Source organism: Humulus lupulus, chromosome 8 (assembly GCF_963169125.1).
Source record: "Humulus lupulus chromosome 8, drHumLupu1.1, whole genome shotgun sequence".
NCBI lineage: Eukaryota > Viridiplantae > Streptophyta > Magnoliopsida > Rosales > Cannabaceae > Humulus > Humulus lupulus.
In genome coordinates this window covers 8,997,853-9,069,941 of record NC_084800.1, presented here as the reverse complement: position 1 = coordinate 9,069,941, position 72,089 = coordinate 8,997,853, and the positions used below count along the sequence as shown (strand labels likewise).

The 72,089-nt window shown below is 37.5% G+C and overlaps 2 protein-coding genes and 1 long non-coding RNA gene across 5 annotated transcripts; 2 read left to right on the top strand and 1 right to left on the bottom strand.

The window, feature by feature from the left end:
- Positions 1 to 18,393: 18,393 nt before the first annotated feature.
- Positions 18,394 to 19,257, bottom strand: LOC133794974 (uncharacterized). The gene is made up of 2 exons (XM_062232424.1): positions 18,922 to 19,257; positions 18,394 to 18,837 (listed from the first exon to the last, which is right to left on the bottom strand). The coding sequence occupies exons 1-2, from the start codon at positions 19,255 to 19,257 to the stop codon at positions 18,394 to 18,396; spliced, it is 780 nt and encodes a 259-aa protein (XP_062088408.1).
- Positions 19,258 to 33,163: 13,906 nt separating this feature from the next.
- Positions 33,164 to 36,483, top strand: LOC133794477 (protein indeterminate-domain 11). Of its 2 annotated transcripts, XM_062231712.1 has the most exons (4): positions 33,164 to 33,473; positions 33,708 to 34,033; positions 34,152 to 34,548; positions 35,088 to 36,483. In XM_062231712.1, the coding sequence occupies exons 2-4, from the start codon at positions 33,814 to 33,816 to the stop codon at positions 36,280 to 36,282; spliced, it is 1,812 nt and encodes a 603-aa protein (XP_062087696.1). In that variant the 5' UTR covers positions 33,164 to 33,473; positions 33,708 to 33,813; the 3' UTR covers positions 36,283 to 36,483. The 2 variants fall into 2 exon arrangements, with proteins under 2 accessions (XP_062087696.1, XP_062087697.1); XM_062231713.1 differs by lacking the exon at positions 33,164 to 33,473 and having other exon boundaries at positions 33,521 to 34,033.
- Positions 36,484 to 57,131: 20,648 nt separating this feature from the next.
- On the top strand, positions 57,132 to 58,871 carry LOC133793479 (uncharacterized). Of its 2 annotated transcripts, XR_009874846.1 has the most exons (4): positions 57,132 to 57,252; positions 57,333 to 57,407; positions 57,868 to 57,929; positions 58,648 to 58,871. It is a non-coding gene; the product is annotated as an uncharacterized LOC133793479 (long non-coding RNA). The 2 variants fall into 2 exon arrangements; XR_009874845.1 differs by lacking the exon at positions 57,132 to 57,252 and having other exon boundaries at positions 57,259 to 57,407.
- Positions 58,872 to 72,089: the final 13,218 nt, after the last annotated feature.

The following is a 72,089-nucleotide window of genomic DNA, read 5'->3' as shown; positions in this document are numbered from 1 at the left end:
CTATCACTGGAGGAGGGACGTCTTGATCTACCCGAGACCCGGGCTGACTGACCGGGACTTCTGGAGCAGGTCGGCTTGCTGGAACCCTGTTCCATGCATATTAAGCCAAGGGGCCGGCTCTGATGAGAGTCTCGATCTCATCTTTCAGGTGTCTACAATCATCGGTATTATGGCCAACGTCGTTGTTGAAACGGCAAAACTTGGAGGTGTCTCGCTTCCCCTTCTGGTGCTTTAACGACTCCGGTTTCTTTCAGGGGAGGCGAGCAGAGTTTGCTAGGAAGATGTTCTCCCTAGAGTGGGTGAGCTCCGTATAAGTCGCGTAGACCGGCTTAAATTTTTCTACGGACTTATTCTTCTTTGGGCCGTGCTGGTTGCCCTCGCCGTTCCCCTTTCTCTTGCCTCCACCGAACTGGTTATTCTTTGTAACGTTCTGGGTCGCTGTCACGACCTCCGTTCCCACTCCAGCGGGCTGCTCAGGGACCTGGCTGGTTCCTGCAGCTGAGGCTTGGGCCTCCTCCAAGTTGATCCACCCCTGGGCCCTATTTAGGAATTCATATATTGAGCTGACTCCCTTCCTTTGTATTTCATTCCAGAGTCCCCCTCCGACGAGGATTCCAGTCCTCAAAGCCATGAGCTTGGAGCTGTCATCTGCGTCTCTGGCCCGAGCAGCGACGTTCGCGAACCTGCTCAGGTAAGCCTTCAAAGGCTCGTCGAGTTGTTGCCTCACGTTAGCCAGGGAGTCGGCCTTGACGCGGGCAGCCTGGGAGGCTCGGAATGCTCTTTTGAAGTCAGCAGAGAAAGTTTTCCAGGAGCTGATTGACTGCTTCTTGTTTTGTTTGAACCACTGTCTGGCCAGCCCAGTCAATGTGGAGGGAAATATCAAACACCTTAGCTCGGGGCCAATGTTGTGGGCCATCATCAGGGTATTGAACATACCCAAATGATCTGACGGATCTCCATCTCCGTTGAATTTGGACAGGTGCGGCATACGGAAACCGGGCGGGTATGCCGTTGCTGCTATGCTGGGGGCGAAGAGCTCAAGCTCGTCCCCCGAGTCATATTCGTTTTTTTCTTTCTTCGACAGGAGCTTTCTCATTAGCTCCTCCATCTGAGCCAGGCGCTCAAGGGTTTTGTCCTGATCTCCTTGGTTATTCCGGGGCTGTTCAACAGCTCCGGATCTATTGTATACGTTTGGTGGGTTATTGCCTCTCCTATCTTGAGATAGGTTATTTGGGACATTCCCGTCGTCACGTACCTCAGACAGATCTCCCCTTGAGCGAGCATGGCTGCCACTTCCTACTGGGTCCCCCCTATGAGAGTTAAGGCGATCTCGTAGGTCGCCCCTCGGGGTGGCTTGAGGACTTTGCGCCGAGCTTAGGCGTTGACGCAGGTCTCCGCCAGAAAGGTCACTTCGGCAAATTCTGGTCCAGTAGCTCCCGTTAGAGAAGCTCGGAGCCCGCCTTTGGGGGTGAGGATTCAGACTTCCTTTGGGCGCCCTGCTACGATGGGAAGGTCCTGCGGATGGCGGGTTTCTCCTGCTGCTCCCATAAGATGGAATATCTCGGATAGGCCGAGGAGGAGACGGATATCTTATTGGTGAAGGAGGATGCCTGACCGGGGATGAAATCCTGGTTCCGTCAGGGCGAATCAGGTTAGGTAGGGGCCTTTCGGCCCTGCCAACTTGCGGGCCTCGCGCCTGGCGATCTGGACGAGGCGCAGGATGGCTTACCGAGACGGGCTGTCGCTGTGAGCCCTCCCCAGATCCCTTTCTAGAATTCCCTCGAGCCCTCCTAGGCGCGCTCGAGGCTGGCTGTGAGCTGGGAGTTGAAGTTCGAACTGAGCGGCTTTACTGTTGTTCGGCCCTGGGTAGTTCTTCGAAGTTTGCCTCTCGGCGGTGCGATGAGGGAGAAGAGTTGGACGTCGGAGGTCTGGCCGAGCGGCTAGGCCTGGACCGATTACGCCGGCGGGACTTACGAGTCTCGCCTTGCCTCTTTCCGATGTTAGCGTCGGTTGTAAGAGGGGGTAGTCGGGCCAACACCTCCTTAATCTGCTGATTAGGTTTCGCTAGCTGGCTCCTCAGCTGAGCATTCTCCATCTCTACCGCTGTGTAAAAATTCAGGTTCGGATTAGGTGGCCGGGGTGCTGAACTTCTAGTGTCATCCTGGCCTATTGGCTGCTTGCCCGGCCGCTGCTGAACTTCAAGGTTTTACTCACCGGAGATGGCGCCATGATGGGCCTCCTGCCCATCATGTTGTTCCACCTCGTTACCGTGTCTTAATCGAGTGGTCACCATAGTTGGATATTTGCGATAGCACCAATCTAACAAGCTCTCAATGAAAGCACCAAACTGTTGACGCGGTTATTCGCCAACAGGTAATTAAGAAAATAAGAGAAAGAGATTAGTGCTGAATAATGAACTGAAACAGATGAATGATCTTAAAATGGACTGATGACACAAATACGTTTTTAGGTGGTTCAAAGGTTAAAATCCTTCTACTCCACCAACCAATATTATTGCTATATTTCTGGTATTCTTTACAGGGTATTTCGTTACACAATAGAATCCAACCCTATGCAACTCCCAGGGTCTCCATATTTATAGGAGAGGGCACCTGGGAGTTGGTAAGGGGGTTATCCCGTGACCTTTTGACCCATCATGTCACTTCTGTGACATTCATGATTAATTCCTAAAATCTGACAAATGAAGTGTGGTCTAATCAATAGGTAAAGGGGGATAATGGGCCGCACGGCCCAACCCAGTCGTGGGTGCCTGAACACGCACGTTCATGCGGTGTGTCCGAGAATTCAGGGATATATCAAACACGTGATGTTTGATATATGCACGTTTACATTGCGTGGTTGACTTTACAAAGGGTCATAGCTTCCAACTCCAGCTCGTGCCTCTAGCTGGACGCCTTCTTGACCTGCGGTCTTTATTTTCCTGACTCGGCCCTTAAATAATCTTGATAAACCTTTGGCTACCTCTAGCTGGACGCCTTCTTGACCTTTGGTATCCACGTGGCTGATATAATTAGGCCATATTTGAGCTCGTTAATAGCCCGTGGAAAATCAGGGCGTACACTTGGTATGCTGAATACTTGATTAACATGAATGCTTAAACTGTTGAGTACATGCTTATGCGGTACGAGTTATCTGATTGTCTGTTGAATGATTGTGCTCTGTTATTGTGTTTTCTTGCTGGGCCTTGGCTTACGTGGTGCAGGTAAAGGCAAAGGCAAGTTGGACCAATCCTGAGATAGAGAGCTACGGGGCTGAATGTACATAGTCAGCTGTTCGGCCGCCACGACCGAGGAGTGGAACAGGACGAGAAATGCTTAACTATATGTTTTGCCTTAGAGTGGCTAATCACTGTACTAAAATCTTGAATCTTTTGTAAACAGTCTTTAACTTATTACTTTTGGGATCCCGTGTCAAAAGAAAATGTTTATTTTAAGAAATGCAGCTTTTGAGACCAAAATCTTTTAACCCTAGTTCAGCTATAGTTTCAGTAGCACGTTTTGAGCTAAATGACTTGATTAGCAAGTCTTGCACCTTTATAAACACACAGTATAACAGTCTTGGCTATCCAGGGCGTTACATCAACAGCAACTACTGCATACTTGACATTCTTTTTTCCTGTGGGTAAAGACCCGATCAAATCAATCCCCCATACTGCGAATGACAACTGTCTTTGCATCTGTTTGAACTCATTAAGGGCTGCTCGTGGTATCTTGGAGAATCTTTGCCATTTGTCACACTTCCGAACGAAATCCATAGAGTCCTCATTCATGGTAGGCCAGAAATACCCTTCTGCTTCTTGACTTCCTCTCTTTGGGCCTTCGATCTGTCTTCGTCGAGGAGCCTTCTTTTTTGTTGTACTAGTGGAAAGTTTTTGTCTATATTTTAAGACATGGAAGATCACCGTTAGGTCTATTCGAACCATATCTTTATGCGACTAGGAAAATACCTTCTGGTTCCCCTTCAAAAATTCCACCAATTTTGTTTTTGTTGTTGTCTCTAAGTTTTTACTGACTTTTTTCTCGGCTTTTTCTCCTGATCCGCCTCTCTTTGCCTTAGATATCGAGGAATTGTAACATTCCCGCGCTTCTCGCTGGTTTCCCAACACACATCCACTCCTACATCACTTGGGAATTTCATGGCCAAATGCCAGACTGAGGTCACGGTTTGCAGGTCGACTAGAATAGGCCTTCCAATCACAACATTATATGCAGAAGTACAATCAACTACTATGAAAGTAGCAAGTAATGTCTTGTTCGCAGGTGTTGCTCCTGTTGTGACTGGAAGCCTGATCGACCCAGTTGGGGCGAGCCCTTCGCTGGAAAAACCATAAATGGTTTGGTTGTATGGCTCCAGATCTTTCACTGACAATTTCATCCTTTCCAGTGAAGATTTATACAGAATGTTGACCGTGCTTTCTGTATCATCTAACACCATTTTAACCATCATATTGGCAATCTAGACATCCGTGACCAGAAGATCTGAATGGGGGAATCGAACATGCTGAGCGTCAAGCTCAGAGAAAGTTATCGACTCTTCCTTTGTTTGAGCTTTTTTGGGAGTTCGCTCCTCTACGTTTAGCATTTCAATGTCCTGGTCGTGACGTAAGTTTCGGACATATTTTTCCCTCGCTTTCCCACTGTCACCTACTATGTGGGGTCCTCCGCAGATGGTTAGCAATGTACCAGCGACTGGAGCTGGCTGTAAAGGGGGTGAGCATTGGCGTATAAGTGCCTGCTCGTTGCCGTCTTGAGCGTCTCGCTGAGAACCTCCAGTTGCTCACACATATCTCCTTAGGTTTCCATGCCTGATAAGGAACTCAATATCATCTTTTAGTTGGTTGCACTCGTTGGTGTCATGGCCATAGTCGTTATGAAAATGACAAAACTTGGTAGCATCCTTTTTGGATATATCTTTCCTAATTGGGCCTGGGTGCCTAAAGGAAACTCTAGTGTGATTGGCCTGATATACCTTTGCTTGGCTATCGACCAGGGTTGCATAATTAGTGAACCTCGACTTGTATCTGTTACTTTTTGGATGCTTATTCTTAGACGTTGACGGCTCGTGGTTCGCTCTTTTCCCTCCATTCTTTCTAATATTTTTGTCATTGCCATTGGCTTTCTCAGATCCATTGGAGGCTTTGGTGGGATCTTCTTTCGGGCCCTGGTCATCTATAGGAGACTTCCCTTCGTTAGCAATGGCCTCCTTAAGCGTGATATACGTGTCTGCTTAATCCAGAAACTCTTGAGTGCTCTTGACCCCATTCTTCTGTAAACTATTCCAAAGAGATGAGTGGCGTCGAACCCCAACTGTAAGAGCCATCATCTTACCTTCATCTCCAACTGTCTTGGCCCCAGTCGCTGCTCGCATGAATCGCTGGACATACCCTTTAAGGGTCTTTTTTTTTTCTGGCGTATTTCGACCAGCTGATTGGCCTCGGTTGGATGTACCCGACCAGCATAGAATTGCTCGTAAAACTCATTTACGAACATTCCCCAAGAGACTATACTGGCTGGAGGGAACTTGAAAAACCACTCTTGGGTAGTCTCGGATAGAGTGGCAGGAAAAATTATGCACTGAGCATTATCCGACACCTTTTGGATGTCCATCTGTATCTCGAATTTGTTCACGTGAGATACAGGATCTTCTAATCCAGAAAATTTGGGTAAAACCGGCATCTTGAATTTGCTCGGAGTCTCTGCCATTGCGATTCTTTGCACAAATGGAGTGCCCTTTCTCCGATCAAATTCTATATGGGATGTCTGGTTCCCAACTAGTTGCTAGACGACCTGATTTAAAGCATCAAGCTGGGCTTGCACGGCATCTGGTACTGTTGGAGCAACCGGCGCTGGGGGGAAATACTCGTCATGTCTTTCCCTTCTATCATTGACGACGTCCCTCAGGTCTTCCTCTCTACATCTTTGCTTGCTTGAACCCAGTCGATCAAAGACGTTGGGTTGTTTAGGTTGCCCCCCAACATTTTGGCTCATTGGTCGGTTCTCCCTTGGTGGAGAATTCCGCTCTTCGCCCCTCTCTTCTTCCGCCCACCAACATTCCTTCTGCCAGAATCTGCCTCATCATAGTCATGGCCATCTCTAAACTGTGACCGATGATGGTGCAACCTGCTGTTCGCACTATTTCCCTCTCTCCTTGCTGGAATGTCCTGATAGGTAGGTGGAGGCCTGCGTTGATCGGTAGGTCCTCGGGCATTATTATGTCGTGGGGGACCCCTGACCGCAAAGCCTGATTCCACCTACCTTCTACTCGCAGAAGGACGTTGTCCTCTGCTCGGAGGGTTTTGCTCCACAGTCTGGCATCTAGGGCTTCTAGGACACTGCCCGACCATATTCTGCCTTTGCTGCTGGGGATTATCTCGACCAGCACGAGAGGGTGGCTGCTGCTTACGGCCTTGGAATGCCCTATCTTGTTTTGGCTCTTGAGGGTGCACCGGTGGTGGCGAATTGTGGTAATGTTGGGGATGGTCTGATTGTGGATCTTGTTGTGGGTGAGTATTAGGTGGATGATCCGGTTGGGAGGCAGATGCAGGTTGTCCTCTTGCCAACGAAATGGCTACTTCCCAGGCGTCAGTGGCATCCCTCTGCCGGCGGTCCATGTCAGTCTGCCGCTCATTCAACTCTTGGCGTTTCCTATCAATCTCCCTCTGCTGCAGCTCCATTGTTTCAGCTACATTCTCTTGATTAACCATCAGATTGGCTAACTCTTCCTGTAACACCATCAGGGTCGTTCTCAAGGTTTCAAAATCCATTTCCTCTTCTTCAAATTCTACTTGTGGCTCATCCTCAGCCACATTTTGTGGGGGAGGTTGGGTTGGCTCATTCCTAGAGGTCTGCCCAGTTTTCCTAGTTGTTTTTGCCATTTAAACTTCTTGGAGGTCTTGAGTTCGACTCTCAATGAAAGCACAAAAATGTTGACCCTCGATTTGGCCAACGACACGGAGTCAAATAGAACAACAATAATTAGATGAATTCAAGCCAAAAAAATAAAATGACAAAAAGATTTAGAGTGGTTCGGCCCCAAGTAATGGTAATGACCCAAGTCCACTTATTCACTACAACAAAATAAATGTTTATGACTTTATTTGGGAGAGGTTGAAAGTCTACAATGTCTCCCAATTGGAAAGACGATGTAGGCGGGGCCATTGTAGGTATAGGTCTTACGTCTTCCAGTGGGAGAGGTTGAAAGTCAAACGTTGACTTTCAACATCTGGGAGACTTCTCACGTCTCCCACTAGGAGACATTGAAAGTCTCCCAGATTTAAAAAAAATAAATTAAATAAATTTATAATTAATGTTATTTAAATTTGATTTAATAATTAATTAAATTGAAATCAATTTAATATTAATTTAAATTAAAATTGCCATAATTAATAAAATAAAAATATGCAAGAAACACAAAATTTGTTATACATATATATTTGTTAGACATATACAAGAAATACAATATTTGTTAGACATATTCAAAATTAACAAATATTGCATTGTGTATGAAGAAAGAGGTCAAAAATAAAAAAACAAAATACAATATTTGTTAGACATATTCAAAATTAACAAATATTGCATTTATGGATTATTTGTAACATATTTGTCACCCATTCTTGTCGAAACTCATCAAATTTGTGCCTCTGTATATGATGTACTTGTTAGCTGCAAAAAATATAAAGTAAAATATATTAAATAATTATTTGATTACATTTATATATATGGTTTCAAAAATAATTTGTAAATTTTAATTAATAATACCGTTCTCAAGTAATGTCCGGGACTTGCATGTTCAATCAAATCCTTCAACATCCTCATTATGTAGTATCCACATGCCACATTGTCCAGTTGGTGTGGACACTAATTATTTAAAAGTATCAGTAATTCATTATTAAATTGAAACTTGTTAAAAAATGCATACATATTATTCTACTTAATAATTATAAAAGTTCAAAAATTTAAGTTATAACTACTTACCTGAGGTTGCTTAATGCGTAGAGTATTAGGGACCTCGACATTAGGAAGATTCATGGAGAAAAAAAGATTTAAAGTGCTGACGATCACTGATACAATCTCCTAACGGTTATTGAGATCTGAATTCACCGGATCACAACAATAAACATGATATGCATACAGTGCCAAAATAAGCAACATCCAATGTTCACTCCATAAGAAAAACCAAAAAATTATAACTCAAATGTTAAACAAAGAAAGTATTGATATGGGTCGGAAAAATGACAACTTTTTAAACTTACCCATGGTTCCAAGGGACAAGCATAACTTGTTCTTTTGATTTTATGTCATTGCATCGTCTTAACAGATTTTGAACACGATCGTCGAATGAACTCCCTTGAGTGGCAACAATATTAGGATTGACAAATAAAAACTTATTTTGGCGACCTTGTTGTACCACATATCTGTAAATGAACCTAATACAAAAATATGAAAATTGTTATATGATTAAATAAATCAAATTAGAAAATTAAATGAACGAACTTTGTGAGATATATACCTCATGTAGCTAACGACCACTGCTTGTCCAATCATCTCCTTTCGAGCAAACTGAAGTATGTCATCCTTAAATATATAACAGTGAGACATATCCTGATCAAAAACTTCAGACTCTATGCCTAGATTGACACACTCGCCATCAACCCAATGAGATACGATATTTTGTAATCGTTCCAATGGAGTGTGGGGCAATTGTGTTGGCGGAGTTTGTGGTCGTCTTCTTTCTCGTGGTTGTTGTGTTGGTGGAGCTTTTGGTCGTTGTGATCTGGTCCTACTTGTAGAGGGAGCCTGTATACAACAATATGAACAATTAAAAAAGATGCAAACAAATAAATATAGAATTGTAAAGATAATTATGTAAAAATTTGGCATCACCTCATGATATATATCTTAAGATATAATGACCAAATCCTTAGGCCACGCTATTGGTGTCCCAATGGCTTGAGCAACTAAGTACATATCCAAATCAGGATATGCAAAAGGGAGAGGACAGGTTGGCTTAATAACGCTAGTAATCATAACTTGGTAGTTGTTGCCTGCCTCTCTTTCAATGAGTTTACCTGATGCAACAATGTTTGAAACCGAACCAATCGCTAATTGGCATGCTCGGCCCTATGCGAGAAATATATTATATACAAATAAGCATGTCGAAACAGTAAAGAAATTTATTTGGTTTCAGAATATTCAAGAAAGTTTAATTACCTCTTGCAAAAGCGGTTGTAGTGCAATAATTTGTTCTTCTGCTTGAGGCACTAGTGGGTCAGGAGTATAGTAGGATGCATGCGCTGGTGGCACTGGTGGGTCGGGCACATAGTATGATGGTGGTGCTAGTGGGGAGAAATAAGTTCTATCAGAATGAGGGAGAATCATTGTATGATGCTTGGGAAAGATTCAAAGACCTGCTCAGGAAATGCCCTCATCACGGTATAGAGAAGTGGATGTTAGTCCACAATTTTTATAATGGGCTTTGCGGTACTACTCGCACTATAATAGATGCAGCAGAGGTGGTGCTTTCATGAGTAAAGGGGCTGATGAGGCATATGAATTGTTAGAGGAGATGGCTATGAACAATTATCAGTGGCCTGCCGAACGAGATACTTCACAGAGAAAAGTAGCTGGGGTACATGAATTAGATGCTATCACTGCTTGTAATGACCCACTATTCTAGACTTTTGGACCATTAACGAAACTATACATACAAAACCTTAATAGAACTTACATTTGCGAAAATACCATAATTTTATTAAGTAACTTGTAAAAATAAGAGTTACTTACAAAATATCAAGAAGGATATGGGATCCCATTGTCTTTAAAAACAAAACATGATTTAAAATGAAAGGAATTACATAAGAAGTGCGGAAAATACATGTAAAACCATATAAAAAGTAAAACAAGACTACATCCTCGAGAAATCGAACTCTCGACTCCTTGACTCCATTCACCATCGATACACATTCTCTAAGCGTCCACGAATTTTACCGCCTCTAAAGCTATTTTCCTGCACATAAAACAAAAAGGAATGAACCTAATGCCCAGCAAGGAAAATCTAACACATAGTCATAAACATAAATTTCATAATAAACATAAAGACATATCATAACACTTATTACATACACTTATTATAATGGCCATTATTACTTGGGGTCCCATAGACTAAACAAGTCATATGCCCATGAGATTAGTGGGATCCTACTAGCTAAGTAGGTCATATGCCCATAATCTATTTGGGGTCTTGTTAGTCATATGGGTCATATGCCCAAGCCTACAAACATACATATTCATAACATATTTTATAACATATTTCATAATATAAAACATAAGATAACATAAGCATAAGACATATAGATTCTATCCTATTTTCCTTACCAAAGTTACCGGGATATGTGGACAGTGTTGAGACTTTGGAACACTCCTAATACTCATTATGAAAAAGAGTGATTCTAATGAAGAAAAATAGATGAAAAGGAATGGGAAGACTAAACCATTGAAAAACATACTTACCAAAACTTATGTGTAAGTTCTTAGATTTCCTAACCAAAATAAAGATTAAGGTTAGAGGCTGAGTAGAAGATTATGAGAACTTAAAAGAACAAATACAGAATTGAACTAGAGTTTTGGGTTACCTTGAAGACTTGTAAGACCAATCTACACCTCAAACCGAAATACTCTAAAACCTTACTTCCCAAAGTGTTTGAGAAGCTTATGATGATCAAGCTTATGATTCCCAAACCCAGGTGTTTATACTCTCACACTCACTTAGCACTTGCAGCCTCTGAACTTAGAGCAAAAGATGAATAATGGCTGGGTACTAGGTCCTATTTATAGAGTTTAGGAATGAAAGGATCTTGATTTTACTTGAATAAAAATAATAGCTTTTTAGGTGAAAAATATTTGAATAATCGTTCAGCAGAGGCTGAAGACTCGTTCAAAAAGATGCTGGACTTATCAAGAGGTTGAATGGCTGAATGGAAAATGAATTCAAAACATTTCAAAATACACTGATGGAGGCGATATATCGCCCCCTGTAGGCGATATATCGCCTGGGCCAGTATGCCCGAGGCTGTCGTGCATTGTCTCGTGTTTTCCGTATCTACGTGCTGCGATATATCGCCCCCTATAGCTACGATATATCGGCACACCCTGATTAATTAAACACGAAATTACACATTTTTAGCTAAGTTTGAATGGAGTAAACAGCCTTGACTAAGCCTTTAACGTATTCAAAGCTGCTGACTGACCTTATAGCATTCAAACTTTACTCCTTATTAAATTAAATCCTCAACATACCTAATTCTTAATCATCCATTCATAACATGTGCTTAAAATCCTATTGGTCCTCATCTAAACCTTATAGTATAACAAATATTATCCTTAATATCAGTCATATAATCAAACCTTAGGTTAAACTTAATATTCTTAAACTATAGGTTAAACTTAGAAAATCTATAAGTACTACTATGAGTGCCCAAATAATTCCCGGTCTGAACCAAAAATCCACAGTTACAAAGATAATACTATACATACTATAATACTACTAAATAATTAGCTAAGTAAAGTTCTTGGACTCTACACTGGTTTAACTGCTCAGGTTGCTTCATTGACAAAGCAGTTGCAACAAAACAAGATCTCAGCTCAAGCCCAGGCTATACAGATGCAATCAGGGTGTGAAATATGTGGAGGGCCTCATTTGTATGAACAGTGTACAGGGGCCAACATGTATGGTAATATGCCAGTTAATCAGGCTCAGGTACAGGCAGTTGGTAATTTTCAGAGGCCTTATCAGAATCCGTTCTCCAATACTTATAATCCTGGGTGGAGAAATCACCCAAATTTCTCATGGAGAAACAATCAGGGCCAACAATCACAGTTTCAAGGGCCATACCAGCAACACATGTCACAACAACCTATGAATCAAGCCTCATCGTCACACCAGCCTAGACCGCAAGATCAACCAGAAAAGCCTAATGAATTGCAAGCAGCCTTGTTGACCCTCACTAATACTCAGACTCAATTCATGACTGAGAGTAGATCCTCTATTCGAAACCTTGAGACACAAGTGGGTCAGTTGGCCAACATGCTTAATAACAGACCGCAAGGGAATTTGCCTAGTAATACCGTGGTAAATCCTAAAGAGAATTTCCAAGCAATTTCGTTGAGGAATGGTAAGCAAGTGGAGCAGCCCAGTGTACAAAAGTCGGTGGTTCAGAATGAAGAGTTGGGTGAGAAATCAGATACAAAAGCGAATGGGGTTACTGAAGACCACCAGGGTTCAAACAAGTGTCCTCCCTTTGTTGATAGTCAGCCAATTCAAGTTCCATATCCTCAGAGGCTTAGAAAAACTACACTGGATAAACAGTTTTCTAAGTTTTTAGAGGTATTCAAAAAGCTCCACATCAATATTCCATTTGCTGAGGCATTAGAGCAGATGCCTAGTTATGTCAAATTTATGAAAGAGATTCTGTCAAAGAAAAGAAAGATGGAGGAGTATGAGACGGTGGCACTCACTGAAGAGTGCAGTGCGATATTGCAGAGGAAGTTTCCCCAAAAGTTGAGAGATCCGAGGAGCTTTACCATACCTTGCACCATTGGCAAATTTGAATGTAAGCACGCTTTATGTGATCTGGGGGCAAGTATTAATCTGATGCCCTTAACTATGTTCAGACGACTAGGTTTGGGTGAGGCAAGACCGACAACCATCACTCTACAACTAGCAGATCAATCGGTAAAACATCCACGGGGAATTATTGAAGATGTTCTTGTGAAGGTGGATAAGTTTATTTTTCCTGCTGATTTTATCGTTCTGGATATGGAGGAGGATATGGATGTACCAATCATTCTGGGTAGGCCATTTTTAGCTACTAGGCAGGCTTTGATTGATGTTCAGAAAGGTGAGCTGACACTGTGAGTTCAGGGCGAAGAAGTAGTATTCAACGTGTTTAAGGCCTTAAAGTTTGCAAATGTCAATGACAGCTGTTTCAAAGTTGACATGGTAGAGAAAGCGGTGGCAGAAATTCATCTTACAGAGGATTCACTTCAGAAGAGCTTGACAATTGGGGATATAGATGCTGAGTTAGACAGTGAGGTCCAAGAGTGTGTACAGTGGTTGAATTCTAAAGGGCCAATTTATAATCGAAAATATGAAGATTTGGGCCAAGGACCTGAGAGACCATTGCCATCAGTTCAGAAACCTCCAGAGTTGGAATTGAAATCATTGCCTGCACATCTTCGCTATGTTTTTCTGGGTGAGAAGGAGACTTTACCAGTTATTGTGTCTTCTTCTCTTTCTAATGAGGAGATGGAAAAATTATTAAGGGTGTTGAGAACCCATAAGTTGGCAATTGGATGGACGTTGGCAGATATTCAAGGAATAAGTCCATCCACAGTTATGCACAAGATCTTGATGGAAGATGACAGTAAACCCTCTATTGAAGCACAACGTCGATTGAATCCAGCAATGAAAGAGGTGGTAAGGAAGGAGATCTTGAAGTGGTTAGATGCTGGGGTGATCTATCCTATTTCAGACAGTAGTTGGGTGAGTCCAGTTCAGGTAGTCCCTAAGAAAGGAGGGATTACAGTGGTGAAGAATGACAATAACGAACTTATCCCAACGCGTATCGTAACTGGTTGGAGGATTTGTATAGATTATCGTAAACTGAAGAAAGCAACCAGAAAAGATCACTTTCCACTGCCTTTCCTTGATCAGATGTTAGATAGATTGGTTGGACATCAGTATTACTGTTTTCTGGATGGCTATTCAGGGTACCATCAAATAGCCATTGCGCCTGAGGATCAAGAAAAGACGACTTTCACCTGCCCATATGGTACTTTTGCATTCCGTCGTATGTCGTTTGGTCTGTGCAATGCCCCTGCCACTTTTCAACGGTGTATGATGGCTATTTTCTCTGATATGGTGGAACGGAGCATTGAGATCTTTATGGATGATTTCTCTGTGATGGGGTCTTCTTTTGACAATTGTTTAATGAATTTGGAGGCTGTGCTGAGAAGATGTGAAGAGGCGAATCTAGTCTTGAATTGGGAAAAATGCCATTTCATGGTAAATGAAGGCATAGTACTTGGGCATAAGGTGTCTAAGAATGGTATTGAGGTTGATAGGGCTAAGATTGCTACTATTGAGAATTTGCCGCCTCCAGTTTCAGTTAAGGGAGTGAGAAAATTCCTTGGTCATGCGGGGTTTTACAGAAGATTTATAAAGGACTTCTCCAGGATTTCTAAGCCACTCTCGGCTTTGTTGATGAATGGGGTGCCATTTGAGTTTGATGAGAAGTGTCTTGAAGCTTTCAGGATACTAAAGCAGAAATTGGTGTCGGCACCTATAGTAATTTCACCGGATTGGGACCAGCCATTTGAGTTAATGTGCGACGCGAGTGATTTTGCAGTGGGTGCGGTTCTGGGGTAGCGTGTTGACAAATTATTTCAGACTATTTATTATGCCAGCAGAACACTAAATGGCGCTCAGTTGAATTATGCCACCACTGAGAAGGAGCTTCTTGCCATTGTATATGCATTCGATAAATTCAGGCCGTATTTGATGGGGAACAAAGTTATTGTGTATACTGATCACTCAGCAATCAGGCATCTTATTGCTAAGAAAGATGCTAAACCCAGACTTATTCGTTGGGTACTTATTTTACAAGAGTTTGATATGGAGGTTCGAGATAAGAAGGGTACAGAGAATTTGGTGGCGGATCACTTATCAAGACTTGAGTTGGGGGATAAGTCAGAACTTGCTGCAGGAGAGATTAATGAGAGTTTCCTAGATGAACAATTATTTGCAGTGGAGGATGAGTTGGTGCCATGGTTTGCGGATTATGTGAATTATTTGGCAGCCAACGTAGTGCCATCAGAATTTGTAGGGCAAAGATTGAAAAAGTTTTATCATGATGTGAAGAACTACTACTAGGATGATCCTTTCTTATTCAAACAATGCCCGGATTTGATTATCAGAAGATGTGTGCCTGAAAGAGAAATGAAGGACATCTTGTTTCATTGCCATGCATCGCCTACTGGTGGACATTATGGGGGAGCAAGGACTGCTGCAAAGGTCCTTGAATGTGGATTTTATTGGCCTACTCTGTATAAAGACAGCTATGACTATGTGAAACGGTGTGATCGTAGTCAAAGGGTAGGTAATATCTCAAGACGTCATGAAATGCCTCTCACTAATATATTGGAGGTTGAATTATTCGATGTTTGGGGTATTGACTTTATGGGACCCTACCCACCGTCGTTTGGTAATTTGTATATTTTGTTGGCGGTGGATTATGTAAGTAAGTGGGTTGAAGCAGTTGCTACTTCAACTAATGATGCTCAGGTGGTAGTCAAGTTTCTGAAAAAGAATATTTTCTCTCGTTTTGGCACACCTCGAGCGATTATAAGTGATGAAGGGACTCATTTCGCCAATAATATTTTTGATTCCTTAATGGCGAAGTATGGAATTAAACACAAGATGGCATTGGGATATCATCCGCAGTCAAATGGGCAAGCGGAAGTGTCAAATCATGAGATTAAGCTGATTTTAGAGAAGACGGTGCAAGTTAATAGAAAAGATTGGTCGAATAAGCTTGATGATGCGTTGTGGGCTTATCGGACGGCTTTTAAAACGCCAATTGGTACTTCTCCCTACCGTCTTGTATATGGTAAAGCTTGTCACTTGCCATTTGAACTGGAGCATAGGGCACAGTGGGCGTTAAAGAAGTTGAATTTCAATCCGGTCGCTTCGAAAGCATTAAGGTTAGCTCAACTGAATGAGCTAGATGAATTGCGTCATGATTCCTACAAGAATGCAAGAATCTACAAAGAGAAGACAAAGAAATGGCATGGCAATAATCTTGTCAATCGGACTTTTCAAGTGGGCGATAAGGTGCTGTTATTCAATTCCCGTCTCAAGTTATTTCCGGGAAAATTAAAGTCTCGATGGTCGGGGCCATTCAATGTTACAAAAGTTTTTCCATACGGGGCTTTGGAGATTCAACAAGGTGATTCTTCGCCGTTTAAAGTTAATGGACAGCGGGTGAAGCATTATTATGGAGGCGAAATTGAGACGAAGGTCAATATTACTCTGGTGGATTCTTGAAGGCAAGAAAAGCAGCGTCCGGCTAAATGACGTTAACGACAACGCTTTTGAGAGGCACCTAATTATTTTGTAATTTATTTTTGTTTTTTTTTCGTTTGACATTATTATTTTTTAATTTCTTTTAGTGTAGTAGAACCGTGAAAAACGTGAAAAAAAAATGAAAAAAGTTGATAATTTTGAACAGTGTTTAGGCGATATATCGCCTGGACAACAGATTCGGATGGGATTTTTGGTTTTAAGTTGGAATTTTTTTTCGGTCCCAGGAGATATATCGCCTACCAATGGCGATATATCGGCATCAGTGAATGAGGAGGTGACATATCGACGGTGCAAGTGGCGAAATATCGCCGTGGAAGTCAGAGACGTTGTTTTGGTAAATAGCCTATGGAGATATATCGCCTCATATATGCGATATATCGGCTAGAGCAAATTGGGCTGCGCTATATCGGGGGTGGTCGAGGCGAAATATCGGCACGCAAGTCAGAGACGCCGTTTTCTATACTGCATGTGGCGATATATCGCCTGGTCGAATTTTTTGAAAATAAAAAAGGGCACGTGGGGAGCACATGACCCATTTGTATCAGTTTATATCAGTCATAAACCCCACATTCGACCCCATCTTCCAGAACCAAAACCCTCTTTCAAATCCTTCCCAAATTTCACTCATTTTTCCTCTCAAACAACTTTCTCTCTCAAGTATCCTACCATCATCAAGCATAAGGGGCCGACTATTGCTGTAATTCACCACCACTATCATCATCATCTTCAAGTTTTCAAGGTACTTTGCTGAGTTTTTATGTGCTTAAAGATATATTGAGGAATTTGAGAACTTAGATTTTGTGTTGGGCATTGGACGAAATTTTAGAATCTATTGCAAGATTGGTGTGTGTTTACGGTTTTCATCATCTTGGGAGCATATTGTATACAGTTGGGAAATATTGTGGGGTTCATTGAGTATTGTTAGCCATTGTTTCACGATTGCACACTAGGTGTTCGATAAAATTACTCAGTGAACAGTTTTGGAATATTTTGGACATTCTTGGGTGTTTCTGAGTTGATTTGGGGTTATTAGTGTGTTTAGAGACTATTCCTTGTGTTCTTGAGATTCAACCACTCCATGCCTCCAAAGAAAGCAAAGACCATGTCCACCATCCAACGAGCCAATGTAACTATTGCCCATACCTTTGTTAAACGTTTGAGTAGAGATGATTTAGGCAATTTTCTTTGGTAAACGTTTGAGCCTTTCCAGCTAACCCATAAAAATTTATCCTTAGTTACCCTTTTTGAGACTAAAGCTTTGGTTTTTGTTCTTGATTATACTATTGAGCCTAAATTTCCTAACTTCATTATTTTTCCTTTTCCTTTGTTATCATAAGCATATAATTTGTGGGAAAGTAGAATGGAAAATAGTGAGGTATTGGTATGATTTGAATGTAGAATGATTGTACAAAAAGAAGAGAGAGAAGTTTTTGAGAAAATAGAAAAAAAATCACTTTATCACACTCCTTGATTATATATAGAAAATATTAAGTTTGGGGGAGTGTGATTTGAAAAAAAAAAAAAAAAAGTGATAAGTCTAGAAAAAAAAAATGAAACAAAAAGAAAAGAAGAAAATGATGAAAGTGTTGTAATCTCTCTCTCTCTAATTGTATAAAAGGGTGATTTTTGGTGTGGTGAAGAGAAATTTGGCTGGTTTCAAGGTTTATATGCTTATGGTAATTTCGAGCCTAAATGACTATTTATCTACCTTTACCTAAGCTTAATGTTATGAGCCTATAAAAGTCCTTTCGATCTACTTGATACAGATTTTATATTAGTGGAGACAAGTTAATTGAGCAAGCTTATGGTGAATTTTGATGGGTTTGTGGTATGAATGAATGTTGATACTTGTAAAATTATGTTTTGTACGGTATTTGTTAAATGAAATATGTATTTGCATGAATGACAGTATTTGGAGAAATTATTGATATGTTGAAATTCTAGTCACATGATCTTAAGCATTGGTTGAGCGATTGAAGAAGAATTGGAATTTTTGAGAAAAGTTATGCCCCTAGTCTAAGTTTAAATTTTTCTGTGAAGTTAAGTCATCCAATAGTTTTTTTTAGTTTTGGATTGTTATCACCTGTACCGAATTTCCCAAATGGTCACCAATTTTGACTACTCAAACAAATATTTATCAACATTCTCGAACAAATCAGAATTATTACGACACACTGCACAAGTTCACCAAACAGATTAAATAGAAACTTTCTCTTGAGAAAAACAACCAAATCAATCTGAAAATGTTATAAATAAGCGTATATTTTTTACGCTTATCAGTGAAACTGGTGGGTCGGGCACATAGTATGATGGTGGTGCTAGTGGGACTCCAACGTTGGATCCCGACCCACTCTGTTGGGCCATGAATTTTCTCAAGAGCTCATCTTGTTGCTGAAGGCGCTCTTCTAGACGTTGTGCTTGTTGACGATGCTCTTCTTCTTGTTTTCGAAATCTTTCTTCAAACTCCTTTCTAATGTCGTCATTCGAAGAAGAGGCTTTCGATTTTTTTTTCGTTGAGGTAGGTGTTGGAGTATTCCAGTATACTGTGCGGGACACACCGTGTCCTCCAGCCCTAACACGTCCTCGGGGCTCAGGAGTGCCCAACGCCCTCGTCAGCACATCATCAGGGCCATCAGGTGCCCATTTACCCTCAGCTTGGAGTTGTCGGTAATGATCCTATGAAACAATATTCACAGAAAGTTATATGTAGAAGCTAATATATAATTTGATATATCAACATTACTAAATATGAACACTTACAATATTTTTTTGAATCTCAGAGGCCTCTCCAACTAGCTCTCCTTTTGCATTCCGACGACCCATGCTCCACAAGTCTGCCCTGTCAAGTTCAGTTAGACTTTTCCCACTTTGTTCCATTAACATCTCTTCAATACGCACATAGCCTCCTCTAGAGAGGTTGTGATTGTATTTATTCAATGCTCGATAATTTTGCATCTCTTCTCTCTTTCTACGCCACTCGAGAGTTATTCTTGAGTTCACAAACTTTAACCATTCATCTGGAGTTATGACGTTCTCAAATCCAAGTGGAATAGCTGGCGGGAACTCATTGGGGAATTTTTTCATAGCGCCATACATGTGTACCCTTGTGAGATTAGTCTTCCAATTTCGGAAGTACTTTCCCGCTTCCATCAACATTTGTTTCTTTTGTTTGGGGTCCAAATCATAAGTTTTCTGCAAGTTTGAAAGTAATGAGAATCATATTGTCAAAATAATATATATTTTGAAAACATTAAATGAATTATAATTAATAAAATCATACCTTCATTGTATCCCATATTATATTTTTATCCACCATACTAACATCGTTCCAAGTGTTAGTGTTGATGGACATAGTGGCTCGAACAATAGCTCCAAGTTGTGATGAAACATTGCTTCTAGTCTCACCAACTATTTGACCATACTCGTTGTATTCAACAGGTGCAAGATGTCCTTCACTCCTTTTTTTGGTGTTTTTAGACTGACTGAGAATGAGGGCGATGCTCCCCCTCATCAGAACTACCACCAAATGGATCACCCTCCATCTGTAAACACATAAATATCATTATTATAACCATTTTGGAACCTCATAATCATAAAAAAAAAAAAGTTATACAAACATTTGAATTAAAGATGAAACAAAAATATGAAACTAAAAATTTCACATATCATAAACATATCAAACTCATTAAATTGTACCTCAAGACCCATTATCATCAACCCATAATCCTTCACCGTTTTCACGGAAACAAATACAGTCATCATCAACTTCATCATTATCTTCTAGTGCGGTGAATGTGACAAGTTCTTCTTCGAGAGGTATATCATGTAAATCACCATCTTTAATGTTCCATTCTCTTGTTTGCGGTGGAAGAACAATTGACTATTGGTTGTCTGAAGGAACATTCACATAAAATACTTGTTTGGCTTGTGAAGCTAATATAAATCGGTTAGATTTGTGCCCAATTCGTTTTAGATTAACTAATGTGAAACCATAATCTTCATATATTATGCCGCTGTCACTTTTCACTCAATCACAAAAGAAAACAGGTACTCGAGTTGTGATATAATCTAACTCCCAAATTTCATTAACTACTCCATAAAAAGTCATATCACATTCAACTGGATTTTTATCTTTTGCACTAGAGACTTGCACAGTTTTAACAACAAGGCTAACACCACTGTTTTGTGTGTTTCTGTTGTTATCGTGCTCCCTAGTGTTAAATAGAGTACCGTTAATCATGTATGATGAAAACTTGATGACATTAACAGAAGGTCCTCGAGAAATCCACTTAGCGATGTCTGAAACCTTATTTGATGTGTTTTGTAATTCTGCCACAACCTATTAAATCAACATACCAAAAACAAATCACTAAAAACAATCAACCATGTCATCTTGTAATTACCAATTAATGACAACTTTGCATAATCAACTCAATTTACCTTTTGTTCTATCCAACTACTAAAAGTTCGATAATGTTCGTCTTGTAACCATTTTGAGTTCCTTGACTTTGATGGAAATTTGGTCTTTATCCAATTAAAATGTTCCCTTCAATTATACATATGTTGTTAAACAACTGAACATACAAAATTACACAACATAAACTAAATGTATCATATGAATATAACTCACTCGATATAAGGTTGAATTTTATTTATATTCTGCAACACAAGACGATGCGCTTCATCTAGTATATCTTGATTTACTGTGCATACAACGCTACCACGACGACTCTGAATCTCAACATTTTCAACATCATTTAACCCAATTCTTTGTACACCAGTCAGGTATTCAGAACAAAATTCAACTGCCTCTTCTGCAATATAGCATTCGACGATGCATCCTTCTGGCCGACTTCTATTCCTAACATACCCCTTAAGAATCTTCATATATTGCTCAAATGGATACATCCATCTTAAATAAACGGGACCACAATATCTTAGTTCTCTAACCAAGTGAACTGTCAGATGGATCATTATATCAAAAAATGACGGCGGGAAATATTTCTCCAACTCACACAATACCTGTAACGCCCCAAACTCCAGGGACCGTTACGATGTGCCTTGTAAACAGTGCTAAACTCGCTAATCGAGTCATTTGGCCAAAATCGTGAACTAAGTATGATTAGCGGTTTAGGGATTAAAAACTCTGGTTAGGATGTAACGTTTCACTAGAACGTTTAATATACACATTGGGATCCCAAAAATATAATTTCAGAGTCTATTACAGAAAATATTTACAACAGGCCGTTCTAAGCAGCAAAACAGGGTTCAACCCTAGTTCCACTTTAAACCTCGACCATGGCGGACGAGCAGCTGCATATGTACACGTCATCACCTAAGCTCTCTAACTCAAGGATGGTCTAGCTTCCTCCCGCCTTTACCTGCTCCACGTAGCACCCGTGAGCCAAAGCCCAACAAGAAAACACAATAAAGCATGATATAATATCAACAACGATCATAATAACCATTCAGGACTATCAGTCCAAGCAAATAGGTGACAATAGTCACAATAATGAGCATCGCTCCCTCTAGCCATGTGACGATAGGGTCACCAGGGCTTAACTGATAAGTGATTATTTCATAAGTTTAATCAGGACAGGTGCATGGTGAATGGTCACTAACATAACCTTCCTCCCGTCTCTAGAGTCGTGCTATGGACAACGTCCCCTAGCCATGTGACAAACAGTCACCGGGGTCATATACCTTGGCTATAAACATCTGGTCATAGACCAGGCAAGCGCTTATAAGTTCTTCGACCTTAGGGTCGGTCCCGCATTAATGCCATGGAGCTATTCCATGCGTGATCATCGACCTTAGGGTCGGTCTGGCATTAGTGCCTTAGAGTCACTCAATGCACGATTCTTGACTTTAGAGTCGGTCCAGCATTAATGCCATGGAGCCATTCAATGCATGATTCATCGACCTTAGGGTCGGTCTAGCATTAATGCCATAGAGCCATTCAATGCGTGATTCTCGACTTTAGAGTCGGTCCCTGACTAGTCAGTGTCAAACACAAGCAAGTCAAGCCACCAATCATATATCACATGTTCCATATCCATAAACAGGGTATCCAGCATGCTTACTAAACATGTACTAGTACAATTAGGACGATGCATAAACACAGAGGCTTAAGCTTTGAATGATATCATACTCAGTATACAAAGCATGTCCTAATCACATGTTTCTCATGCATCATATGCAGTATATCCAGCAATCCAACATGCACCAATAACAGCCATGCATGTCACGTTTAATAGTCAACCAACATGCATCAAGAATAGCCATGCATGTCATACTCAATAATCAACCAACATGCATCATAATAGCCATGCATGTCATACTCAATAATCAACCAACATGCATCATAATAGCCATGCATGTCACATATACACAGGGTGCAGTTTTCTTACCTCAAAGTCGAGCTAGAACGATTAAAAGAACAACCCTTGAGAACGATCAACTTTTAGTCCTTTAGCGGTCACCTAGTCATAACCAAATATAAGGTATCATCAATAAAAATGGTCAACATAAGTTCCCAAATCAATATCTAGCCTCCGGGACATCAATCCCCACTTAACCGGGTACTAGGTTCAACCCCGAGGCCTATGGCAAGCATCCCTTAGCTAAAAACACAATTTTGGTCAAATCTGCCTTGATGGGCCGCGGCTCACCAGAGCCATGCCGCGGATCATCTCCCTGACAGAGGCATTTCTACCTCTGAAGCCACCTTAGGCCGCGGCACACAAAAGCCAGGCCGTGGCTCATTACCCAGATCAGCCAAAAATCAGCAACGCACCAGCTCGACCTCCCCTGCATATTCCCTTAGAACCAAGCCTTCAAACTAGTTCCAAACACTCAATTCAACCTCTAAACAACATCTATATCAAACCGTCATCAAAACCCAAATCAAACATCAACCTAACTCCCATTAATTCCAATTAACCACCAAGAATTCACAAGCAGAAATCTTAAACTAAAACAGAGTATAAACCAGGAACTAATGGTTGAAACTTACCTCAAATCCGAGTTTGAACCTCCTTTAATAGCTGAACCAAACTCCTAAGCTTCCACCTTTGATTTCCTAGCTTAACTCCTCAATTTGGGCTCTCAAAATCCAAAGGAAAAATGATGGAAGAAGCTTGTACGGAAGAGAAAGGGAGAGATGAGGATAGGCTCTGTTTTTGTCATGTATTTTCTACAGCCTTCATGTCATGTAAATCCTTAAGGTCAAAAGACCATAATGCCCTTAGGCCAAATAAATCCTTCTAAGCACTCCCAAGGGTAAAATCGTCATTTCCCGCCTATCTCGTTAATTATAATTAACACTCTCCAATTCCCGCTATAATCAATACTCCAAAATACCAATAAATTATATCCCATTACCCTATAACTCCCGGTAATGCTCTAGTCATCATAATGACCCCGAGACTCACCCCGAGCCCCGAACTTAACCCCATTATGACTAGACCGAACACTTACATCTCATGATCGTCTCATGCTGAATAGCTCGAACCAATCCACCTTATAATGTGGCTATATTAATTAATCACAACCATGCACCCAAAATATACAATTACGCTCACAGTGGCCAAATTACCAAATTACCCTCATAATTAACATATGAGCCCATATGCATGCATTCACCATCATATAATAATATAATTCACGTAAACATGCATATAATCATTAAATACTATTATAAACCAATTATGGCCCTCCCGACCTCCTAATCAAGGTCCTAAACCTTATTAGGAAATTTGGGGCATTACAATACCTCAACAATTTCATCTCTTAACTTAGGTAACTTAAGCGGATCAATCACCTTACAACACAATGATTTGAAAAACAAGCATAACCTTGTGATTACATCTCGAACCTTCCTAGGCAACACAGATCGAATGGCCACTGGTAGTAAATGCTGCATTAGAATATGACAATCGTGAGATTTCATACCAGTTAGAATACAACTTTTCATGTCTACCAATGACCTTATATTTGAGGAATATCCGTCTGGAACTTTTATATTAAACAAACATCTGCAAATTTCCATTATTTCCTCTTTAGTAAGAGTGTAAGCAGCAGGAGGTAAATATATCCGTCTCTTATCTGGTTTTGGAGTTAAGTCATCCCTTATACCCATTGCAACCAAGTCTTGTCTAGCCTTAATTCCATCCTTAGTTTTCCCAGGAATATTCAACAAAGTGCCAATCAAACTATCACATACATTTTTCTCTATGTGCATAACATCTAAATTATGGCATATAAGTAAGAAAGGCCAATATTCAAGTTGGAAGAAAACAAATTTCTTTTTATAACACCCTTTTGGCTCCTCAACAACCTTAGCCATACGACTACGTTTCATCTTTGTAGGTGTACGAACTTTAGGCTTCCCTAACTTGAACACAATTTTAGACATCTTCTCAAGTACTTAGATCCAATTCAATGGCTCAGGAGCCTCCTCAAACTCTTGTTTACCATTGAATGCCTTCTTCCAAGTCCGAAGTTTATGCGTATTAGGCAAGAACTTCCTATGTCCCATATAACATATTTTCCAAGAGTGTTTCAAGTATTCAGAACATGTTTTTTCTTCACAAATGGGGCAAGCCTTATATCCTTTCACACTAAACCCAGATAAATTTCCATAAGCAGGAAAGTCATTAATTGTCCATAATAAGACCGCTCTAAGATTAAATTCTTCCTGCCTATACGCATCATAAACCTTAACCCCTTCATCCCACAAAGTTTTCAAGTCATCTATAAGAGGGGCTAGATAGACATCAATGTCATTACCAGGTTGTTTAGGTCCTGATATCAACAAGGTCAAAAGCGTAAACTTTCTCTTCATACACAACCATGGGGGTAGATTGTAAATAACTGCTAAGAGATGCGTGTGGATTAAACCCGTCAGTCGAAAGACCTAGACGAATATTACGAGATTCATTTCCAAAAGAAGGCCACTTCAAATCTACTCTTTTCCAAGCTAGAGTGTCAGCTGGATGTCTTAATTTACCATCCTTTATTCTTTCATTAGCATGCCATGACAAACTTTTAGCATGTTCGGCATTTCTAAACAATCGGATGAAACGAGGAATTGGCGGAAGGTACCACAAAACTTTGGCAGGTACTCCTTCCTTGACATCGTCACCATTTCTTTTCTTTTGCCATCGTGACTCACCACAAGGAGGACACGATTTTGTGTCTGCAAAGCTATTTCGATATAATATACAATCATTAGGACATGCATGAATTTTTTCGTACTGCATGCCTAATGAGCATAACGTCTTCTTTGCCTCATAAAATGAAATTGGAATTTCATTATCTTCGGGCAATAACTCCTTCAAAAAACTAAATAAATCAGTAATGCTTTTATCACTCTAGCCATGTTTAGCTTTTAGATTGTACAACCTAAAAAACGCAGATAATTTTGTAAATCTTGTACAACCAGGGTAAATTGGTTTCTCAGCATCATTAAGGAGTGTCTTAAACTTATTTGGGTCTACTCCTGATCCAAAATGTGCATCGTCAATCATTTCATCTAATGGATCCCAGTTCTCCTCTACTATATTTATCCTCACTCCTTTTTGTCTACTTGTCAGAGTTGGAGCAATAGGAGCTATCTCCCCATGGTAATACCAAATTGTGTAACTCTTGTCGATCCCATTGAAATATAAGTGTTCTTTAATCTTTTTAAGATCCATCTTTTTAACATTTCCACACTTAAGACATGGACAATAAGTAAAATTTGGGTCTTTCACATTTTCCGAACAAAACCTTAAGAACAAATCGACCCTGTTCCTATATTCCGCAGATAACCTATTCGCTGGCATCCACTGTTTATCCATATATTCTCCTATGTCTATCAAAAAGAAAAGAAACGACACTAAATAAGCACGTGATAAAGTTGGATGTCTATATAAAACTAATCGTTTATTATCCTAAATAAAATCGGGCAGCATTTCCCCTATAATAGTGACCTAACCATCTGCATGTGAATAGCAAAACAAACAATTCAAACAACATACAATAAGTTTCTTCCTTATAGAATATCTATATAAAACTAATTGTTTATTATCCTAGATAAAATCGGGCAGCATTTCCCCTATAATAGTGACCTAACCATCTACATGTGAATAGCAAAACAAACAATTCAAACAACATACAATAAGTTTCTTCCTTATAGCTCCGCAGCACACAGTCAAATTTCTCAGAACCTACTTCACTAATGCACACAAGTTCTCAACCTTCCGTTATCACTGCAGCACAAAATTTTAATCTCAGAACCTACTTCACTATGGATTAATATTTAAGATATTCAAACTCCTCTAACATTTGTTTAATAATATTAAAAGTAGAAGTAAGAGAATATATATTTACCTCTTGCAATTAATAATCCAAAAGCTAGCAAATTACTTCAAGTAGTAATCGAATTCGCTATTAAATCCACAAACCAATATAAATAAATTAATAAATAATAAATAAAATATCACTAAATATCTAGCAATATATAACTTATTATTGTAATTTTAGAAACGTAATTACTTCAAATGTGTGATTGATAGATATAGAAGTTTTGATGCAAAGTACTCTCTAAAATCTCACCACCAAAATCACAACCTACGAAATTAAATTAATTAATATGTTAAACATTACTAAACAAATATCACTAAATTCCTAATAAGTAAATGATTGGTAAACAAATAAAAAAAAACTCCAATGAGAGACTAATTATAACCTAAACAAAAAATCAATAAAAAATTTCATAACCTAAAATCTCAATAATCAACAAAAACATAATTTTTTTCATATATTTAAAATTTTAAAATTATTTAATAAATTTATTTTAACGTAATAACTATATATATAACAAAATAGTTAGAATTTAAAAAAAAGAGTTTAAATATACATACAAAAATATATCTAAATTTCGAAATAAATAATGATAAAAATTAAAAAAAAATCATGAACATATATATTATAATGAAATATATACAATGTGATAGGTTAAATTAAAAAAAAACTATGAAATCTTAAATCTATAAAAAAACCTCCATGGAAAAACAAATAAATCTAACAATGTATAGAAAAAAATGCATAAAAATGTAAAACTAACACAAAATCATGTATATTACTCATCCTAATGCTAAACCTATGATTTTTTATCAAAATAATTAACTAAAATTCATAAAATTAAAAAAAAACTAACCTTGAAAACCCTAAAATTGCAGCCCCCTTTCGTATATGTGCTCTCTGTTTGGTGTTATGAGGAAGAAGAAGACCCAAATTTCATTAAATGGCCAGGGGGACATCTAACGTCTCCCACTGAGAGACGTGCCACGTGTCCCATGTCTCCCAGTGGGAGACGTTAGATGTCCCCCTGGCCACTTATCAACCTATTTCCAACGTCTTCCACCATTTTTAATGTCTTCCAATTATAGTCATTAATAAAAACTTTCAATGTCTTACACCATTAGACATTTAAAACCCCTGATAAGTTTTAATGTCTTACACCAATGGTATAAGACATTGTAGGGAGTCATTGTATATAAAATTTGTTGTAGTGATTGTTCTTATTAATGTAGAACTCCAAAACCTGTGATCAATGAACTAGGGTTCACGAGTTTCACAAGCTTGGAGATGAATACAAGTTTAGTAGATAAAAACACTATAATTCTCCCTCAGTCTCTCAAGATCAAAAGTCTAAGAGTCCAAAAAAACAAGTCCCCTCTCTTGAGCCCTTTGAATCTTATTTATAGGCTCAATGAGTTCCTCATGGGCTGATGGGCCTTAATTACATTTAATACAAACGTATCTAAATAATAATGGAAATCACAATTATTACATAAATGTGAGATTACATATCTATAGAAGATATCTGAAATACTGGGACCAGTTGGTCGCCCATAGAATATCCCTTCTGCTGAGTGAATTCTCTTTTGGTCGACGGTCGAACATAACGTACTCACTTAAACAGTCACGTGTATCCCACGTGCATATTAATTTTTCCACATCATTAGGTGAATCTTTTTTGGGTAAACAATGTCATTCTTTTAAATATAATATTTTTTATTTATTTTAAGTTTATATGAAAATGATACAAATTTAATAAATATAATTAATAAATTCTATATATAAAACTACGCAAACGTACATTGCGCCTTGTTTGTGTCTAATAATAATTATATCAATATAAACTCAAATGTTATAAACTATTATTATTATAATAATAATATATAACATATAATATGAAATTCCGTTTTTAGTAATTACCAAATTAATTAAACCAAGTGAATTAATTAAAGTGCAGAATGGTAATTAACTGTTTACACAGATTACAGTTCTGTCGGGACAGAAACCACACTTATCACGATAGAAACTGAACACAATAAAAGACAGTGCAAAACAATAAAGAACACAACGAATTTTTACAAGGTTCAGAAACCCTTTCGAATAATCTACTCCTTGGGGCCACGCCCAGAGAATAAAACCAATTAGTAAAGAATCACAAGTACAAAAACATTGACTTAAACAAAACAAGACTCCCTCTTGAGATTTGCCGCAACTTGTTGTACTTCTCTTCACTAATCTGATCTTGATTGAAGCGCTCAACCACTTGAACTCCCTTCAATGGCCAGCGAGTACTTGCATCCTCCCGATGCAAGGCTTGTAAAAAATCTTCTCCCAAAGACTATAAATGTTGTGTTCAAATTACAATGTGTATTCACTCATGAATATGGTATAAACTCACCACTAAAAACTAAACACACATAATTCTACAAGATCACGTGAATACTTATGATCTTGAATACAAAGAGGAACTCTCACAAATATTACAATAAAGCTCACGAATAATGCACCAAAGAGTTCACTTTTCTCACTGCCTTTAGAGCCCTATTTATAGAGTCTTTTTCGTGCTCACAAAGGCAGAGAAAGAATTCTTCTAATAAAGGCAAGAATCACATAAGTTATTCTTGATTGTCGAAGAGTTGCCTTATTTAGAAGATGCTGATCCGACAGATGCGATATCGGTGGGGACAGCTCAGACCTGTGTCGGATCAAAACAAGCTCAAAAAGGAAACAATAATTAATGACATTAAGAACCAGTTTCCTGATTGCAATCCTTAAGCTGCACGAAAATATATCAGCAAATAATCCAAAAACAACTTTGGGTAAGTACCGAATATTTGCAATATACTTTGTTTCCTTTATAAACAAAATGAGACAATATATGCTAAATAAGGAAGCACATTATTGTCCAAAATTCACACAAAAGGAAAGTGGTTTTCCGAAAATATCAATAAAGGAAACCAAACAATTCCGAAAATTATAATAAAGGGAAACAAACATTTCCGAATATTATAATAAAGGGAAACAACTAATTCAACCAATTTTATCTTTTAAGAAAAAAATATTTCTATAAAAATGCCAATAAGGATTAACATAATATATAATCCTATTTTTTATAAAATTTTGCTAGAAAAAATATTTAGTAATTATATTAATGTAAATTCAGATATTACAAAATATTATTATAATAATTTTTAATACAAAACTAGATATTTAATAGTTTTATTAATATAAATTTACATGTTATAAAATATTATTATTACAATAATATATAATACATAATAAATACATTATATATAATTATCACGCGCGTATAAATCGTATAACATGTGTAACTCGATAAGAAATTAGAATAACATTTATCTTTTATCAAGAATAAATAAGTTTATTATTCAATTATTGATGTGCGATTTGAATAATATGATCAATATTTTGTACCTTAAATGGAATGATTCTAAAAGATTGTTGTATTATTTTATTTTTTTTTAAAAAAACATAAACAATATTTTTCTTTAAATATATTTATACCATTTTTGTATCTATAATATAGTTTGTTTAATTAAAATTTATATGATTACTATAAAAATAATTAATAATTTTTTAAAATAAAACTAACTATACATGTATTGTGAGTTGCTTCCACCTAATATAAAAATATAATGTTTTTATTTTTCTAATACTTTTTTCGCTGGTTAGCTAGAGATCAACAATGTGAATTAAAATTATTTAAGTAAAATTATTATATATTTTATTTATTTCACGTGTAATAATAGTAGTGGGGCAGATAATGATTTGCCAAATCACATATGAACGATCAGAAAATGTTTAAGTACATCTCAATCATAATGGGAGAAAATATCGACAATCATGTTTGTTCATTAAAGTGTTTAAGTCTTTTAATTATATAGAGTATATGATTTTTTTATATATATATTATCAGAAAACTGCTATTACGTATAATCTCGGCTCAAAATTTAAAATAAAAGGAGATCAGACTATATTTATATATAGCTAGATATATAAGCCATGGTGAAAACATAAAAGGTGCAATGATTATCAATAAGAAACGTATCTATAAAATTAATAATTCAATGGGACCAAAGCCTCAAAGGGATGATGAGTCATCTATAGCTACATGGAAAAAAAAATATAACAATATAGAATAGGCATAATTATAGAGAGAATTAGTAATCAATATATAACTGACAAGTGAGAGTGAGTACTATTATTCATATTTCATTATTAAAGAATGTATTCTTTAAATTTAAAAAATCCAAGAAATTGATGTTGGTAATTAGCTTCAACAAAAAAATAAAAATAAAGAGTATTACATAATACATTATTAATTAATATATGCACCTTCAAGAATTTTCTTATATAGATACAGAATGCACTCTTTTGTCATGCCATCAAGCTATACATATATTAATATCAGTTCTAGAATAATATATCTATATATTAGTTCCCACCATTAATTAATTAGTCAAAAAAAAAAATACTCCATTCCTCTATAAATTTCCATGTCCAATTTTTGTCAAACGTTAGTAATATTATTAATGCTATACATACATATATAGTTTAAAAATATAAGTTTTGAACTTTGAAGATTTGATATATGGCTATTGATGTGTGCAAAAATCACAATTATATATGTATATATACACTATATAAAAATAATAATCAATCCAGCAAATTACTGTGTAATTAGTTATATATATTCAATAATAAATCGTTGCATGTTACGTTTACTTTTTTTAATTCCTTAATTATAAAATATTTTGTTTATTTTTGAAGCATGCAGTTGTACTTTTTTAATAATTAAACTCGATCTTGTATCTACCTGCAATTTGATTAATTAATCAATTCATATATGTATATATGGTGTGTCACACACCATATAATATATGTGTAATAGACAGAGTACTTATTTAGCAGTGCACCAATGAATAAAGTTCTATTATATATAAATGTACTTTCTCTTCTTTATTATTTCTCTCATGGTAATTAAATTATAGATATATATGTATATAAAAAGCATTAAGATTATTTTAATAGGAGAAATGAGCTGGGAGAGCATATACGAGACTTTGGTCTAGCCAGATCCCATTTGAAAACCCAAATCATTGAAGAATAAAACAAGAAAATGACAAAACAAAAAGACTTCTTTTTTGAGAGGCTTTACTGTGCAAGGGAACATAAGCTCATTGGAAACATGACCAAACAGAAAGACAATGTAGCTCCATCACATTTTTTCTAAGCCATGCATTTGGCATATATGCCCAATTTATCTAAGTACCCTGCCACACTCATCATCATATTATAAGAATAATAATAATAATAGACACCACATTTTTTTTTATTATTTATTATTTCAGCAGTACTGTTACAAATTTACTCTTTAATTATTTTTTTACTCAACTCTGAAAATAAATAGTATGATAAATATGTGTGTTAATTTATCGCCGTTAAAATGGAGTAGTGTGGTGCAAATGCAATCATACATTGTTCATTTCATCAGTACTTAATTTTGAGTAAATGATAAACATTATTATTATTATTATTATTACCTCATCTAAGTCAATCAAGAACACAAGTCAATAGAAATCATTATTATTAATATTGCATATTTATACGAGGCCTAGGATCATCAAATTCTGTTAAAGAGTCATTATTATCATGAGAGCTTTTTATTTTTCCCCTCTAGCTTTCTTGACGGTGAAGTCAACGAGGGTGTGTATACCTTTATCTACTTTAATTTTTTTTTTTTTTTTTGGGGTTACCAATTTTTAATTCTCTTGATTAAATAATTGAAATGATTTTTATATTTTTGGTTTTGTGAATTTACAAAACAAGAATATTGGGGGTGACAATGACGGCTGGTAGTAGTGTCATATTAAGAGTAAACAAAAGATAATATGATAATGAAAATTGAAAGAAGATGTGGCCAAAGAAATTTGGGTTTTAGGCAGGCCGGCGGACTAGATAATCCTGTGAAATCGATATATGTGTTATTTTTTTATTAGTTAATCTCATGCAAAATTGTCATATTTTTCAACAATATTTATATAATATATTTTTTGTGACAATGAAAAGAAAGATAAAGAATCAAAATATATTATATTAGAAAAATGAGAAGAAAAAGAAAATTATTGAATTAAAAAAGGTTTTAATTAACCATTCCTGTTAGAAATTAATCAATGGATCAATCATGTCAAAGTAAATATTGTAGAAAGGTACCCCATGATGTATGTAAAATATATATATACACACACATATATAACACAGATTCGATATGTTTCTCTCTAATTCTTACAAATGATACTCTCTTTTTACATTATTGGTTTTTTTTAATCTTTTTTTTTTTCCACAGCTTACTTTTTATACATATAAGAGGGAAAAGGTGAGCAATAGCAAGGGTTATTAAACAAAAGGTTTGAGCAGAAAAATATACTTTGTTAAAAGTAAAAATTCATATCATAAAGATGGGAACTTGAGATTTTTTTTTTTTTTGGGGAGGGATTCAGAAAGGGCACAGAGGAAAAGACAGAAAGTGCTACGTCAGAGTTAGCCGTAGGGTTCCTTGAGTTATGGTTTTGTGGGCATTGTTTTTGGACGGGTTGAGGATTACAGAGAGGTATATCTCTTTCTCACCCACATATTTTTCTCTCTCTATCTCTCTCTCGCTCAAAATTTTAAAAACTGGGCCTTTATTTTTTTGTTCATATTTTGAGTTTTATTGGATTTTCTTGGTCTTATCAAGCATGGTTATTGAACCATGACGGATAACATAAGTCGCTAGAGGATCTGGTTCTGCTCCCAGCAGCTACCTATATACCTCTCACACTCTCTTTCTCTCTCTCTCTTTAACTCTCTCTCTCTCTCTCTCTCCTTCTCTTTGTTTCTTTTGAGCTTTGAAAAATCAAAACTTGTCTCTTGGGCTGCAGCCAAACAAAGAAGAAACTATCAAGGTGTGTTTGTAGTGGGATATAAGCCATTTAACTTCTTTAGCTAGAGACTATATACTACTACTACTACAACTGCTACTCTTTTCAGACAACTAAAAATAATTTCTTGCCTTCTTTTGGGTTTTCATTTGTTTTCTCTCTCCGGTTATGGCTTTGTTTTTTAGCTTTTAATTTTATTGGTTTGGTTTTGTCTCTTAAATTAGATCCTAACAGTACTAACCTTTTTTCATTCATCAGGAAAACAAAAACCAAGATCTATGTGTATGTGTATGTGTATGTATATGCCCATGTGATATAAGTTCAAATTTTGCGTGTGTCAAAGCAAAACAAAATAACAATTAAGATGATGTTATTCCAACAACAACAAGAGCAACAACAACAAGCAAGAGTGGATGAGAACATGTCTAATTTGACCTCAGCATCTGGTGATCAAGCAAGTGTTAGTTCTTCAGGCAACAGAGCTGAAATTGGTACCAATAATGGCTTTTCTCAGCAATATTTTGCCTCACCACCACCTCAATCTCAACCTCCCAAAAAGAAGAGAAACCTTCCCGGAAACCCAGGTGAGAAATCACATCCACAAAACAAGATTACAGTGCTACTACTATCAGTGTCATTCATATATATGTGTTTTTTTTTTCACTTGTATATATATTTTGACTGTATGTACATCTATTATAGACCCTGATGCAGAAGTGATTGCCTTGTCTCCCAAGACTCTTATGGCAACAAATAGATTCATCTGTGAGATCTGCAACAAAGGGTTTCAAAGAGACCAAAATCTTCAACTTCACAGAAGAGGACACAATTTGCCATGGAAGCTGAAGCAAAGAACGAGCAAAGAGGTGAAGAAGAAGGTTTATGTGTGCCCAGAAGCGAGTTGTGTCCACCATGACCCCTCGAGGGCTCTTGGGGACTTGACTGGGATCAAGAAGCACTTCTGCAGAAAACATGGGGAGAAGAAGTGGAAATGTGACAAGTGCTCGAAGCGTTATGCTGTTCAATCGGATTGGAAAGCTCATTCAAAGACCTGTGGCACCAGGGAGTACAGATGTGACTGTGGAACCCTTTTCTCAAGGTAACGAGAATTACCATTATTATTAAATAATCCATTTTATAACAGTTAGTATTCTCATCCTGATGCGAGAATTTTTACAAGACTAGTTATATGTATAAAAGCCTCAGAAAAATAAATTCTCAAGAGTTATTTAATTGAAGAGAAGTGTCTATAATAAACATGTTGACCAAAATCCCAGATGAGAGAGATGTGTAACTTGCTGGGTTTTAAGATGACAATTAAATAAATTTTACATTCCTTTCTTCAATACACAATAATAGGCAGCAACCTAGAGAGAGAAGAGTATGTAAAGAAAGCTTAGTATGGAAAATGTTACAGCCCACCTGGTCATCAATACAACCCCTATACAGATATATAATCTGTCCTTCTGGCTCTCTGGACAAAAAAGCCAACAAAAAAATGAATATATCCAGAAAGGGAAGCAAAACTGGAAAAGGAGAGAGAGAGAAAGAGAGTCAACACTTCTGAATTGTCCTACCTTTGTGACTTTTTCTTTTGTTTTATTTTATTTTAATTTTTGCCTGATTAATTAATTTCAGGAGGGACAGTTTCATCACCCATAGAGCTTTCTGTGACGCTTTGGCAGAGGAGAGTGCAAGAGCCATTAATGGAGGAGTAGGAGGACCAGGAGCTGGAGCTGGAGCTGGAACAAACCCACTTGGCTCTTCTTCTTCTGCAATCTTATCTCATCTAAATCTCCAAACCCAATTGTTAAATAATCATAACTCCCATCACCAAGACCTCCATTCCTTCCCCCTCAAAAAGGAGCAACAAAGTTTCACTGCTGCTACTACTGCAAGTGGTCTCATCAGGCAAGACATTCCACCATGGCTAGCTTGCAGCCCGACCCAGATGGACCTCTCTAATTCCTCATCTTCAATCTTCTCCGCAAGATCATTAGACCAAGACTACACCCAACAGACACACCACCAAGACAATTTAACCCTCCTCCAATCCCCTAACCCTAACCCTAACCTCGGCGGAGGTGGAGGTGGTGGTGGTGGTAGCGGTAACGGTAATGGAGGCCCTACTCTTCCTCCTCACTACCAACCACCGCCCTTGGCTCACATGTCTGCCACCGCATTGCTTCAGAAAGCAGCCCAAATTGGGGCAACCATGAGCGGCGGTGGAAACAACAACAGCAGCACCAATAACAATACCATGGCTGCTGGCTCAGCTGCCTCGCCGGTAATGATGATGAGGACCCACCAAGATTCTGGCGCCAATAATAACTTTGGCCTGAATCTGTCACCGCGTGATCGTCAACATCATCATCATCAGCATCAAGATCAGACGGCCCCAACAGGTCATGGGTTTGGGAATAAAAGCAGTGGTAGTAACAGTACTACTACTAGTCTACTTCAAGAGTACATGATGAGTTCATTGTCTTCTGCTACTACTGGAACTGGTATCAGTACCTCTAGTACTAGTACTACAGCTGGGTTTCGTGATCATAATCACGACCCTTTCAATGGTGTGATTCTGGGTAGTTCCAAAAAAGATGGGCACGATCATCTCAGAACAACGAACCCCACCGTCATGGAAAGTGGTGGCAGTGCCGGTGGAGGTGGTAATGTTAGTAATGGGAATGGGGAAGGTTTGACACGAGATTTCTTGGGTCTTAGACCACTTTCTCATACTGAGATGTTGAACATGGCTGCTCTTGGAAACACCATCAACATGTCCCATCCTCACCACCACCAACAAAATAATCAATCCCAGAAACCATGGTAATATATATATATATTTATTTATATAGCAAGGTTCAGGTTTGTTCCTAAATGTGGAACCTGAGATCTCTCTCTTTCTCTCTCTCACTCTCTTTTTTGTTTATTTTCTAAACGAACATAACTTTGATTTTTATAATTTTGGTATATTTATATATAATTTTTGTTGTCAATATATATCTTCCCGAAGGGAAAGGAATTACCACTTTTTTTTTTATGATGTTGCTTTTATAATTATCTAGCTCCTTTTCTTTTTAAATAATTTTTTCATTAGAATATATAAATAGTTTGTAATATTCTTATTAGTGCCCGTGCTTCGATTTAGTTAGAGAGAATGCCTCTGACAAAGTTAGGTTGTTTTTTGCTTGATTTTTATTAGAATTACATACATTTATATATAATGTAATTAGTGTGGGTGCGTGGAAATTAATTAAGAAAAGAGATAATTATATATGTACCATACATGTGAGTATATATGTAAACATCATATATATATATATACACATATACAACTGTGCTAATTATATATTCTAAATAATCGAATTTTAACGTCTGGCTCATAGAGAATTGGTAAGGGAACACGGGTGCCCAAAACCACAAATAAATTTATGTACGATATTGATTCAATTTAATATCGAGTATACTTATTTGAATTTAAAAAATATTATAACATATTGCTAATCAATATAATTACCATGCATATACGTTTTTTACCATGCATATATTGTTTGTATTAGGGTTAACTCTATTCTACTTCTGTGATTGGTATACTCGTCTTTGGTCAGTAATTAAATTGCGTTATTTTATTTATTGAAATGCTGATATATTTATTTATATACTTGTTGTTTATATCTGTAACTGTAATACTAGCTAATTATTATTAATTAATTGCCGTCTCTGATAAAAATTTCTCAATTTGCACTTATTCCTTTTTATCGATTTCAACTTATTCATGTCAGAGAGCTAAACTTACGTACGGATCACTGAGGATCGATATATATATATAGTGCGTATATAAGTTCGAGGGTTCAATTTTTTTTTTCGGAATATATTATTAGTACGTAATTTATTTATAATTGATTTATAAAATATGCACGAAACGTGTACGTATTCCTGTTCAGTGCTGGTGGGGACATTGGCATGGTGTATGGTAATTGATAAAAACTTGATACAAAATATTGTAATATTATGGAAAATGGTTAATAAATAAATAATAATAATTAATTAACAATAACCACGAATGATGTGCAATAAAAAGGTACAAAAATTAAAATGATGTTTATATATATATATGTACCGATCCAGTACTCCCATGCATGGGTTTTTATATACATCTCACGACTACTGAAATAATAACTGATAACCACAGTGAACAAAAAAGAAAAAGAAATAATAAGTACATGCATAATATAAGGCATTTGACTCACTACTCTTTTCACTATAGAAATCAAATCACACCGCCCAAAAGAAAAGTCGTGACAAATATGAATTGACCCCAACTTCTCTCTTTTTTTTAAGCATTTCATTTTTCTCTCATTTTTTAGTCACTGTAAAATAAAAATTTCCTTAATAGGTTGACTTCACTACTCCCTTTTTAATTTGCTACATAAAGTAGGATTTTTCTTTTTAGGGAGAAAAAAAAATAAAGAAGATGAGTTTATCCCACTAAAAATAGCTGTGGTCCAATTGAACACTTTGAAAAATGTGAAAAGCCTACAAAATGGCTTTTAATAAAGAATTTATTATGTTAACGCTAAGTTTAATATTATTATATGAGTGTTGTTATTTGGCATCTTAATGTACCCAACATCACATGAAGTGACACTCTTGATTAGTCAGCGATATCTCATAATACTTATTAAATTTAAATAAGTGAGACCCGATATTAAATTGCACCATTAATAGCATCTCAACTTCTTGTGTTGTTGGACACCAATAATGTCCTTTAGCAATTCTCTTATTATATATTAGGGCCGGCCAATTTCAATTAATTTTGTTGGAAATGTGAAAACCCTAAAGTAAGAAGCTAGCTTTGAATATTCGATGGCATATACAGAATTGATTTCATGTTATATATATTGAAAAAGTAGTAGTAGACAGAGTTAGAGGTAGAAGAATATAGAAAAGTACGTTCGATCGGTATACAAAAGCATTGGATTCTCTTAATTATTGATAGATTCGTGAAATGTGAGCAAGTTTGGTTTTTTGTTTATTGTTTTATTTTTAGATATTGGTGTTTATTTGCAAAACAATAAAGGGATACCTTTTGACACCTATCATGGGTGCAAGTGGGGGATTCAATCTCGAGGATATGGATCATTTTTGCTCTTTCTTTGCACCCAAAAAACTATATTATTAATTCCAAATTTATATATCTATGGTGTTTATTTTACCTCACAAATAGATATTTATTTTATTAATTTCATTTCACCCCTTCTGTCTCACTACTCTTCTCATGTTATACTTCATCTCAAGTACACTTTTTTAATGATTTAGTAATTTGTTTCATAAATATATACATAGTGATTTATTAGAAGAAGAAAAAATACATAAGGGGATGAAGAAAAAAAAAAGTAATAAGAGTTACTGCGAGATTTTTCATATATTTATAAAAAGATATTTAGTAATACATAATTTGTATTTTACTTTATTGATAGGGAGTGTGATTTATATTTATATATAGAGAGAAATCTAGCAAACAACATCTGAGTAATCAATCAAATCGACATAATGATACAATCAAATAAGGTATGATTACCCTATCATTCAAATACACAAAAAGTAGAATAGATAAGGACAACTTTACATATATTCGAAATAATATCAGAGTTATTGTAGGCGATGCGATTAATATCCCTATAATATTCCAGATCAGTTTAGGTTGATATACATTTATATATACATATATATTATATATATATATACATAGAGCTAGGATATAGCCTAAGGTTGCTTAAAATATTTAGTTTGAATAGTGGTCATGGCACCTGTTCTTCCATTGGTTTCAGAAAGTCTCATACAATATATTTCTTTTTATATATATAATAACAAAAGATTCCTCTGAATTCCCACTTCTCTAATCACATACACATGTATTGTATATATTATAATTTGTTGGAGAGAAAGAGAGCCAAAGAGAAGCTTGCTTTATGAGACCACACACATGCCAATACCATTATTTTCTATTATGGATCAATTAGGACGAGAGACACGGGAGAGCATGTTTGTCACTTCATTAAAAAAATCTCTTCCTTTTTGCTTTGTATATATATATATATATTCGTATCAGATTAATCAGACTGTATGGAAGAGTGGGGTTATGTATGTTTTCCCTTTCCATTATTACTAATAATATTATGTATATCTATCCCTTTCTTAATTACTCTCTATACTTGTACATAGGATTCTTTCATATAAGGTAGAATGATATAGAAAATAATAGTCAAGAATAGTTAAATCTTCATCAGTCAAATTTACCTATATATATATATATGTTCATAAACGTACATCTATATTTATGCTAAAAATGAAATTTTGATGATAGAAAATATGTACTACTAATAAGTATATCTTTTTGTTCACTGACAAAGAAATATACATACAGCTAAGAATACATATAAAACTATATATATTGAACTCACACACACGACTACATGTTTGTATGGGTAAAAGTGTTTGGAGACAAAGTATGCTGACCAAACAAAAATTATATATATATGGTGAAATGATATACACATTGGCAAAGAGAGAGCTAAGCTAGCACACTTCCCTATAAGCCCATCTAAACAGACGCTTTGGTGGTTGCTTTTTCTGTCATGGGAAGGAGATTTTTAATTAGCTAGCTAGCTCTACCAAATCAAGAAAATTAAAGAGAAAATAATTTTTTTGTGTGTGTGTGGTGATGGTGGGTGTCTCTCTAAAAGCTGGAGCTTCAAGAACAAAGTTGAGGTGCCCAGATCAAAAAAAAAAAAAAGAAAAGAAAAGAATATATTGATCATCATCATGATTTGAACGAATTGAGTTTTGTTTTGCTCCTTGTTGTTTTGTGCATTTTGATGCTGTTTTGCCCCAAAACACCAGTTGACTTGTCATTGTAAAGGATGTTTGTTCGCTTTGTGTTAAATAATAATGTTACCTTTTTTCTTTGACTTGTATACATACATGCATACACATATATATTATATATATGTATCAAAGCTGCTAGCAGATATAGATAGCTAGCTATATATATACCTGCTGCTACCCTTTGGCTTTGTTATTTTCAATAAAGAAAAATCCTAAACAAAAAAGCTCTTTCTCTCTCAAAAACATACATGTTCACATACATATGGTTCGATCGTGATATATATATATATACACAGTAGTCTCAGACACTCGTAGCCTATATATTGAAGTTTTTTTTAGGTCCTAATAATTATATATAGATATAGGAGCCGCTCAAAAGAAAAAGGTGTTTGTTCTCGTGAAAATTTCATTTTCTTTTATGCTGTTGAATTGGGATTGGTGCGACACTTGTGATGACTGATGAGTTGTCTTGACAATGCCATTTCATTTTACTTTCTGATGGGTTTATGGGAATCAACGTTACGTATTTTGGGGAAATTAGTAATAATTAATATTAAAGTACTTTAGTTTAAGATATTGGGTAAGATTAAAAATATTTAAAATTAACCAACATTTTTCCATCAATTGATGAACTATAACATTTAAGATTTTGGGAAATCTACAAAAATACACTAAAACTTAAAAAAAATCTGAAAAATATGATACATTACAAAAATACGGAATTTTTGTATAAAAACACGGAATGACAAAAGTGTAAATATAGAGTGGCAAAATCATAAATAAAAACTGAAGAATATAATTTTTTGTGATCAACGTTTACAAACTAGTAAATTTTTGTTACAAACTTGTAAATATATGTTATATGTTTATAAATAATATTTACAAAATCAGTTATAGAATTGTAGATTTTTTTTTGTAGATAAAACTTACAAACAAATTCGTAACTAAATTTTTTATTTTTGTAACAATAGTTTACAAATCTAGTTTTACAACTAAGAAATATATTTTTGTAACTAACATTTACGAAAATATTTCATAGTTAAGAATCATAAACAAAATATACATAAAAATATTAGGGGTTGATTGGTTCGCGATTAGAAAAATGTATTTTAAAAAAATTGTGTTTCTGAAATAAAAATCTGAATTTATAGTTAAGAGCATGATTTTGAAAATGTGATTGATTCAGTATTTAAAAACAGTTTTTTAGTTTTAAAAAATTGAATATGTGATTGGTAGGAAATCTCAAAATATAAAAAAGTGATATATTTGTAATACTTTATGATACAATGATTTGGAATATGAGAAAATATGATTTTCTTGTTTTTTATTTTAGAACACAAAATTATAATATTGATTTTTATTTTCAAAATCATCTTACGAATCAGTTATTTTTGTAGGTTTCACTGTTTTCAAAATTTTAAGAAGATAAAATGAGATTATGATAGAATTTTGTATGAATTTGGATTTATTTTGTTAGAATTTTGATTTTATCAATATTTCAATTCTATTTTATTTATCACCTAATTAGTGACATGCTGGGAAAATATATCTAACACTTATTTATTTATTATTAATTAATATATGCTTAATTTTTTTTATAATAATAATAAAAACAAGCACCCAACTTATTTATATTTGACCGTTTATATATATATACTTTAACCATATAGATGAACATATGAGGGAAGAAAAAAATGTCGATGATAAAATAAAAAAGCAATACTGCATACTGTAAGTAGTGCAATGCACAATTTTAAGAAAACTAGATATAAGAATTGGGATATTCAAAAAACGTAAAATTTGTGTTTTCTATCTCCTAGTATAAAATGTAATTTAGTTTTTGAATTTAGTTTTTCAAAATGAGTAACCAATCAATTATTATTATGGGCCCACAACTTTTATGATTTTGGATTTATAAAATTGTATCGAACCTCCTACCAATCAGAGCCTTATACTTTCCTGTTACAATATTGTACCAAAAAATTAGATGAACCATCATATTTATGCTATACAACTTAAAAATATAAATTTAAGATATTTATTATTTATAAAACACTTTATTGAATATAGTAGTGAAATACAATATTTTTTTTAAACAAGTTTTACATTTTTGTAACAACAATTTACAAAACTAATTTCACAACTAAAAAGTATATTTTTGTAACTCACATTTACATAAATATTTATAAATGTATTTAACATGATTATTACAAAGATTTACAAAAATAATTTTTTAAAAACTTGTTTTGAGACGAGAATATTGATCTCAACAATACATTAAAAACTTGCACCTACAGCTCTATATATATGTACATGTATGAATAGTATCTATATTTACCTAGATATATATATATAAATATAAATGATGTTGTATATGAATTTTGAACTGACAGAAATAAAAGGTGAAGGGAAAGGCTAATAATTTGAGACCTCTGGCGTGGGGTTGTGGTAGAATTGAAGAAGGTTGCATCAACCACAAATGACAAAGAAAGTTGGATAACCGTAATAATGTAATTATTTCTAATTACCGTAAAAATCAAAAAAAAATTTAAATCACCGTGATATAAGTAATTTTCCCTAAGATTTTCCCGAGGTTAATTGCAAATAATGATCTTACATTCACTACTACATTTTCAAATTAACTGATGATCATGCATATTATTTAGGTTAAAAACTTATTCCTGTCATAATTTAATTACCAAAATAATAATATTATTATTCTATTGGCATATATATTTTAACACATATATATAACATATATGCCAACAAGATTTGTATTCATTGTTTTTTCTTTCTCATGTTTTTGTGATTGCTCTTACATCTAATTTCTATTTGTAACTTTGTTAATTAATGCGTTGACATATATGTCATAATATATGTAACTACAATTCAAACAACTCCATCTCTTATGGTTTTGAATGATTAGTGGTCATAAAAATACACAATATATCATGTATATATATGTATAACAGTGGTTGTTGGGCACGTGATATTGATATGATGATCAGGGGTGTGTCCTAAAAAATGCCTTTAAAGAATTGTGACGTGTCATTACTACTTTACTCTTTAATGTCGGGCACATCAACAAACTACGTACGTATATGCCCAAGCAACCTATATATATAGATCACAACGAATCCACCAATATTGAATCAGACATACAAATCACGTTAAACAAAGCAAAAACCATTTCACTTTATTACTCAAACATTTTATTTCAATTCAAAAAAACAATTATAAACATGTAATATATAATATTTTAAATCTCCAAAAAAAAGTTGATCAATTTCACCCATTTGGATAGGTACAATAGGAAACTTGTCTAAATTGCACTCAACCCAACGAAAGAGAATTATTGTTGTAAAGTTCAAGTGAAAACAATATTTCGTTCTCACTATAGTATTCCACTCAATACATTTATATATTTGTCTTCTAATGTTCTTCCCTTGTCAATAAAATCCAATATAATAACGTTGTATCCTTCAAAACAATAGAGCTAAAAACTAGTAATTATTAGTTGTTTTGTCTCAATTAGTAATCTTATATATAATAATATTAATTAACAACATTCGACCTCAATAAATATTGATATACATAAATAGTTAGTTAGTTAGTGTGTTACCATTATCATTTTTTAAGTAAAAATGTAGAAAGGTTTGAATATTATCATCTCCTTTGGAAGACTTTATTATCACTTTTTTCAGGACAATTCGTGTGCATCAGTGCATGCCAGCTTTAATAATGCGGTACTATATACTATATGACTACTACGTTGTGTACATCTATATATAATCTATTAATATTCTCACTGTTTTGTTGCCATCATCTCTACTTCTTTTATTTATTTAATATTTTCTTTCTTAAATCTATAAATGTTCAATCAAATTAGTAATTAAAAATGTGCACTCACATTCACACAATAGAGTTTAGATAGCTCAAATTTAAAAGGGTGTACTCGAGTTTGTCCAAGAGAAACACTCAAGGGATGTTGACAATTACAAAAAGAGTGTTGCAATTTGGCATTTTAAGGTGACCAACACCACACGACGTAACACTTTATAATTGGTTAACGATACCCCATAATACTTATTAAATTCAAATATGTGGGACCCGATATTGAATTACACCAATAGCGATACGCTACCTCCTTGTGGTGTTGGGTACCACTAGCGCCCCATAGCAATTCTCTTACAAAAATGTTGTCTATTCTGATCGAATTAAAAATACGAGCTGATGTGGCATTTGACCATAGCATGTAGGAATGACTACAAATTACACATGGGGAATTTACATGAAATATGGGAAAATTTTCTAAACTTTGATAAATATGGTATTTTTTGTGTGCATTTTATATGGTATTTTATGTTTTCTTACTTTTTTATGGGATTTGTTTTACTATATTTGTGTAATAATTTATTAGTTTTACCATATTTAATTATATAAGATTATTTTGGCTAATTTTGTTTTGTGAGGGTATTTCAGTAATTGTAGATATTATTATTTTTTTTTTTTTTGTTCAGACATTGAAAAACGTTTTGTTTTCTTCTTTTCTTCTATTTTTTATCTTCTTCAATCAACATTTTCTCCGTTGTAACCGGTTACCACTATTAGAACAATTTTGATATTTTTTTGTAGTAGTGATCATTTGTCATTGTCAATTTCTTTAGTGATGTGTGGTAACTAGTTATATCTATAAAAATCAGTTTTATTTTTTAAGTGGTGTTGTAGTAACTGGTTACAGCTATAAAAATAATTTTGATTTTTTAGTAATGTACTATTATCAAAATACCAGTTGAATTGTAACTGGTTACTCAGTGAGATTTGGAGAGAAAAAACTTATATGAAAAAAATAAACTAAATTGATCGTGAAGGTAATAGGTTACAATTATGATTGAAAAAAATATATATGGAAAAAAAAGTAGTTGCGATGGTAACCGGTTACCTAGCCAAACCTGAAAACAAATAGGATCCAAACAAAAAATCTAAAATGATCATAATCGTAACTGGTTACAGTTAGGTTTGAAAAAGAAAAAAAAATTACGATGATAACTAGTTACTTATCTAGACCTGGAAAGAAAATTAGATCTAAACAAAAAAATATATAAATTGATCGCTATTGTAACTAGTTACAACTAGATTTAAAAAAATATCATTTATGAATAAAAATAATTAGACGCCATTTTACCCGGTTACTTAAATAGATCTGGAAAAAAAAAACCCAGAAATCATAACAGGTTGTGACTGTAATAGGTTACAGTTACGTTTAGAAGGAAAAAAAATTAAATTTGATGTGCAAAAATATATTTGAAATAGCGAAACCAAATGTGAAAAAGAAGAAGAAGAACAAAGAAAATAAAAATAAAAGAAGAAGAAGAACTAGAGGGGGAGGTATTGTAACTAGTTACAACTAGATCTGAAAAAATATATCAGTTATGAATAAAAAGAATCAGACGTCATTGTACCCGGTTACTTAAACAAATCTGGAAAAAAAAACCCAAAAATACAGATCGTGACTGTAACCAGTTACAGTTACGTTTAGAAAGAAAAAAAAAATATGAAGTGCAAAAACACATTTGAAATGTTGAAACAATATGTGAAAAAGAAGAAGAACAAAGAAAATAAAAATAAAACTAGATCTGAAGAAGAAGAAGAAGAAGAAGAGAGGGAGGTACGTCGTCGTCAGGGGCGGGGGTGGAGGTGTGTCGTCGTCATCGGGGGCAGAGGCGGAGGTAGCATCGCCGGCGGATGGCTAAGATGAAAGAACCAAATGGGAGAGGAGAGAGGAAGAAAGGAGAAAAGAGAGAGTTTTGTGAATCTATGATTATGGTAATCAATTTTTTATATTATATGAAATTACCATATTTAAAAAAAAAAAATTTTAAAAAAACTTACCATATTTTATACAATTATTTTTTTCCCATAAATATAGAAATTATGTTTATTTTCCCCATATTTATGTAAACTTCTCATTACACATCATCAAAAATTTATTTGCAGAGCCAAATTTATTGATCTCTTTACATAAATATGAGAAAACTAAGTAAACTTTATATAAATATAGACAAAAAAATAATTAATTTAAATATGGAAAAACTATGGGATTCCCATAATTTTATGAACCAGATTACCACAGATTAACAAATTTCCTATAAACTGCCGACTACAACATTTTGATCAAGACACCTAATTGTCGATCACCAAATCTTCCTTCTCCAGCCACTAGAACTCATTCTCCATAGTTTCAGACAATCACATTATCTTCTCCGGCTACTGCAATTTGTCCTCCATTGTTTCTGATCGTAACATCATCTTCTCCGACAACAACACTCTTCTTCTTCAATCAAACAATTAAATTTCCGATCGCCTGATATTGCCTCTCAGAAGTGTTGGTTCAAATCTACCTCGCGAATCGAACAATTTCGCAATCTTTCTCTCCGGCCTTCTACAGTCATCGAATTAAACATAGAATTCAATTTCTGATCAACTGCTCTCATTCTCGAGCAATTGTAACAGAATTTCGATTCTTGTCCAACAATCACATCTCATTCTCAGGCAGATAATCTAATTTTAGCATCGTTTCTACGATTTCTCAACAGGTAACATTTAAACTAAACAAAATCTTGTTTGAAATATACAACATGGAAAATAATAACACAAAGAAACAGAAAATTACTTTTTTAATTACTCACATGAAACCGGTTACATCACATAACTTGAACATTTACATAATTCAAATATTACAAAAAAATAAAAAATAAGACAACAAAATAAATACAGTGACCAGTTACACACGAAAAAAATAATAATAACAATGTGCATAATAATTTATCATGAAACATGGAAAATAGATCTTGATTTACGTTTATGAAACCGGTTACATAATATGTCTTTAACTTTGCATATTTGAAATATAAAAAAAGAAAGACAACACATTCACTAAGGTAACCATTTGCATAAGCAAAACTGAACATAATGCAAAATAATTAATTTTAGAACCTAGAAAATAGTTCTTGATTAACTTAAAGAAACTGATTACTTATATATTTTCAACATTTGTTAATATTCATTTACTACTGTAACTAGTTACATTTGAGTTAATAAAGCAACAACACTAAAAATTATTTTGTGCTATATTGCATATGGAATACATAATGACATTGATCCATTTTGGAGGAAAATGGACAAACAAATACCAGTATGATGACTACACCATGACTGGATTGCAAATACCAACAAATTGTTCAGAACAATTTGGTTCCTTTAGTAAAAAATGAAATAACATGCAATATTCAAAATATTGAGCTGAGTTCCCAATTATCACCAGGTATGCTTCCAATGAAATTACTCACTGACAATTCAATCATATTCTACATTGAGCTAAAAAATAAGCAAAATGCAGTAACAGAGCTACCACTATGCATCACCACTTTTGATAAAACAATAGCTGAAACTATTGAACACAATACATATGAAGAAGAAACACAAATACAGAACACAGATCTAGAAATGCTAGTTCTTCAACTAAACAACCAGCAATCAGTTACAGAGTTATAATATGAAGAAGCAACCTGCACGACAAATAACCAGGTACCAACCTTCCCAAACATTGCAGCCATAACTGATAATGTAGCAGATTTATCATAGAGAGAACAGAAGAAAACAAAATAAAAAGAGAAGAAGATACAAAAATTATAATTGATCATAAAATTTTCAAAGTTGAAGAAGGCCAGATTTATAAGGACAAAAAGCTCTTGAAATCTGCTCTATATTATTATGTTATGATCCACAACATCCAATTCAAGACAAAAAGATATGAACCGAGAGAGTACCTAGTAACTTGTGTGGATGACAATTGTAATTGGTTACGTAGAGCTTCAAAGTTCGGGAAAACAGAAACATTTAAAATCAGCAAGTATGTAAAAACTCACACCTGCTCCTTGGACATCATTATGGAAGACCACAGGCCGGCAAATTGCAATGTGATTGGAGAACTAATAAAAACAAAATACATGTCAATAAAGAGAGTACACACACCAAATGACATAATCAGCGACATGCTAGATGATTATGGTGTTTCAATGGGGTATCAAAGAGCTTGGAGAGCAAGAGAAAAAATTTTAGAATTGGCAAGAGGAAACCAAGATGATTAATATTTTCATAGAATTAATGTGATATATTCTTACACTGGAAATATTTGATCTTAATTTAATTTATTTATATTGTGTAGTAAATAAAGTGTATTTTGGCACTTGGAAACAAAGAAAAAAAGAAAGCAAGAATCCCTTCGGCCCAAAGAGCTCAACCTGCCTAGCAAGCCCAACGCCAGCCCAGTCTGAAGCAGCCCTCTCCCTTCAGCCAGCTTGTTGACGTGTCACTTCTCCATTGGTTGGGCTTGGTCAAAGTCTCCTTTGCTATAGCCATCCATGAGCCCAATTTTTTGTGCACTTTGGGCCTTGCACCTTTCCTCTTTGAGCTTTAAAACTCATCTTTTTTCAGTGTTTTTGAAAAAGAGCATTTTGACCATACACCAAAATAACTATGTTAATATTTATAATAAGATTTGATTTTTCAAAATCATATTTTATATTTATTTTGTAAACCCCAAATTGTTGTTTAATTTCTTTTTAGTCATTTTCTCCCTCTATAAATTGGGACTCTTCCTTCACAATTTGTATGCAATTTTTAGGTAGCAAAACTCTACCAAATTTTAGTCTCATTCCTCATATAGTCACAATTTGAAGGTTAGGATGATCCTATATGCACTATGACTTTGTTTGGTATTGTTGATTCACCATATGCTTAAAGTTTATATATTTGAGTGATTTATTTTATTTCATCTCTATTTCTTCATCTTGTTATCTATATTTATGTTTACTAATAGTATATAGATTTTTTCAAGCACTTTCTATTTATTATCAAATTAGTGAAAATAATATAGATAATATTTTTATCATTTTCTCCATCTCATTCATATATATTTACTTTTGCTAAAATCTATATAGAATTAGTCATGCTCTTTCTATGTATTTTATAAATAGTAAAAGTAATATTTGTGTTAAGTTTTATGTCCAATCTTTTATTGCATTATTGTCAATGGTATAATGTCATTTTTAGATTTCTCATAAGATATATCTCATATTTCCATGGTAAGGAATAATAATCACTTAAATACATTTTTGTAAAACATATTTGTGCTTCAATGTTAAATCTTCCAAATGAATAGTTGGGATGTGAACTTCTCATTTGTGTAATTTTTGTGAATTAAAAATATAAATAAATAAGTATGCATATTGGTGACTCTTGATCCTTCCTACTTGTTACCTATTGTTACATCACACTTTATTCTATCTTTATTTATAATCTTTAAATCTCCAAAACAACAAAAAAATATCACTTGTTCTATTTTCTTCATATTATTTATCTCTAACATTTATTTATTGATTAACTTGTTTCTTTACCTCCTTGTGGAATCGACCGTCCATCTATACTATGAATATCGCTAAGTGGAAGTCACGTTTGGGCGTTAAACAAATTTTGGCGCCGTTGCCGGGGAGGTAATAGTGAAAAAAAAAAGTTTTCAATAAATTTTGCAAAAGATGTGAGTAATTCTATCATTTTCTTTGTGTATATTTCTCTATGATTTTTTTTAGATTTGTCTTATTTACCTTTAAAAAAAAGTAAAAAAAAAATCACTATCATTTTTTTTATTGTTTATTTTTAGTTAGTTTGTCATTTTTTTTTTTTTTGTCATTGTTGTACTAAAAGAAAAAAAATTTCTATCATTTATTTTCTAGGATTTGTTAGTTTTATTCGTAGTTTATTTTGTTATTATTTTTCTTTTGTTGGTTTTATTTTTCTCCTTTTATTTATATTTTTTGTAAAAAAAAATGCTTGTTGTGGTGTATTTAGTTTTTTTTCTCTTGTTAATTTAATTTTGGTAACTTTTTTTTTTCTGTTTTGGTGCTCTCTTTCCTTGTTAATTTAAGCTTGTTGTACAAAAAAAATTGAAAAAAAAAAGCTCGTTGTGTGTTTATTTAGTCTTTTTTCTTGTAGCTTATTTTATTTTGTTTTTTTTTTCTTGTAACTTATTTTATTTTGTTGTTATTTTTCTTTTTTTTTTCTTTCTCTTTTTTTTATTATTGTTGAAAAAAAAACTTGTGTGTGTATTTAGTTTCTTTTTTTTTAATTTATTTTTGGTATTTTATTTTATTCTATTTTTCTCTTTTTTTTATTGTAGTAAAAAAAATAATAAAAAAAACAAACTTGAAGAAAAAAGATATAAATTGGTTGCTTATATTTTCTTAGTTTAGTTTTCATTTATTTTTTTATTTTAATTATTTGTGTTTAGGATTAGTTACATTTTTTTTTATTTTCTATCTTACTTTGGTACTATTTTTTTTATGTGTTTGTAGGATTACTTCAATTTTTTTTTTGTTTACTTAGTTTTTCCTCATCTTTGAAAAAATGTTACTTTCTTAGAAATTTTTTTTAGCCCTTTTATTCATTTGTTTTATTTTTTTTCTATAATATTTTTTTTAGGCTTTGTGAGCTTCTTATTTCTCGTGTTTAGATCAATTTTTTTTATTTCTACGTTTGTCTCTTTATTTATTTATTTTGTTATTAGTTTTTTTTTTTAATTTTTAGGTTTTAAATCTTAAAAAAAATCATAAAATAAAAATATTAATAATAATAAAAACAAAGCTTGTTTTGTCAACATAAGCAATTTTTGCTTAAAGGCCAATTTGAGTAAAGTTCCATCCATGCTTACTTGGTAACTTCGGGAAGTTCTAGTAAGTGTTGGTTGTAAAAGAACTGTTTTTGTGAATTGTGACCCCTCCACAATTATCTAGCAACCTCGGGGTGTTCTAGATAAAGTGTGGGTTTTAAGTGAGATCGTTCTAAAAACCTCAAATCGACCTGGAAACAAGTAAAACAAAAAAAAAATCAAAAATAAAAATAAAAAAATCATAAAAACAAAATTTAAAAAAAGAAATGAATGATGAAGAGAAGAAACGTTTCGAGCTGTATTTTCCGATGTATTATCCTTCAGTTAGAAACAACCATAATTCTAGTGCTACTGAGGGTATTAGCCGTTTTAAGAGTGCATGCAAACTTAATGTAAGAGATTACCGAGAACTTGAGGCCTTAGAAACTAAGTTTGAAAGAGAAAGTTACAAGGTTCCCGAGATTACCGACCATAGGAATCATAATTCTAGTTGGACCAACCCTGTAGATTTTAGTTGGAAGCCTGAGTACAACTACCATGCACCGCCACCCATGAATTTTGAGCAACATTTTCCTAACTTCCCACATGAGCCTCCATATAATGTCTGCACTAATACAAATTCTTTAGAGGACACTTTACACACATTTATAGAGGAGCAAAAAGAATTCAATAGACAATTTGTGGAAGATTTTAGGGTAACTAGTACTCAACTTTCAGAATTGACCAGCGCTATTATTTCACATAATTTAATTCAATTCCCGTCCCAACCTGAGGCCACCTGGTAAACAACATCAAAGTCAATTTCAGTGTCCATGGGGAGGACCTAAACATAAACTTTGTGAAGGGAGCAAAGGCATACATGGTACAATCATTTGAGCACTACATTTAGAAATAGAAAAGATTGACACTCGCATAAAACCGTATTTACAAAAAATTGGATATCGCACTTGGTCTAGATGCCATGTGTAACGCCCTGGTTACCCCAGAACAGTTACGGTGAACAGTGAACAGTGAACCGGAAATTTGGCTCGCTACCCGAGTCCTTTGGTTAAAAACGTGATCTAAGCGCTATTATCAGGTTAAGGTGAAAAACCAGTAAAAAGGAAATGATATATTCCACTAAGTAAATAAACTGATCATGATCCTTTCAAAATGTTTACAAGTAGTTCGTAATACAAAAGAGTCGCTATAGTTTCAAATTTACAATCCCCGCCGGCCTAAGCGGCAAAAATAGGGTAAACCCCTAGTCCCTCTGAGAACTCCTTGACCGTGGCGGTCAAGCGGCCCTATATGTACACAACATCGCCCAAGCTCTCCACTCAGGGTTGGGTGAGCTTCTCTTTCCCTTTACCTGCACCACAAAGCACCCATGAGCCAAGGCCCAGCAAGAAAACACAATAAGGCATGATATAATATCAACAACGATCATAATAACCATTCAGGACTATCAGTCCAGCAAATAGGTGACAGTAGCCAAAAGTCACAATAATAAAGCATCGCTCCCCCTAGCCATGTGACGATAGGGTCACCTGGGCTTAACTGATAAGTGATTCTTTCATAAGTTTGATCAGGACAGGTGCAAGGTGAATAGTCACCAACATAACCTTCCTCACGACTCTAGAGTTGAAGCTATGGACAACGTCCCTTAGCCATGTGACAAACGGTCACTGGGGTCATATACATTGGCTATAGACATCTGGTCGTAGACCAAGCAAGCGCTTATAAGTTCTTCGACCCTAGGGTTGGTCTAGCATTAATGCCATAGAGCCATTCAATGCATGATTCTCGACTTTAGAGTCGGTCCCTGACTAGTCAGTGTCTTAAACAGGTAATCAGCGTACATCAGCATTTAATATACAATCCACATCCACATATATCAACCAACATGCTCCAATATCAAACCATGCATGTCATATACCTATACAGGGTGCAACTGTATTCATACACTGTTTTCTTACCTCTGGTTCGAGTGTGAATTATTATATGAACGACCCCTGAGAACGATCAACCTTTAAATTCCTTGATGGTCACCTGGTCATAACCAAAATATAGGATTCATCAATAAAAATGATAACTGAGGGTTCCCAAACCAAATCCCAGCCCCCCGAGACATCAAATACTACCCAACCGGGTACTAGGTCCAACCCCGAGGCCTAAGGTTTGAATCCCCAAGCTAAAAATCACATTTTGGAAAAATTTGCCTTAAGCGCCGCGGCCCTCCCCTGCTACGCCGCGGCGCGCCCTCAAACAGAGAGGGCTCCCCTCTGCCAAACGCCAAGGGCCGCGGCGCGGCGCACAGCCCAGACCAGCAACCGACCATAAACGAACCAGTTTTTCCCCTGTGCTCCTTCCTCTCAAACCAGCCCCTCAAACCATCTCTAATCCTCCTCCAAACATACGATTAAACCCCCAAATAACACCCATAGCTCACCCTCATCAAATCTCAATCAAACCAACACAAAAACTCCCTTTGATTCTCACCTCCCACATCAAAGACTAAAACTCACCTTGAAACCGGTTTTGGACCTCCCTTACAAGCTGAATCAAGCCACCAACCCAGCCTTTAAGTTTTCCCTTGGTTAAATCTCCACTTAGAACTCAAAACCCCAATGAAAGAACAAGCGGAAGGTGATGCACGGGAAGGAAGAGGAAGCAAATTCTCTGTTTTGTTTTGTTTAAGTCTACCACCTTCTACAGCCACTTAAGTCACATATATCCTCCCTAAAATGACCAAATTACCCTTGAGCCATCTAAAGCTTCTAAAACCACTTCAAGGGTAACATTGGTACTTTCCGCTTAACCCGTTAATCATAATTAACGCTTCCCACTTCCCGCTAATTTCAATATCCTCAAACACCAATAATTCATATCCCGTTACCCTAAAATCCCTGGTAACGCTATAATCATTAATATCACCCCGAGACTCACCCCGAGCCCCGAGCTCAAACCTGTTATGACCAAACCGATAAATCATGCTTAAAGATCGTCTCATGTCGAAATACTCGAACCAATCCACATTATAATGTGGTCTCACAATATATCATAAGCACGCAAACAAATATTCAATTATACCCTCAATGGGCCAAATTACCAAATCACCCCTGTAAACAGATGTGGACTTACATGCATGCATTTAACATCATATTATAATATAATTCTCATAAACATGCATAAACACATTTAATGGCATAATTAAATAGTTATGGCCCTCCCGGCCTACTAATCCAGCCATTAATCATAATAGGGAATCTGGGGCATTACACCATGCTCTAACAAGAAGATATACAATGATGACATCAAATATAGCTGAATCAATAAATGTTGCATTGAAAGCTGCAAGAACGCTGCCAATCACTACAATGATGGAAAGCCTTCGAAGTTTAGTTCAAAAATGGGTATGGAAAAATGGTAACGAAGCGAACGGAACATTCACACAAGTAAACAGATACTGAAACTATGCTTAGAGAAAACTTTATTCGGGCCATTAAATTTGAGGTAACTAACATATATTCTGCAATAAATATTATTTACCAAAACATTCAGTAACCAGTTACTAATAATTACCACAACAACTAGTTTCTAACATGTACTCCTCTACTAAAATACACAAGTTTTCCCAGTAAACACTATACTGTACCAAATTTTGGTAGAACACAAAGGAAATTTTTTGGTCAACCTAATGGAGAAAACATGAGAGTGCAAAATGTTCCAACAAGATGAAATACCGTGTGCACATGCATAGCAGTATCTGCCAAAACACAGCTGAAAACATATGATTATGTCGCTGATTACTACAAAACTACAATTATGAAAGCACAATATGAGTCAATTGTTCATCCCTTGCCAAATGAAAGCGAATTGACACTACCAGAGACTTTACACAAAATTGTCCGACCGATTTCAATTAATTTGTTGGAAATGTGAAAACCCTAAAATAAGAAGCTAGCTTTGAATATATGATGGCATATACAGAATTGATTTCATGTTATATGTATATATATATATATTGAAAAAGTAGTAGTAGATAGAGGTAGAAGAATATAGAAAAGTACGTTCGATCGGGATACAAAAGCATTGGATTTCCTAATTATTGATAGATTCGTGAAATGTGAGCAAGTTTGGTATTTTGTTTATTTTTTTATTTTTAAATAGGGGACTTTACAATAATATACCACTATAACAAAATAACTACAAGTTTGTTATAAGAAAAATAATATACCCAAATAGACTATAATATTATTAAATATAGCAAATTTTATATTCATGACAAATATCTCTCATAACTAATTCATATCCTCATTCATTATTAATAACATATTCCAAAACATTTAACACTCATGAAAACAATTATTAAATATAATAAAATATTCCTTATTAATCGTTTTAAAGTGGAAATACGTTATCACATTATAAAATATATCATGTAATTATATATTATAGTATGATATTATGCAGTTTTTGATTGCATACTATACACAATAACAAGTTATTTAAGAGATTCCAATTAGTTCCAAATTGCATATGACACCAATGGATATCATACAAATATTGTATGCTAACTCATAACAAATTATTTTGGATACCATTAGTACCGAATGGCATAAGATACCAATAAATATCATATTGTATACTAGCTGATCATAACAAGTTATTTTGGATACCAATTAGTATATATACCAAAGTGCATAACAATTAATACACAATTACATATGATACCAGTAAGTATCAGATTACATATTAGCTCATAATAAGTTATTTTGGATACCAATTAGTACCAAATTACATATGATATCAACAAATATCTGATTGTATATACTAGCTTGTATAAGATATCTCCAATAAATAGTTAAATATGGTAGCATATATTATTCGATAAGATACTAAATAGTAAATGTTTTATAAGATATACAAACAAACAGATTCTATAGGATACTAAATAGTATTGTTTTATTAATTATGTAGTAGTATACTACAACACAAAGTAAATGGAGAAATAGAATAATAATGATTATAAAGTAACTATTATTTTGATACTATTTAGTGGTTTATGTGATTTTTTTAGGAGCTAAACTAATAAATGATAACACAATAAAATATAGAATACCAAATAGTATCCAAATAAATCAATTCTTAATATTGAAGTAAACATGGAACATTGTTCATTCAAAATAAAAATTTACTACTTATAAATTGTTTAATAAAACATAGAACTCAAAAATTAGGGATTGAAAACTGAGTCGTAAAAAGCAAAGAAAATAAGGAAAAAATTGATTTACTCATAATTAGCAAAACAATTAATTAAGGAAATGTAATTGTAGCACCCACATTATTTTGATATAATATAGCCAATAATCACATGATTGCATTGCATTACATATCATACAATATGTATAATTTGAGCATATGCATATTCTTATAAGTGTTTTCATGTATAAGTATAAAAGTTGTGTATGTGATGTCTATATGTATGCTCAATATTATTAACCTTGTGGCATTTGAGTTGTCTTTTATGGGTGTTTGATGTGCTCAAGATATAAGAAAGTATGAAAAATATGGACAAGGCATGGAATTAAGTGGTGAAAGTGAGATATAGAAGGCAAAATAGGTTAAGTAGTGAAAAATAGTACAATGTCGATTACTAGTATTTCGGTGTAAAATTGAGTATTTATGGATTTACCAAATGTAATCGAGGTATGATTAAGGTCTCATTGATGATGTAAAAATGGTTTTAGAACCATTAGATCAATTCTTGATGGGAGGTATACATAATCAGTGGTGTTGATGCAAAGTCAAAACGAGCTTAGCATAAGTGCGCTACGCTCGATCGGGTAAGCATAACTATTGGGTATGAAGTCATATGGACCTAAGGTTTGGTGTGAGTGTTTTACACATAAGGATAATAGGCCTAGAAGATGATTAAGTCGAAATTATTGAAGTGATAAGGTTTTCATAAGTCAAAAGGTGAAATGATGAGATGAAAGGTGTCAAATTTTGATACAATAAGGCTAAATCATTGAAAATAAGGAATTTTCATCAACCTTATCACTTTGCACGACCATTATTATGAAAACCAGAGAGAAAATAAAACCAAAAACCATTTCTTGGCTGGTTTGAAGAAATTCTAAGGAGATCCAAGTGAAAGCAAAGCCAAAGAAGTAGATTAAGCTTAGTTCTAACCTTTTTATGGTAAGTTCTTGTACTTGGAAGTTAAACTATGTTTTTGAATTTTTCTGAGAGCTTATATATGGTGTTTTATCCTTTTTAAGATATTTCTTGGGGTTTCCAAGTGGTTTGAGGTTTAGAAAAGCTTGAAGAGATTGTCTTCGCCGAAAAGTTGCTCGGTAAGTGAAATTTTGTGTTTTATGAGGTTTTTGGGGTTCTTGGAGTACAAGATGATTTTTGGTTATTTGATTGAGTTTATAAGAGAGTGTATAAGTTTATAAGTGTTTGAATATATGTGGAGACTCATTTAATTTGGGTGATGATCTAGGAGATAAGAATTTTATCAAAATCGGTATATGATAACTTTATGGTGAATCATTTGGGATATATGGTTATGGCAGGTTATTTGATGTTGATTATTGGTTGATTTTGATATTTGAGGATAGCTAAAATTAAGGGGAAACTCTGTCAAAATTTCTCTAAGTGTCTAAGATAAATCTAACGCTCGATCTAGGTGGTTTAAGGCATTTTAGGCATGATTTTGATATGAAATTTGATATGATGTTTTATGGGTATTTTTAAATGAGAGTTCAATGTCTTACTGCCTTCATTATGATGAGAAATCCATGTCATTGTCAGGATAAGCACATCAATACCTAAGACACCACTTGTTACACGGTGAACTATATTTTGGACAAAAGGTAAGTAAAGTACTCAACTGCAACACAAGAATTATATGTTATGTGAAAGTATGCATTATATGAATATTTTGTGAGTAAGTGGCATTAACATACAGTGACACTTCATCATAAATTTGTATGCATGGCATAATAGTGATATGGTAAATTATTATATGATATAAGACCATGCATGATATTATGATGATTAATTATATGATGCCTTTGTAAGTTTTGTGCAACATAAAAGAAAGTTGTTATAAGAAGTTTAAGTTTAGTGCCACTGTTTTGAAAAGGCAAATGAAAGTGTTAATAAGTGTAAACGGAGGCCTATAGAGGGCTTATAGTGGCTGCCCAATAATTTGGGCTAGGTTTTAGTGAACCAATTATATTGTTTGCCATGTTTCCGTTTTTATTTCTCCTCCATATGAGTTATTGTTATATGTATTGACACCACAGTGTGTGGCCGCCTTAACTCTTGAGCCCGACGGGGCAACGATGGAATAAGGTTCTTAATGTGCCCTACTGTGGTGATGGCTAGCCGGAGGAGAACCCATGGGATTTTGTATTATATGTGTAACAAGCCCTGCAGGCATTGACCAATTCAAACAGTGTGCACAATCTTAAGGGGCCCAAAATTTAAAAAGAAGTTGTATATGTCCATTGATATTGGGTAATCATTAGCATTGCATGCATTACTTTGCTTACTGAGCTTTAGGCTCACAGTTGTCTTGTGTTGCAGGTAGAGAAAGAAATGTGTGAATGACATGAGGAGAACTGAAGCATGGTCCTGACCCTGATTTGTACATATGAACATATTGACCTTTTTGTGGGTTATTTCAGTTATCAGTGCGATGTTTGTAATAAAGTGTGAAGTTATGTTTTGAAAACAAATTGGGTTATTTAATACTTATGTATAATATGTTTGAGACCCACTTTATGTTTAATGTAAATAATGTGAAATAAGTTTTCAAGTTTAAAAAAAAAAAAATGTCCAGACTTTTGCAGTAATAAATTATGATATAGTTTTAAAACGTAACACCTCAAATATGTTTTTAACTAAAATAAGCGAGGGTGTTACAGTAATAAATTAATATTTCCAATTGGGTATATTATACACATAATTATTGAATTAATAAATTAAATTATATTAAAAAAGTAGTAGGTATACTAAATAAGTAAATAAAACTTGAATATTTGTTATTTAAGTTAATAAATATTATAATATGGGTATATTAAAATATCAATAACAAATTAGTAATTATTTATAGTATAAAGTGTGTGAATGTAAATCTTCCTTTTAAATATTGGTGTTTATTTGCAAAACAATAAAGGGATACCTTTTGACACCTATCATGGGTGCAAGTGAGGGATTCAATTTCTTCTTTTTCTTATATTTTTTATCTTCTTCAATCAACATTTTCTCCGTTGTAACCGGTTACCACTATCACAACAATTTTGATAAATTTTTTTGTAGTAGTGATCATTTGTCACTGTCAATTTTTTTAGTGATGTGTAGTAACTAGTTGTATCTATAAAAATCAGTTTTATTTTTCAAGTGGTATTGTAGTAACTCGTTACAGCTATAAAAATAATGTTGATTATTTAGTAATGTACTATTATCAAAATATCAGTTGAATTGTAACTTGTTACTTAGTGAGATTTGGAGAAAAAAAAAATTTATGAAAAAAACAAAATAAATTGATCATGAAGTTAACTAGTTACAATTAGGTTTGAAAAAAAAAAACTAGTTGTGATGGTAACCGATTCCCTAGCCAAACCTGAAAAAAATAGGATCCAAACAAAAAATCTAAAATGATCATAATCGTAACTGGTTACAACTAGGTTTGAAAAAAAAAATCATATCTGAAAAAAAAAAAACAATTACGATGGTAACTAGTTACTTATCTAGATCTGGAAAGAAAATTAGATCTAAACAAAAATAAATCTAAATTGATCACTCTAGTTCTGAAGAAGAAGAAGAATAAACAAGAAGCAGAAGAACCTGTACGCCCTGGTTTTCCCACGGGCTGATTAGCAGGTCGAGCCTCGGACTAATCATGGTTAGTCCGTAAATTTCCCCAGGACGGAGCTCCTGTTTTCGAGGTCGTACTTTCTTAGCTCGAGGGACCCTCAAGGACTCGCCAAGGTTGCCCAAGACTGGGGGAAGGAGTCTGAAGGCCGAAGGTCGGGTCAGGGGATCAGATCGTGGTACGAGCTGATCATGGATCTCTGACCCTTTGTAAAGTCAACACACGCAAGATAAACGTGCCTATATCTGACATCACGTGTCCGATATCTCCTTGACTTCTCGGACACGCAGCAGGAACGTGCGTATTCAGACACCCACGGCTGGGTTGGGCCGTGCGGCCCATTATCTCCTTACCTATCGATTTGACCATACTTATGTGTCAGGTTAAGAAATTAATCATGAATGTCACAGAGTTGATATGACAATTAAGAAGGCCACGGGATGACCTCCTTACCAACTTCCAGGTGCCTTCTCCTATAAATATGGGGACCCTGGGAGTTGATAAGGGTTGAAAAAAATAGTCTCTGAAGAGATATATACTTTGTAACCAAATACCCAGAATATATCAATAATATGGACTAGTGGAGTAGAAGGATTTTAACCTTTGAACCACTTAAAAACGTGTTTTGAGTCACCTAGTTCATCCTCTAAGATTTCATATCTGTGACGGTTCCACTTTCAGCACTAATCCCTTTCTCTCCTTCTCTTAATTACCTGTTGGCGAAGAACCGCGTCAACAGTTTGGTGCTTTCGTTGAGAGCAAGTTCAATTAGTGCTGCCACAAACATCCAACTATGGTGACCACTCGATCCAGGCATGGCAACGAAACAGAGCAGCAGGATGGGCAGGAGGCCCACCATATTGCCATCCCTGATGAACAAATTCCCGAAGTCCAACAGAGGCCAGGAAAGCAGCCGGCAGGCCAAGACGACACTGGTAGCTCAGCGCCCCGGCCACCTAATACGAACCCGTGTTATTATACTGTGGTGGAGATGGAGAATGCTCAACTGAGGAGCCAATTAGCAGCAGCCGGTCGGCAAATCCAGGATATTCTGGCCTGACTACCCCCTCTCACAACCAACGTTAACGTTGGAGAGAGGCAAGGTGAGGCTCCTAAGTCTCACCGGGGTAATCGGCCCAGGCATAGCCGTTCGGATAGACTTCCTGCAGCCAACTCCACCCCTTCATCGCACCATCAAGAGGCAAACTTCAGGGAAATGCCTTGAACCGGACAACAGCAATACAGCCGTTCGGTCAGGACGTCAACTCCTAGTTCTCAACCTTCCTCGAGAATGCCCAGGAGAGCTCGAGGAAATTCCCGAAGGAGATCCAGGGAGGGCCAGCGATGTCAGCTCGTCCCAGAAGACCGTCCTGCGCCTCGTCCAGCTCACCCAGAGCGGGACCAGCAAGCTGGCAGGGCCGAAAGGCCCCCACCAAATTTGATCAATCCAGACGGAACTAGGATCGCCTCCCTAGTCAGGCATCCTCCTTCTCCAATCAGTTATCCGTCTCCTCGGCCCGTCCGAGACATCCCAGCTTACGGGAGTAATAGGAGAAACCCACCGTCAGCGGGACCTTCCCGGCGTAGCAGGGCGCCTGAAGAAAGCTCAGATCCTCACCACCAAAGACACACTCCAAGCCTGTCCAGCAGGAGTCATTGGACCGGCAGCCGCAGGAGACCTGCGTCAGCAACTGAGTTCGGCACAGAGCCACCAGAACACCCAGGGAGGCGACCTTCGAGATCGCCTCAACTCTCACAGAGAGGATCGAGCTAGAGATGGTAGCCCGGCCCGCTCGGCGGGAGTTCGATCCGAAGTACGTAACGGAGGGAATGTCCCAAATAACCTATCTCAAGATAGGAGGGGAAACAACCCACCTAATATGTACAATGGGTACAGAGCTGTTGAACAGCCCCGGAATAACCCAGGATCTCAGGACCAAACCCTCGAGCGCCTAACTCAGATGGAGGAACTGATGAGGAAGCTCCTATCAGAAAAAGAAAAAGACGAATATGATTCGGGTGACGAAATGGAACTCTTCGCCCCCAACATAGCTGCGACGGCATACCCATCTGGCTTCCGTATGCCTCACTTGTCAAAGTTCAACGGGGACGGGGACCCGTCGAACCATTTAGGGATATTCAACACCCTAATGATGGCCCATAACATTGGCCCAGAGCTGCGTTGCTTGATCTTCCCTTCCACACTGACCGGACCTGCCAGGCAGTGGTTCAAGCAGAGTAAAAGGCAGTCAATCAGCTCCTGGAAGACCTTTTCAGCTGATTTCAAAAGGGCGTTCCGCGCCTCCCAGGTCGCCCAAGTCCAGGCCGACTCCCTAGCTAATGTGAGACAGCAGCCCGGTGAGACGCTGAAAGCCTACTTGAGCAGGTTCGCGAATGTCGCTGCTCGAGCCAGAGACGCTGACGATAGCTCTAAGCTCATGGCCATGAGAACCGGAATCCTGGTCGTGGGAGACCTGTGGAAAGATATCCAAAGGAAGGGAGTAAGCTCGGTTAACGAATTCCTTAACAGAGCCCAAGAGTGGATAAACTTAGAAGAAGCTGAAGCTTCAGCCGCGGGGACCACCCAGGTTCCCGAGAAGCCCGCTGGAACGGGGACAGAGATCGTGGTGGCGATCCCCGAGGTCGCACAGAACAACCAGCCCGGTGGTGGCAAAAGAAAGGGAAATGGTGAAAACAGCCAGCACGGTCAAAAGAAGAATAAGTCTGTGGATAAATTCAAGCCCGTGTTCACAACTTATACCGAGCTCACCCAATCCAGGGAAAGTATCTTCCTGGCCAACGCTGCTCGGGTCCCCTGGAAGAGGCCGGAGCCATTGAAACACCACAAGGGAAAGAGAGATACTTCAAAATTCTTCCATTTCCATAACGACGTCGCCCACAATACCGACGACTGCAGGCATCTAAAAGATGAAATCGAGACTCTCATCCGAGCAGGCCCCTTGGCGCAATACTCACGAAACAGGGTCCCAGCGAGTCGACCCACTCCAGAAGTCCCAGTCAGTCAGCCCGGGCCTCGGGTAGATCAGGACATCCCTCCTCCCGTGGTCAAGGGAGAGATATCCACCATCTCTGGGGGACCGCACATGGCTGGCACGAGCAGAGGCGCCCAGAAGAGGTATGTGAATGAATTAAAGGCCCACAACGGAGCAGAGTTCGTCCCGGAGCAGCGTCATTCAAAACAGGAGTGGTTAGAGAAGCAACCGATTACTTTTACGGAGGAGGACGCAGGCCATGTCTAATTCCCCCATAATGATCCCTTGGTCGTAGCAGTCCAGCTCGCCAACCGGAAAGTGAGGAGAGTGTTGGTGGACAACAGAAGCTCGGTGAACCTCCTATTCCGATCCACCTTAGAAAAGATGGGTCTAACCGTCACCGAGCTAAAGGCGACCTCCATGATGCTGTATGGTTTTTCGGGAGAAGGATCGGCAGCGATAGGGACGATCGAGCTGGTGATCACCCTAGGAGAAGAGTCTCGGACAGTCTCCAAGCTGCTTGAGTTCGTGATCATTGACTGCTCCGCTGCCTACAACGCCATTTTGGGCCGACCTACGCTCATAGCTTTCGAGGCCATCACTTCCATTCGACACCTCGCCATGAAGTTCCCTACTTCAACAGGAATCTGCACCATCAAGGGCGATCAACTCACTGCCAGGGAATGCTACAGAATTTCCATGAAGGGAAAGTCTAAACCCGGGCAACTGGCAATGGCCATTCAGGGCGAGGAGGAATCTCAGGGACCCTTGGCGGCTCCTGAGATTGAAAAACCTCAGAATCTCGAAGAGGAAAAGATCACCTTGAGTGAGGACATTGACCCCCGAGTAGGCGAGGACAGATCCGAGCTCCAGGCTATTGAGGAGCTCGAGGAGGTAAACATTGATAACCAAAATCTATCACGGACGGTTAAGCTTGGGAAGAACCTCTGCGACAAGAGAAAGGCGGAGCTGATTACGTTTTTGAAGAATAGCTTGGACGTATTCGCATGGTCTCATGAGGACATGGTGGGGATCAGCCCGAGTGTCATCATGCACACGCTCCATCTGGACAAAAGCGTTCCTGCCAAGTCTCAAAAGCAAAGGCGTTTAGGAACAACCCGAGCTGAGGCCTTAGAAGAAGAAGTGGCCCGGCTCAAAAGGTGTGGCTTTATCCGCGAAGCTAAATTTCCAATTTGGGTCGCCAACCCCGTGCTAGTTCCAAAGCCCAACGGGAAATGGCTGACCTGCATTGACTTCTCCGACCTGAATAAAGCCTGCCCCAAGGATTGCTTTCCATTGCCAAGGATCGATCAGCTGGTGGATGCTACGGCGGGGCACGAGCTCATGTCTTTCATGGTCGCGTACTCAGGCTACAACCAGATCGCGATGAATCCGGCAGACCAGGAACATACCAGCTTCATGACCCCAACGAATGTCTATTGCTATAAGGTCATGCCGTTCGGCCTGAAGAATGTCGGAGCTACCTACTAGAGGCTAGTAAACAGAATATTCGCGGACCAGATCGGAAAGAACATGGAAGTGTATGTCGATGACATGCTCGTCAAGTCAAAGACTGCCGACAACCATGTTTCCGACCTGGAAGAATGTTTTAAAATACTACGGGAATACGGCATGAGGCTCAATCCTCATAAATGCACGTTCGGTGTCGCATCGGGGAAATTCCTGGGGTTCATAGTTAATACCCGAGGAATCGAGGCAAACCCCAACAAGATAAGGTCATTGCTCGAGCTTCCTTCCCCCAGGTCGCGGAAAGATGTCCAAGGCCTCACAGGAAGAGTGGCAGCACTCAACCGGTTCATTTCCAAGTCAACCGACAAGTGTTTTCCCTTCTACAACCTGCTCCGGGGAAACAAGAAGTTTGAGTGGACAGTAGAGTGCGAAAGCGCATTCCTCGATCTGAAGGCGCATCTGGCTGAACCGCCTGTGCTGTCCAAGCCCAGGGCAGGAGAGCCTCTTTTCCTCTACATGGCCGTCACTGAGGATGCAGCTAGCGCCGTGCTAGTACGAGAAGAGGACCAAGTTCAAAAGCCAGTCTACTACATCAGCAAGAGACTCCTCGGAGCAGAATCACGGTACCCACTGATGGAAAAATTGGCGTTTTGCCTAATCACAGCCTCGCGGAAGCTCAGGCCGTACTTCCAATCCCACTCGGTACACGTCATGACCGATCAGCCTCTAAGGCAGGTTTTGCAAAAGCCTGAAGCATCAGGACGTTTGTTAAAATGGGCGGTCGAACTCAGTTAGTTCGAGATTTTCTATACTCCACGAACTGCCATAAAAAGTCAGGCATTGGCTGACTTCGTTGCGGAGTGCACAGGATTCCAGGAGGATCCATCAGAAGGCGTACTTCAAGTCACCTCGCCGCATTCATCGTGGAAGATCTTCGTTGATGGTTCATCTAACGAGAACGGCTCTGGGGCCGGAATCATTCTAATATCCCCTGAGGGACATAGATTCCACTCGGCGCTAAGGTTCGGGTTCAAGGCGTCTAACAACGAGGCAGAGTACGAAGCTTTGTTAGCTAGGCTAAGGGTAGCTAAGGAGTTAAAGGCGAGCTCCGTCCAGTGCTTTAGTGACTCCCAGCTCGTGGTAAACTAGGTTTTGGGCGAATATCAGGCGCGGGGACCCAAGATGGCCGCCTATTTGGCAAAGGTAAAATCTGAGCTGTCTGCATTCGAGCGAGGATCGATCGAGCAGATACCTCGAGAACAGAACGCCAACGTAGATGCTCTCGCCAAACTCGCCACCTCGGGAGAGACAGAAACCCTGGGGTTGGTGCCAATAAAATTCTTGAAAGAACCAAGTATAGAAGGAGATCGGGCAGAGGTCGAGATGATTGATGCTAGGCCGACCTGGATGACTCCCGTCATTGAGTATCTCACCGAGGGCAAGTTGCCCGAGGGACGTAACGATGCGCGACGAATCCTCTATCAAGCTCCGAGGTATACGCTAGTCGATGGTGTGTTGTACCGACGTGGACATTCCCTGCCTCTCCTCCGATGCGTTCATCCCGGTGAGGCGCAGGCCATCCTGCAGGAAGTTCACGAAGGATTTTGCGGAGACCATGCTGGGGGGCAAAGCCTGGCCTTAAAGGTTCTCAGGCAAGGTTATTACTGGCCAAGTGCGACAAAGACTCGATTTCATATGTGAAAAAGTGCGACAAGTGCCAGCGTTTCGCTGCGGTTGCCTGAGCTCCTCCAGTCGAACTAAAAATGATCTCGGCCCCTTGGCCATTCACCGTTTGGGGGATATATTTAGTAGGTGCCCTGCCTACCGGAAAGGGCGGGGTCTGTTACGCCGTGGTAGCCATCGACTACTTTACTAAGTGGGCCGAGGCAGAGCCGTTGGCAACAATAACATTGAAGAAGGTACTCGACTTTGTGGTTAAAAGCATCATCTGTCGATTCGGCCTGCCGAAGAAAATTGTCTCCGACAACGGCACTCAGTTCGACAGCGACCTGTTCACCAAATTTTGTGAAAGGCACGGAATTGTGAAAAGCTTCTCCTCTGTGGCCTATCCTCAGGCAAACGGCCAGGTTGAGGCTGTCAACAAGACTCTAAAGGCGAGCCTCAAGAAAAGATTAGATGAGGCAAAGGGGGTCTGGCCAGAGCAGCTCCCCCAGGTCCTTTGGGCATACCGGACCTCGCATCGGACTCCTACGGGTCACACTCCTTTCTCCCTAACCTTTGGGAGTGAAGCAGTCCTCCCTGTGGAAGTTAAAGTTCTGTCGCATAGAGTCCAGTCCTACGACCAGGATAGGAACCACGAGCTCCTATGCCATTCCCTAGACCTTATTGATGAAAGGCGAGAGGATTCGCAACTCCAGCTCGCCCATTACCAGCAAAAGATCACTCGCTACTTCAACACTAAAGTCAAAAAACGTACCTTTAGTGTTGGAGATTTGGTCCTAAGGAGAGTTTTCTTAGCCGGGAAAGATCCCAAAGATGGAGTATTGGGACCGAGCTGGGAAGGACCATACCAGGTCATTGAAGTCATCAAGGAAGGAACTTATAAGTTAGCTCGACTTGATGGAGGGGCAGTCCCACGGACTTGGAACGCCATCCACTTAATGAAATATTATCAATGATCCACTTGTAAGGCCTGGAAGGCCACTTTTTATATATTAATAAAAATCAAGTTTTTCTTTTTATTTGCAAGTGTAATCTTAAAGTAACCACGAAAGACCCTTTCCCAGTTACTTGGGGGGCATATGGTACCTGGATATAACCAGGTCTCCTTAACGACTTAGATGTTGATTCTTATCTATGCATAAGGGTTAACGCGAACTAAGTCCTATCCTGGTTTTAACCGGGTCATAAAACTTAGAAGTTAACTTAAATTTATTGATCGTGGTTCTTCTTAAAAAAACTCGAGATATGGATAAAAGTTGACACGAACTAAGTTTTCAAAATAAGCTCCTGGTTTTAATCGGGTAATAAAACTTAGAAGTTAACTTAAATTTATTGATCGTGGTTCTTCTTAAAGAAGCTCGAGATATGGATAAAAGTTAACACGAACTAAGTTTTCAAAATAAGCTCCTGGTTTTAACCGGGTCATAAAACTTAGAGGTTAACTTAAATTTATGGATCGTGGTTCTTCTTAAAAGGGCTCGGGATATAAATAACGGTTAACACAAACTAAGTTTATCAAAAAAAAAAAGTGTATTGTAGCCAAAAACATGAAGAAATACATAAGTTAAAATTGCAAGGCAAATTGTCTCGAGGTAAAAATACCTCGTGCTAAGGATTACACAAAATACTTCAAAATAAAAAAGAGAAGAAAACGCGCCCTAAGCCCCGTCAGTCGGTCCCTTGGAGGTCGCGGTCTCACCCTGCTCCGCCGCGCCAGAGGCTTCCCCAGTCTCCGAGGGCGGCACCTCTTTGTCAAGGCGGGCTTGGAACTTCACCAACAAGCGCGCCCAGAGACTCGGCGGCATGAAAGAGAAGTCAGCCTCTGGGGTGTGGGCCCAGCAATGATAGAACAGTTCCTGCATGGACTGTTCCGAGGTGGCCCGTTCGGCTTCAAGGGCGGCCTGGGCCTCGGTCTTCGCTGCCTCGAGGTCTGTTCGCAAGGTGGCAAGGGATGTCTCAAGCTCTTGGACCTTCGAGCGGGTCCTCTCTAACTCGGCCTTCGAGGTCGCCAGCGCATCTTTCTCCGCCTGAGCCTCCTGAAGGGCGGTCTGGTGCTCAGCCCTCATCTCCTCGAGCTGAGCTCTGGTCCTGGTGATGCCTCGGTGTACGGCAGCGATGCCCTGCGAGAAATGAAAGATAAATTGGCTAAGTGGAAAAATAAGGCGGTGTGTGAGAATTAAAGCTTTAAAAGAATGGGGCAGCTTACCGTTAGGGTCATGTCCATCGAAGACTCTATTACGTGGACCGAGCTCATTGTCTCAATAGCCCGGAGCTCCTTCTCTTTGAACTTGTAGAAATGGTTGACGACGTAGCTCGCCGACTCATACACCGTCCCCCAGAAGGCTTCTGGGATCTTCTCCAGATCTTGGGGGTCGACCGTGATGCGTACGCCGGGGGCCACTGCAGCCGGAGTCCCGACCTCCATTCCCACGTCCTGGATGGCTGATGGAGATCCCTGGGGCGGCGGGGGCATGTGTCCTGCTCCGGCAGCAGGAAGAATTACCCCCTCGACCTGGGATGATGGGGTTTTTTCCTTCTCCTTTGCCGGAGATTTAGTGGAGCCCCCAGCCGTGCTCTTGGACCCTCGGAGCCTTTTCAATCTTGGCCCTGCTGGGGGATTCCCCCCGAAGACTATGCCCTGCAGGCTATCCTCGGGCTGAGACATCTCTTCTGCCAAAAACAAAAAACATGGTTATTATAAGTTAGCAATCAGGGAGAAATAAAAGAAAAAGGTTAAAGGCAAAAAGTATATGAATACTAAGGGAGCCCTACCCCCCGAGCTAGAAGAACCTAAGACGATTATTTCCTGAACAGGCGCAAGTTCTGGGTCCGGTTCTGACTCGGGGCTAGACTCTTCTACATACTGCCTAAGCCCCGGAGCATAGATGCCCCTCTGGAGTGATGGCCACGTGCGTAAGTTGGTCCCATACTCCTCAAAAATGACCGACCTAAAAGCTAGGGTGTTATCTACTACTACGGTACCCCTAGACTAGCTCTCTTGGTGATCCAGCACGAGCCGGTCAACACAATGGAGCAGGAGTGTATTGAGGTCCGGGTCCCTTCGGTGACGATGGACGATCTGCCTAGGATTGAACCTAACCAGCTGGGGGTCCGCAGTGGCCCTATCTACATTCTTAAGCAAGTAAGGGTTACCTTGGTCGGAAGGACCCGCGGCTGCTCCGGATTGGATCCTCTCCTCGTCCATCCCCTGGGCGACCTCCAAGGTCCTCTTCCTATTCCTCACGAGCAGAACTTCAGCTGCCTCGTCCTCCTCGTCTTCCTCTGCCGCGACCTCCACAAAGATGATAAGTCTGTTGTCGCGGGCTGGGGGCGGCCCCCGGGGCCTCTTCAGGTTCAGAGTCTGATTTGGGAAAATCAGTTTGCAGAACACCATCGTCTTGTCCGTCACGAGCATGCGATGGTCCTTTTTACTAAGTGGCAAGCCCGCCAGTGTTTCATATTGACCCCCGAGGGTCACAGACTTTTCGCTCCTCGCGTAGATGGCTGCAAGATTGGCTGGAATCAGAGTGGAATACGAGAGGAGCTAAGATAAAATAACACTTAAAGGGCGAGCTAAGATCAGGGTTCACTTACGAGGACGGTTGAAGTAGTGGTGCTCGCAGTTCCGGAACCCAGTTGACATGAAGAACTGGTCCTTGAAGTCATTTGGATGGCTTGGAAGCTCGATGACCGCCGTCGTATTAGGAAAACGGGTTAAATAATAGAACCCGTCGCCTCGCCCCCACTGGTCCGGGCTGGCTTTTAGGCAAAAGAAATATAAAATATCCGCAGGAGTGGGGACCTCCCACTCCTGCTTCTTGAATAAGCACCTCAACCCTGCCAGCAGACGGTAGGAGTTGGGGGGGAGCTGAAATGGGGCCAACCCCACATAGTTCAGGAAATCAGCGAAGTACTGATCCAGGGGAAGGAAGGCCCCTGCCTTGAAGTGTTCACCACTCCAGGCTGCGAACGATTCGTCGAGCGGCGTGCAGCTCCGCTCGCCCTCCGCAGCAAGTCGGGCAATAACGGAGGCTTTCCCCAGTGGAATGTTGTGGGTGAGGAAGAGTTTGTTGATCTTCGCCTGGCCGGTTATCTTTGAGACGATTCTCTCGCCTCAAAGAATGCGTCGGGGGCCACCTCGACCTGTTTCTCCACGGCCGGCCCAAAGTGGGGGATCGGCGAGCTGGACATCACCGCCTTTCCTTTTTCTTGCTGGGAGGCCGATCTTCCAATGCTCTTCTGAGGGAGGTTTTTTTTTTGGAGCCACCTGGTCGCCTAGCGAACACAAGAAAACATTTTAGAAAAGGCGACCCAAGCAGGAGGAAGAATAATTATTATTTGCACGAGCTGAGGTAAGTCCAGCTCGTGGGAGGTGGAACCACGCGGTTCAGTGAACACGCGCGTATACTCCCAACAGATCCCAGATTACTCGGAATTCGCGTGTCAGGGGGTTCAGAGTAAAATTTGCCTTGGGAGGAAAGTTTCAGTAGGTAGAAATTGCAAAATCGCCCATGAGGCGTGTACCCTAAGCTACCCGGTTTTGCACCCAAAATTCCCAAAACTCCTACCCAGAAATTGTTCCAGAAAAAGCATCCTGTAACCCATACTCTAAGGCGGTTCCCTACAACAAGTATGTCCTAACCTAAAAAGGGCTGTTGTAACGCCCTGGCTACCCCAGAACAGTTACGGTGAACGGTGGACTGGAAATTTGACTCGTTACCCAAGTCCTTTGGTCAAAAACGTGCTCTAAGTGTAATTAACAGGTTAAGGTATAAAACCAATAAAAAGGAAATGGAGATTTTATTACAAACTGCTCTGCAGAGCTAAACAAAACGTTTACAAGTGGTTCTCAGTACAAAATGGTCATTACAGTTTTAAATTTACAATCCCGCCGACCTAAGCGGCAAAAGTAGGGTAAACCCCCTAGTTCCTCTGAGAACACCTTGACCGTGGTGGTCAAGCGGCCACATATGTACACATCACCACATCAGCTCTCCACTCAAGGCTAGGTGAGCTTTTATTTCCCTTTACCTGCACAACATAGCACCCATGAGCCAAAGCCCAGTAAGAAAACATAACACTTTTCATAAACATTATCAAATGATTATCATTATAATCATACTGAACATAAAGCTTTCAACAAGCAAATGAACATCACATGATTTTAGCGGGAGAGTGGCTGTTAGGTAAGTCACTAGCCTCCAAGCTCTCTTTTCTAGCGGGAGAGTGGCTGCTAGGTAAGCCACCAACCTCCAGGCTTTGTTTGTTCATCGACCCTCAGGGTCGGTCAGGCATTAATGCTCCTTGAGTCATTCAATGCTAATAGTCGATTAGATCTAATCTCTGTTGGCTTGCGTGAACCACGCTAAGTCCATCCTTGACTAATAAGTCAACGCTAAGTGACCAGTGTCCAGTATCACTGCCGAACTTGACTAATAAGTCACAGCTTCACAGCTGACACTAACACCTTTGCCAATTCTGACTGACAAGTCAGTGCAACGTGACCAGTGCCCAGTACCACTGCCGAACCTGACTAATCAGTCACAGCTTCACAGTTGATACTAGCACCTTTGCCAAACCTGACTAATTAGTCAGTGCTATGCACAAGCGAACAACATATGCTAAGCATTCCATGCTCAATCCATGTCCATATTACACAATCAACATGCCTTACAAATATCCATGCATGTCACACTTGGGGTGCAGTTTTCTTACCTCCGGTTCAAGCAAGAACAAGTAAAAGAGTGACCCTGAGAACGATCGACCTTTTGGTCCTTTAGCGGTTACCTGGTCATAACCAAATTATGGGATTCCATCAATAAAATGAATAATAAAAGGTTCCCAAACCAAAACCTAACCTCCGGGACCTCAAACACTACTCAACCGGGTAGTAGGTTCATTCCCGAGGCCTTAGGTTTGAATTCCCATGCTTAAAAACACTTTTCTGGCCAAAATGCCCTGTTGGGCCGCGGCCCTCCCCAGCTGCGCCGCGGCGCGCCTCCAAA

Bases quoted from the DNA above. Each gene is read 5' to 3' on its own strand.
- LOC133794974 (XM_062232424.1), bottom strand. From the start codon at position 19,257: ATGTATGGCGCTATGAAAAAATTCCCCAATGAGTTCCCGCCAGCTATT. The intron at 18,838-18,921 runs GTAAGTGTTCAT...ATTGTTTCATAG, and splicing joins CTGAGATTCAAAAAAATATT to GATCATTACCGACAACTCCA.
- LOC133794477 (XM_062231712.1), top strand. From the start codon at position 33,814: ATGATGTTATTCCAACAACAACAAGAGCAACAACAACAAGCAAGAGTG. The intron at 34,034-34,151 runs GTGAGAAATCAC...CATCTATTATAG, and splicing joins AAACCTTCCCGGAAACCCAG to ACCCTGATGCAGAAGTGATT. The intron at 34,549-35,087 runs GTAACGAGAATT...AATTAATTTCAG, and splicing joins TGTGGAACCCTTTTCTCAAG to GAGGGACAGTTTCATCACCC.